General features: G+C 46.5%; 1 pseudogene; it reads left to right on the top strand.

The window, feature by feature from the left end:
- Positions 1-43,673: 43,673 nt before the first annotated feature.
- On the top strand, positions 43,674-70,365 carry LOC123067224 (phenylalanine/tyrosine ammonia-lyase-like; annotated as a pseudogene).
- The last annotated feature ends 1,724 nt before the right edge of the window (positions 70,366-72,089 follow it).

The raw sequence follows: 72,089 nt of genomic DNA, 5'->3' as shown, positions 1-72,089 counted from the left end.
AGGGTTGAGCTGAGGCTGCTCAAAAATTTATTACAAACACGCCAATATTGTGCATAAGGGCGGTTATGACACAGGGGTGTGGTGACATGCTACTAGCTCAAGATAAAAGTGGTGGTGGATAACTTGACTCCTAAACTGGCAGCTCATCGAGCGTCGAGGTGAGGCTCGATAAATTTATTTCTGGGGTAGCAGAAGCGAATATAATACAGTGACCAAATACAGGATCGCACGGGACTGACTAGGACTCCTCTAGGCGTTGGACTCGCTATCGAACTCTTCATCCATGAGATCGCCTTCATCAACATCTGGCCAAATCAACAAGCTAGGTGATTACTTTGAAAGTACTCGCAAGACAGTTCGGACAAAAGATATAACAAATGCATGCATGAATGCGTCGTGAACAAATTTAATAATGCTCATTCCAATAATAAAAATGTGCACGACATGATAAGTAAAACAAATAACTGAAAACCGATCGGGTGTCTGGAGCGACGCCTCGAAAGGTAAACAAATGAACATCATGTCGCAGTCGGGCGTCTAAGCGACACCACATAAAGGGCTTATATTGAAAAGTAAAAGACAAGCGTGCCACAGTCGGACGTCTGGGCGACATCGCAGAAAGGGCTTTATTGAGAATAAATAACAAGCGTGCCACAGTCGGACGTCTGAGCGACATCACAGAAAGGGCTTTTATTGAAAATAAATAACAAGCGTGCCACAGTCGGACGTCTGAGCGACATCACAGAAAGGGCTTTTATTGAAAATAAATAACAAGCGTGCCACAGTCGGATGTCTGAGGGACATCACAGAAAGGGCTTTTATTGAAAATAAATAGCAAGCGTGCCACAGTCGGACGTCTGAGAGACATCACAAAAAGGGCTTTTATCAAAAGTGAATAACAGGTTAGTCCATCCATAAGAATAAACTTTTACCCGGACTTAACACTCATGTGGTTCACCGGAGTTTTGTCACTGAGACTGACATTTGATGAGATAAGATGAACGTAGTACTTGGACATGTACAAGATGATTCAAAGGATTTTTGACTCTGCAGAGTTTGTACTAATTGTCCACAGCCAACGGATTTCCGTAGTCACGAATGACTAGTTCCGTTTATGGTATTTCGGTAGAAACACATTTAACCACTATACACCCATTCCACCTCACGATGCCAGGGATCACCCTTGACAACATCCAAGAAAAACTTTGAGATGGGGAGGTCACAACCTCGAATAGCATGGGATCAAATTTCTATACGCGCGCTCTAAGGGGTGCCCCCCTCTCGGTCCCAACCGGAAACACCCATGCCCCTTGACCGGATGACGGGCTTTAACCCAGGGCCATGGAACCCTCATCCCAGCCTCTCTATTTGGTGTGTACCAGGAAAACGGTTTGCAACTTACTAAGCCATATTCCTTGTGGAAAACATGTGGTAGTACGGGAATACAAATGAATGGGAATGTGACTTGATTCACGTTGATACTGAAGTTTAGACTGGAATAAGACTGGCATGCCACAACACTGCCATCTTACCCATTCTCATGCCATCACATGGCCATGCAAATTTATATCCAACAACATATGGATTTCCGAAACTCACTTGCCTCATTTTTGCATGAAATATAACATTCAATGAAATGTTCATAAACATGCTATGATACTACTAAATGCAAACATGCAACAACAACTCATCATATCAAGAGTTCAAACATGCTTGCTTGGTTCGGAGTAGTCGGAGTCTAACTTGGCGAAGTTCGCGGCTCCGTCACCTCCTCCGGTATCTACGGTATAAGAAAAATATGTACTTATCATAAATATCGCGTGTGCATAGAAAAGTGCTCCAAATATTTTTCAAATAAATATGACAAAAAACTAGACAGAAAAATAAAGATGACAGAAAAAGAATCAACCAAAAATCATTTTCTGTTTGAATGTTATAAAGGTTTTAAAACCAGGGACCCATTTGAAATGAAACAGAAAGTTTCCAGGGGGTCAACTGAATAAAACAGAAAACGATTCGGAAAAAGAGAAAACTCTGACGAGGGGGGTCCCACCCGTCAGGTTTGAATTTTTAAACGGGGAAGAACAGAGTCTGCCGGCGCCCGAGAGCTGCGGTGGCCGCCGGCGGCGATCCACGGCGAGGCAGGGGGATCGGGCGGTACCAGAGTGATCAGCATGTCCTCCCGCGTCGGTGGTTCGTGGTGGTAGTCGCCGGCGAGCACTACGTCGACGGCGGCCCTTGCTCCGGCGGACGGCGGCTCGGGTGGAGTTGGCTCTCGTCGGGGAAGGCTGCGAAGGTCAAATCAAAGCTTGGGTTAGCTCACTGGGTGCCCGAGGTGGCTACTGACGTGGTTTGGGCGACGGGGATAGCCTCACCGGAGTGAATCAAGCTGATGGCCGAGGCGGATTGGGGCGGCCGGAGTTGGGGGAGGAGACCTCCTCAAGGTCCTCCTAGTGGCTTGGCGGAGTGTTGGTGAGGTGAAGTGGTGGTGCGTGCACGGGAGCGAGCTCAGGGCTCCTTTTTATAGGCAATCCGAGGAGGTGGCCATGAACGGAGTTCTCCGGCGATGGTTACGGCGGCGCAGAGCTTGCTCGGGGAGGTTTAGGGAGTTGGGCGTCAACGTGGAGTTCCACTGGTTCCTTTTTGATGCTAAACAAGCTTGGATTAGGAGTCCTGGGTGGATACGACGGAACGGGGCGGCGCGGGCCCGTCGGCGGCAGAGGGCGTGCCCTGTGCTTGCCGGACCACGGCGACGGTGCTGCGGGGGTGCTCTGGCATGCATGAGCCATGCGGAGGGCTAGGGAGCAAAGGGCGGCGCAGAACGGCATAACGGGCTGGTGCTGGCTCCATTTGGCCGCCACGGGTGGCCCTGCCACCGCAGAGGCTGCCGGAGTTGAAGATGCTCGCCGCCACCGATGCCTCCGTCCGTCCAAGAGGCCGTGTGGTGCTCTGGCCAGGGGGAAGAGGCTGTGTGCAAAGCGCCAAGGTGCACGGGTGATCAGTGACCATTCCCTGACGAAAAACGACACTGCAAAAATCTGAATTTACTGAACTTACTGAAAATGCACATGAACACTGCCGGCCAAGTGTTCGACGAAATGGTTTTGGCATGAGGGAAATTTTCCTGGGGCTGATCTTTGGTGTGGTGGTCTCTCATTGCATCTGAGGGCTACCTGAATTTTGGTAGAATTTTTGGGGAAGAGGAGATATGAATTTCACCAAATTTGACAAATCTGGATCAAACTTGCAGAGGATGAAACTTGGAAATTTTGAAAAGAGGAAGAGTGGATCTTGATGGTTCTAGGTTGTGGGTGCCAAGGACTATCCAGAGGAGTTGGTTTGAGATCAAAACTCAAAGGTAGTTAGGTACTTCCTTTGTAGAGCATCTAGGCTCAGAATAATTGGCAGAATTGTTTTGGGAAGAAAAACAAAAGGATAAAAATCCAAAAATGGATTTATCTTATTGGGACAGAATGTTTGGATTGACCTAAAGTGGAAGGAGGGGTTTTGGGAGAAATTTACCACCAGAGGCATGGTAAAACCAAGGATGGATCAAAACCAAAGAATAGCTCCAAAACCATTTAAGGTTCTTTTTAAAAGAAAAATAATTCCAAGAAATGCTTTTGAGAAGGGAAACTCAGAAGAGAGGTTTTTAGGAAGGGTTTAAATGACCATCTTCAAACCAAGCAAGGCTTTTGCTGAAAACAAAGACAAAAATTTTTTTGGAGTGACACAGCACCTACCCCCTTAGGAAAAATCTCGTCCCCAAGATTTCAGCTGATCCTTAAACAGGTGTGGGTGCTCTGTCCGAAGAAAATCCTCTCTTTCCCAAGTTGTTTCATTCTCGGTGTGATTGCTCCACTGAACTCTGAAAAACTTGATGATTTTCTGTTGGGTCCTCCTTTCAGACTCTTCTAATATTTTTATTGGACGCTCCCGGTAGGTGAGGTCTGGTTGCACGTCAATGTTTTCATGTGATACCTGCTTCTCTGGGTTGCTCACGTACTTCCTCAACTGCGAGATGTGGAACACGTCGTGGACCTCGGATAAATCTTCGGGTAAGTCTAGCTGGTAGGCTACCGTGCCCCTTCGGGCCACTATACAGAATGGTCCGATGAATCTTGGTGCTAGCTTTCCCTTAACCTTTAATCATTGCAGACCCCTCATAGGAGAAACTCTTAGGTACACAAACTCTCCGGGTTCAAAACTGATTTCCCGATGCTTTCGATCGTAATAACTCTATTGTCGACTCTGAGCGGTCTTGAGTCGATCCCTAATCATCTTAACTTTTTCCTCAGCCTCCTTGAGCATGTCTGGGCCGAAGATATGGCTGTCTCCGGTCTCTGACCAATTTAGCGGTGTACGGCATCTTCGCTCGTACAGAGCTTCAAATGGTGCCATTTGCAGGCTGGCTTGATAACTGTTGTTGTATGCGAACTCTGCATACGGCAAGCTTTCTTCCCAACTGGTTCCATAGGTGAGGACACACGCTCTCAGCATGTCTTCTAGAATTTAATTTACGCGTTCAGTTTGCCCATCAGTCTGGGGGTGGTATGCGGTACTGAATGCTAGTTGGGTTCCCAGTGCCTGTTGTAGGTTATCCCAAAATCTAGAGACGAATTGTGTGCCTCTGTTAGATATTATAGTCTATGGGACTCCATGCAGGCAGACGATACGGGCAAGATAAAGTCTGGCCAGCCTCTGAGTGGTGTGAGTTGTCTTCACCGGGATGAAATGTGCCACCTTAGTTAATCTGTCGGTTATGACCCATATGGCATTATTTCCGTGTCGTGATCGAGGTAGTCCAACAATGAAATCCATTCCTATCTTGTCCCACTTCCACTCGGGTATCTTGTTTGGCTATAATATCCCGGCTGGTTTCTGGTGCTCGGCCTTGATGCGTTGACAAGAGTCACAACATGCAATGAACGTGGCTATGTCCCATTTCATACCGTGCCACCAAAAATTTCCCTGAAGGTCCTTGTACATTTTTGTTCCTCCGGGATGGATTGAATACGGAGCGGTGTGGCTTTCAGCTAGAATCTGCTGTTTGAGGTCCTTGATATTTGGTACGCAAAGTCTTTCTCCGTACCACAATATTCCTTGCTCGTCTACGTTGAATTCTGAGGCCCTACCCAAACTTACTTTCCTTTTTATGCCATCAATGCTGGGGTGTCCATGATGAGCCTCCTTAATCTTTTCCATCAGGGTAGGCTGTATTTCCAAATTCCACACACTGCCTTCGGTGACCATTATTAAATTGAGTTTGGCAAATTCCTGTTGAAATTCTGGTCTCAAATTTGGTATACTTTCATTGTCCGAGCTAGGTTCCGACTAAGGGCATCTGCTACTACATTTTCTTTTCCTGGATGATAGTGGATTCCAACATCACAATCCTTCACTAATTCCAACCAGCGTCGTTGCCGTAGATTGAGTTCAGGCTGTGTGAAAATATACTTGAGGCTCTTATGGTCTGTGTATATTTCACAACGATTTCCAAGTAAAAAGTGTCTCCATTCTTTGAGTGCATGGATGACTGCTGCCAACTCCAAGTCATGAGTAGGATAATTATCCTCATGCTTGCAAAGTTGTCTGGAGACATACGCAACTACCTTGCCCTCTTGCATCAATACGCATCCGAGGCCCTTCTGGGATGCGTCACAATATACCTCAAAATTCTTGTGTATGTCTGGTACAATTAACACTGGTGCCATTGTTAATTTCCTTTTTAGCTCTTGGAAGCTTTTCTCACAGGCTTCCATCCATTCAAACTTCTTGTCTTTCTTGAGTAACTATGTCATTGGTTTTGCTATGGTGGAGAATCCTTCAATAAATCTCCGGTAATATCCTGCCATTCCCAAGAAACTCCGTACGTCCGTTACGCTAGCCGGTGGTTTCCAGCCAAGTACGGCCTTGACCTTTTCCGGGTCTACGACAATACCTTCTTGGGCCAGTACATGGCCCAGGAAACCCACCTGTCTTAGCCAAAATTCACATTTGCTGAACTTGGCGTATAGCTGATGTTTCCTGAGTTCTCCTAGTACAATTCTGAGATGTTCAGCGTGCTCTTCTGGTGTCTTGGAGTATATCAGAATATCATCGATGAATACCACAACAAACTTGTCCATATACTTCATAAATACATTGTTCATGAGGTGAACAAAATATGCGGGGGCGTTTGTTAGTCCAAATGGCATTACTGTGAACTCATACAGTCCATATCTGGAGGTGAAGGCTGTCTTGGGGATATCTTCTGTTCGCACTTTTAATTGGTGGTATCCCGACCTCAAGTCAATTTTTGAGAAGACTTTGGCCTGAGCGAGCTGATCAAATAAATCATTTATCCGTGGCATTGGGTATTTGTTCTTGATTATGACCATGTTAAGAGCTCGATAGTCTATACACAATCTCAGTGTCCCATCCTTTTTCTTGGCAAATAAAATTGGAGAACCCCAAGGTGAGGAACTGGCTCGTATGTATCCTTTCTCCAATAATTCCTTTATTTGCTTCTTAAATTCTACCAACTCGGATGGTGCCATTCTGTATGGTTTCTTGTAAATGGGAGCGGTTCCGGGTGCTAGCTCAATGCTGAATTCTATCTCTCGGTCTGGTGGCATGCCTAGTAGTTCTTCTGGAAATACGTCTGGAAATTCACACACTACTAGAACCTTGTTCAACTCAGAAACGTCCACCTTGTTCAATCTCGGTTGCCGAGATATTTGTCACTCCTTGGCTGAAACTTTTATTGTCTTCCCGTGATGGTGTGTGAGAATTACGGTCCGGTTGAAGCAGTCAATAAAACCTTTGTTGGTGGTTAACCAATCCATCCCTAGGATGACATCCAGCCCTTTACTTTCCAATACAATAAGGTTGGCGTAAAACTTCAATCCTTCGAATTCAATAACCATACCTTGACAGTAACTCTGGGTCATTTGCTTGATCCCAGGGGACTTGATGATCATTGACTTTTCCAAGGGAAGCATCGAAAAATTATTTTGCAAAGCAAAACTCTTCGAAATGAATGAGTGAGAAGCTCCAGAATCAAACAAAACCATGGCAGGTATTGTGTGGACAGGGAACGTACCGAGTACGATATCTGGGGCGTTATGTGCTTCCTCTTTGGTCACGTGGTTCAGATGACCCTTCCTGTGGTTGTTATTGGGGTTGAAATTGTTTCGCTTGGGAGCTGAATTGTTGCCACTATTGTTTGGCTTTGGGGTTGAGTTCCTTGGCTTGGGGCACTGCTTGGCATAGTCCCCTTCTTCTCCACAAGCGTAGCAAGTAACACCTAGGCGATATGTGAACTCCTTGTCCCTTGCATGGAAATTCTTGATTGGGCGTGAATTATTCGTCGTGGGTTTATGTGTCCCACCTTTCTAAAATTCTGTCTTGCTTCGGTGGTTGCGAGCAAAAGTAGACTGGTCCCTTTTGTGTTTGCGGAAATCTTCCAAGCTGCGTCGCTCATTTTCCAAGGTAATAGCCTTATCCACCAATGTTTTAAAATCTGGGAAGGTGTGCACGACCAGCTGGCATTTAAGCGCGGGTGCTAGGACTTCCAAGAATTTTTCCATCTTCTTGCTTTCAGTCATACGCTCTTCGTTGGCGTAGCGAGACAGCAGAGTAAACTGGCTGTTGTATTCTGACACTGTCATGGTCCTCTGTTTGAGGTCATCAAATTCTCTCTTCTTGATTTTCATAACACTTTTAGGAATGTGTGCCCCACGAAAACCTCCTTTGAAATCCTCCCAGGTTATTTCATTTTCGTTGGGGTGCATGTGCAGGAAATTTTCCCACCACGATGCAGCTGCTCCAGTGAGATAACGTGGTGCATATAGTACTTTCTCACGGTCTGAACATTGTGCAATAATTAATTTTCTTTCCATGTCTCGAAGCCAGTCGTCGGCCTCAAGAGGTTTGTCAGTATGAGAAAATGTTGGAGGACGCGTCTTCTGTAGCTCGGACAACTTGGATTGCTGCTGATACTGTCCATGGTGATTTCCCATATTGATGAATTGGTTCATCATTTCCTGATGTTGTTGCTGACTCTGTTCATAAAGGCGGCATACTTGGGTGAATGTTGTTTCACTGTCCTGTTGACTAGACTGTCCCTGTGTGAAATTGTTGTTTGGTGGTGTGCCATAATTTTCCTCTGGCGGGATTAGCATGGAGCGCGTCCAAGGACGAGATATCTCTCACTCTCGGGATATATTTTGTGAAACTCGTAAGACAAGAAAAAGAGTCGCAAAAGCCAAAATTTCATAAATACGGAAATTTTAAAAACTCCAGAATTTTTCAAGAAAAAATCAACGATTGCGCACGGAGGACTATTACATATCTTACACGCAAGCAGTAATTATACAATACATCACTCAGGATATGCGTACATATTCCTGACATGTTATTTAGTCTAGTGCACTTCTCCATACCCTACATGATGCGCAAACAAGCTACTTCTCACAACCTATGTACATATAAACATATAGCACAAGTCGGTACATCGCATGAAGGCTAAGCGTACTCAGTCGGAGATGGTGAGGATCTCCCTTGGCCTGCCGAGGGTGAGGCGCAGAGAGGCTGGGGACTCAACTTCCTCCTCGCTAATAGGCTCCAGACGTGAAGCGTTGCGCTGAGCTGGTGGATCGGGTGCCATAGGCGGAGTAACACGAACAGGAGTGGGCGCAAAAGGTGGAGCAGAGCAAACGGGAGTGGGTGCAATAACTTGGTTGAACTCCTCAGTGGTAGGCAGTCGACGAGCAGTGGCGAGAATGGTAGGTGAATGGGTTGCCGATGACGAGATGAAAGTCAGCGGTGGAGCGGTGTGCAGGAGTTCCCTCCTGTTGGCGGCACAGCCATGGACTGAGTCCATGCGGGCAGCTACAAGGTCGTCCACCATGCTGTCAAAGGCTGCCTCCAGAGCTCGGAGGTACTCGACAAGCATCTCAAAGGCCTCGTCACGCTCTCCTCTGGGGCAAGCGAATGAGTAGTGACAGGTGTATGGCACGTGGCATGGAAGATAGCGGTAGCGACGAGTCTTCATTGCAGGAAGAACATCCCGGAGACAAGCTATCACCTCACGGGCAGCCATCTGCATAGCATGCCTCTCTGTAGGCATGGCTCTCCCCAAGAACCAGAAGGGCGTATCTCAGCATGCCCTCCCTTGAATTGCACCGCGGCCTGGTGCATGGTCAGACTGTCGTTGATCTTGTGTGGGTAAATGTGAAGACTGGGCGCACTGATGGCCCCATCGCGACCTGGACGACAAAGGAGAGGAGCTTGACGAACCCCTCAGGCACGTTGGCGAACATCTGTGACTCACAGTCGTTGCCAGTCATCTACAAAAGTAGGCGAAAGTTCTGAATGGTCAGATCATAAATTTATGCTGACTGTCAGAAAATGACTACATTTGTAAAAGTAAGAATGAGCTCTACTAGGCTAATAACCAATTAGCGATCGCACCTAGTGGCTTCCTACAGTCAGCCTGGCTCTGGTACCAAGTTTTTCACGACCAGTTTTTCAATAAAATACTTATTGAGAAAATCGATCTTTTGATCCCAGTATAGGAAGAGTTATCCTCACTGGTAGACAAATACTTGAAATACAGAGGACCAGTAGCATTAAAAATATTATAGGGTTGAGCTGAGGCTGCTCAACAATTTATTACAAACATGCCAATATTGTACATAAGGGCGGTTATGACACAGGGGTGTGGTGACATGCTACTAGCTCGAGATAAAAGTGGTGGTGGATAACTTGACTCCTAAACTGGCAGCTCATCGAGCGTCCAGGTGAGGCTCGATAAATTTATTTCTGGGGTAGCGGAAGCGGATATAATACAGTGACCAAATATAGGATCGCACGGGACTGACTGGGACTCCTCTAGGCGTCGGACTCGCTATCGAACTCTTCATCAATGAGATCGCCTTCATCAACATCTGGCCAAATCAACAAGCCAGGTGAGTACTTTGAAAGTACTCGCAAGACAGTTCGGACAAAAGATATAACAAATGCATGCATGAATGCGTCGTGAACAAATTTAATAATGCTCATTCCAATAATAAAAATTTGCATGACATGATAAGTAAAACAAATAACTGAAAACCGATCGGGTGTCTGGAGCGACGCCTCGAAAGGTAAACAAATGAAAATCATGCCGCAGTCGGGCGTATAAGCGACGCCACATAAAGGGCTTATATTGAAAGGTAAAAGACAAGCGTGCCACAGCAGGACGTCTGGGCGACATCGCAGAAAGAGCTTTTATTGAAAATAAATAACAAGCGTGCCACAGTCGGACGTCTGAGCGACATCACAGAAAGGGCTTTTATTGAAAATAAATAACAAGCGTGCCACAGGCGGACGTCTGAGCGACATCACAGAAAGGGCTTTTATTGAAAATAAATAACAAGTGTGCCACAGTCGGACGTCTGAGCGACATCACAGAAAGGGCTATTATTGAAAATAAATAGCAAGCGTGCCACAGTCGGACGTCTGACCGACATCACAGAAAGGGCTTTTATCAAAAGTGAATAATAGGTTAGTCCATCCATAGGAATAAACTTTTACCCGGACTTAACACTCATGTGGTTCACCGGAGTTTTGTCACTGAGACTAACATTTGATGAGATAAGATGAACACAGTACTTGGACATGTACAAGATGATTCAAAGGATTTTTGACTCTGCAGAGTTTGTACTAATTGTCCACAGCCAACGGATTTCCGTAGTCACGAATGACTAGTTCTGTTTACGGTATATCGGTAGAAACACATTTAACCAGTATACACCCATTCCACCTCACGATGCCAGGGATCACCCTTGACAACGTCCAAGAAAAACTTTGAGACGGGAAGGTCACAACCTCGAATAGCATGGGATCAAATTTCTATACGCGCGCTCTAAGGGGTGCCCCCTCTCGGTCCCAACCGGAAACACCCATGCCCCTTGACCGGATGACGGGCTTTAATCCAGGGCCATGGAACCCTCATCCCAGCCTCTCTATTTGGTGTGTACCAGGAAAACGGTTTGCAACTTACTAAGCCATATTCCTTGTGGAAAACATGTGGTAGTACGGGAATAGAAATGAATGGGAATGTGACTTGATTCACATTGATACTGAAGTCAAGTAGACTGGCATAAGACTGGCATGCCACAACACTGCCATCTTACCTATTCTCATGCCATCACATGGCCATGCAAATTTATATCCACCAACATATGGATTTCCGAAACTCACTTGCCTCATTTTTGCATGAAATATAACATTCAACGAAATGTTCATAAACATGCTATGATACTACTAAATGCAAACATGCAACAACCACTCATCATATCAAGAGTTCAAACATGCTTGCCTGGTTCGGAGTAGTCGGAGTCTAACTTGGCGAAGTTCACGGCTCCGTCACCTCCTCCGGTATCTACGGTATAAGAAAAATACGTACTTATCGTAAATACCGCGTGTGCACAGAAAAATGCTCCAAATATTTTTCAAATAAATATGAAAAAAACTAGACAGAAAAATAAAGATGACAGAAAAAGAATCAACCAAAAATCATTTTCGGTTAGAAAGTTATAAAGGTTTTAAAACCAGGGACCCATCTGTAATGAAACAGAAAGTTTCCAAGGGGTCAACTGAATAAAACAGAAAACGATTCGGAAAAAGAGAAAACTCTGACGAGGGGGGTCCCACCCGTCAGGTTTGTATTTTTAAACGGGGAAGAACAGAGTCTGCCGGCGCCCAAGAGCTGCGGTGGTCGCCGGCGGCGATCCACGGCGAGGCAGGGGGATCGGGTGGTACCATACTGATCAGCGTGTCCTCTCGTGTCGGTGGTTGGTGGTGGTGGTCGCCGGCGAGCACTACGTCGACGGCGGCCCTTGCTCCAGCGGACGGCGGCTCGGGTGGAGTTGGCTCTCGTCGGGGAAGGTTGCGAAGATCAAATCGAAGCTTGGGTTAGCTCACTGGGTGCCCGAGGTGGCTACTGATGTGGTTTGGGCGACGGGGATAGCCTCACCGGAGTGAATCGAGCTGATGGCCGAGGCAGATCGGGGCGGCCGGAGTTGGGGGAGGAAACCTCCTCGAGGTCCTCCTAGTGGCTTGGCGGAGTGTTGATGAGGTGCAGTGGTGGTGCGTGCACGGGAGCGAGCCCGGGGCTCCTTTTTATAGGAGATCCGAGGCGGTGGCCGTGAACGGAGTTCTCCGGCGATGGTTACGGCGGCGCAGAGCTTGGTCGGGGAGGTTTAGGGAGTTGGGCGTCAACGTGGAGTTCCACTGGTTCCGTTTTGACGCTAAACAAGCTTGGATTAGGAGTCCTGGGTGGATTCGATGGAACGGGGCGGCGCGGGCCCGTCGGCGGCAGAGGGCGTGCCCTGTGCTTGCCGGGGCACGGCGACGGTGCTGCGGGGGTGCGCTAGCATGCATGAGCCACGCGGAGGGCTAGGGAGCAAAGGGCGGCACAGAACGGCGTAACGGGCCGGTGCTGGCTCCGTTTGGCCGCCACGGGTGGCCCTGCCACCGCAGAGGCTGCCGGCGTTGAAGATGCTCGCCGCCACCGACGCCTGCGTCCGTCCAAGCGGCCGTGCGGTGTTCTGGCCAGGGGGAAGAGGCTGTGTGCAAAGCGCCAAGGTGCACGGGTGATTAGTGACCATTCCCTGACGAAAAACGACACTGCAAAAATCTGAATTTACTGAACTTACTGAAAATGCACATGAACAGTGCCGGCCAAGTGTTCGACGAAATGGTTTTGGCGTGAGGGAAATTTTCCTGGGGCTGATCTTTGATGTGGTGGTCTCTCATTGCATCTGAGGGCTGCCTGAATTTTGGTAGAATTTTTGGGGAAGAGGAGATATGAATTTCACCAAATTTGAAAAATCTGGTCCAAACTTGCAGAGGATGAAACTTGGAAATTTTGAAAAGAGGAAGAGTGGATCTTGATGGTTCTAGGTTGTGGGTGCCAAGGAATATCCAGAGGAGTTGGTTTGAGATCAAAACTCAAAGGTAGTTAGGTACTTCCTTTGTAGAGCATCTAGGCTCAGAATAATTGGCAGAATTGTTTTTGGAAGAAAATCAAATGGACAAATATCCAAAAATGGATTTATCTTATTGGGACAGAATGTTTGGATTGCCCTAAAGTGGAAGGAGGGGTTTTGGGAGAAATTTACCACAAGAGGCATGGTAAAACCAAGGATGGATCAAAACCAAAGAATCGCTCCAAAACCATTTAAGGTTCTTTCTAAAAGAAAAATAAATCCAAGAAATGCTTTTGAGAAGGGAAACTCAGAAGAGAGGTTTTTAGGAAGGGTTTAAATGACCATCTTCAAACCAAGCAAGGCTTTTGCTGAAAACAAAGACACAAATTTTTTTTGGAGTGTCACACTACGGTTGCAGCAGCCTACTCCCTCGTCTTCTCGCGTCTCTGTCGAACCGACTAGGTGGAACTGCCCCGCCTACCGCGCAGGAAAAGCCCCGCCCTCAACTTTTAAATACAACGACATCCGCTTAAGAATCCAATGATATAACGTAGTACTTTTTGTGACATAGTAACTCATATTTAGTTAGTCAAATGGATGACCTAGAACTATGTGCACGCCCTATAAACCGAGACGGAGAGGGTAGTTCAGCACGTATCTTTTTAGATCAATATAGTCGGGATTCACCAAGGAGCAAAACCAAGTCGTAGGCTGCTCCTATCGTGTTGGCGTAGCAACTCAAGCAGGGTCAGTCCACACATGAAATGGCGACACACTTAATAGGACCCCATTGGCCGACATGTGGCTCATCCATCGTATTGTTCCACGTGCGAAGCACCAAATTACAGTTCGGAGCAGCGGTTGGAACTGGAGGCACCCCGATCATAGCGCCGCAGTAGTAGAAAATGAGCGACGAGGGGTCAAATTGTTGGAAATATGCCCTAGAGGCAATAATAAAAGCATTATTATTATATTTCCTTGTTCATGATAATTGTCTTTATTCATGCTATAATTGTGTTATCCGGAAATCGTAATACATGTGTGAATAACAGACACCAACATGTCCCTAGTGAGCCTCTAGTTGACTAGCTCGTTGATCAACAGATAGTCATGGTTTCCTGACTATGGACACTGGATGTCATTGATAACGAGATCACATCATTGGGAGAATGATGTGATGGACAAGACCCAATCCTAAACATAGCACAAGATCGTATAGTTTGTTTGCTAGAGTTTTCCAATGTCAAAGTATCTTTTCCTTAGACCATGAGATCGTGTAACTCCCGGATACCGTAGGAGTGCTTTGGGTATGCCAAACGTCACAACGTAACTGGGTGACTATAAAGGTAGACTACGGGTATCTCCGAAAGTGTCTGTTGGGTGACATGGATCAAGACTGGGATTTGTCACTCCGTATGACGGAGAGGTATCACTGGGCCCACTCGGTAATGCATCATCATAATGAGCTCAGAGTGACCAAGTGTCTGGTCACGGGATCATGCATTACGGTACGAGTAAAGTGACTTGCCGGTAACGAGATTGAACGAGGTATTGGGATACCGACGATCGAATCTCGGGCAAGTAACATATCGATAGACAAAGGGAATAGCGTACGGGATTGATTAAATCCTCGACATCGTGGTTCATCCGATGAGATCATCGTGGAGCATGTGGGAGCCAACATGGGTATCCAGATCCCGCTGTTGGTTATTGACCGGAGAGTCGTCTCGGTCATGTCTGCTTGTCTCCCGAACCCGTAGGGTCTACACACTTAAGGTTCGGTGACGCTAGGGTTATGAAGATATGTATATGCAGAAACCCGAATGTTGTTCGGAGTCCCGGATGAGATCCCGGACGTCACGAGGAGTTCCGGAATGGTCCGGAGGTAAAGAATTATATATAGGAAGTGCTATTTCGGGCATCGGGACAAGTTTCGGGGTTATCGGTATTGTACCGGGACCACCGGAAGGGTCCCGGGGGTCCACCGGGTGGGGCCACCTGTCCCGGGGGGCCACATGGGCTGTAGGGGGTGCGCCTTGGCCTAGATGGGCCAAGGGCACCAGCCCCTATAGGCCCATGCGCCTAGGGTTTCCCCCTAGGAGGAGTCCTAGTGGTGGAAGGCACCCCTAGGTGCCTTGGGGGGGAGGGAAACCTCCCCTTGGCCGCCGCCCCCCTAGTAGATCTCATCTACTAGGGCCGGCCACCCCCCCTTGGCACCCCTATATATAGTGGGGGAGAGGAGGGACTTCATACACCAGCCCCTGGCGCCTCCATCCTCCCCCCGTTACGTCTCTCCCTCGTAGTCTCGGCGAAGCCCTGCTGCTGTGACGCCCTGCATCCACCACCACGCCGTCGTGCTGCTGGATCTTCATCAACCTCTCCTCCCCCTTGCTGGATCAAGAAGGAGGAGACGTCTCCCGTCCCGTACGTGTGTTGAACGCGGAGGTGCCGTCCGTTCGGCGCTGGTCATCGGTGATTTGGATCACGTCGAGTACGACTACATCATCACCGTTCTTTTGAACGCTTCCGTGCGCGATCTACAAAGGTATGTAGATGCATCTAATCACTCGTTGCTAGATGAACTCCTAGATGATCTTGGTGAAACGAGTAGGAAATTTTTGTTTTCTGCAACGTTCCCCAACAGTGGCATCATGAGCTAGGTCTATGCGTAGTTCTTCTTGCGCGAGTAGAACACAATTTGTTGTGGGCGTAGATTTGTCAACTTTCTTGCCGTTACTAGTCCTTTCTTGCTTCAGCGGTATTGTGGGATGAAGCGGCCCGGACCAACCTTACACGTACGCTTACGTGAGACCGGTTCCACCGACTAACATGCACTAGTTGCATAAGGTGGCTGGCGGGTGTCTGTCTCTCCTACTTTAGTTGGAGCGGAATCGATGAACAGGGTCCTTATGAAGGGTAAATAGAAGTTGACAAATCACGTTGTGGCTTTAACGTAGGTAAGAAAACGTTCTTGCTAGAACCCTAATTCAGCCACGTAAAACTTGCAACAACAATTAGAGGACGTCTAACTTGTTTTTGCAGCAAGTGGTTTGTGATATGATATGGCCAAAGTTGTGATGAATGATGAATGATCTATATGTGATGTATGAGATGTTCATGCTATTGTAATAGGATTCACGACTTGCATGTCGATGAGTATGACAACCGGCAGGAGCCATAGGAGTTGTCTTTATTCTTTTATATGACCTGCGTGTCATCAAGAAACGCCATGTAAATTACTTTACTTTATTGCTAAACGCGTTAGCCATAGTAGTAGAAGTAATAGTTGGCGAGCAACTTCATGGAGACACGATGATGGAGATCATGATGATGGAGATCATGGTGTCAAGCCGGTGACAAGATGATCATGGAGCCCCAAGATGGAGATCAAAGGAGCTATGTGATATTGGCCATATCATGTCACGTTTATTATTTGATTGCATGTGATGTTTATCATGTTTTGCATCTTGTTTACTTAGAACGACGGTAGTAAATAAGATGATCCCTCACAATAAATTCAAGAAGTGTTCCCCCTAACTGTGCACCGTTGCGACAGTTCGCTGTTTCAAAACACCACGTGATGATCGGGTGTTTTATTCAGACGTTCACATACAACGGGTGTAAGACAGATTTACACATGCAAACACTTAGGTTGACTTGACGAGCCTAGCATGTACAGACATGGCCTCGGAACACAGAAGACCGAAAGGTCGAGCATGAGTCGTATAGAAGATACGATCAACATGAAGATGTTCACCGATGTTGACTAGTCCGTCTCACGTGATGATCGGACACGGTCTAGTTTAACTCGGATCATGTAATACTTAGATGACTAGAGGGATGTCTAATCTAAGTGGGAGTTCACTAATAATTTGATTAGTTGAACTTAATTATCATGAACTTAGTCTAAAATCTTTGCAATATGTCTTGTAGATCAAATGGCCAACGTAGTCCTCAACTTCAACGCGTTCCTAGAGAAAACTAAGCTGAAAGACGATGGCAGCAACTATACGGACTGGGTCCGGAACCTGAGGATCATCCTCATAGCTGCCAAGAAAGATTATGTCCTACAAGCACCGCTTGGTGACGCACCCGTTCTCCCTGCAGAACAAGATGTTATGAACGCTTGGCAGGCACGTTTCGATGACTACTCCCTCGTTCAGTGCGGCATGCTTTACAGCCTAGAGCCGGGGCTCCAAAAGCGTTTTGAGAGACATGGAGCATATGAGATGTTCGAAGAGCTGAAAATGGTTTTCCAAGCTCATGCCCGGGTCGAGAGATATGAAGTCTCCGACAAATTCTTCAGCTGTAAGATGGAGGAAAACAGTTCTGTCAGTGAGCACATACTCACTATGTCTGGGTTGCATAACCGCTTGACTCAGCTGGGAGTTAATCTCCCGGATGATGCGGTCATTGACAGAATCCTCCAGTCGCTTCCACCAAGCTACAAGAGCTTTGTGATGAACTTCAATATGCAGGGGATGGAAAAGACCATTCCTGAAGTATTTGCTATGCTGAAATCAGCAGAGGTAGAAGTCAGGAAGGAACATCAAGTGTTGATGGTCAATAAAACCACTAAGTTCAAGAAAGGCAAGGGTAAAAAGAACTTCAAGAAGGACGGCAAGGAGGTTGCCGCGCCCGGCAAGCAAGCTGCCGGGAAGAAGCCAAAGAATGGACCCAAGCCCGAGACTGAGTGCTTTTATTGCAAGGGAAGCGGTCACTGGAAGCGGAACTGCCCTAAGTACTTAGCGGATAAGAAGGCCGGCAAAACAAAAGGTATATGTGATATACATGTAATTGATGTGTACCTTACTAGTGCCCGTAGTGGCTCCTGGGTATTTGATACCGGTGCAGTTGCTCACATTTGTAACTCAAAGCAGGGGCTGCGGAATAAGCGGAAACTGGCAAAGGACGAGGTGACGATGCGCGTCGGGAATGGTTCCAAGGTCAATGTGATCGCCGTCGGCACGCTGCCTCTGCATCTCCCTTCGGGATTAGTTTTAAACCTTAATAATTGTTATTTAGTGCCAGCTTTGAGCATGAACATTGTATCGGGATCTCGTTTAATTCGAGATGGCTACTCTTTTAAATCTGAGAATAATGGTTGTTCCATTTTTATGAGAGATATGTTTTATGGTCATGCTCCTATGGTGAATGGTTTATTCTTTATGAATCTCGAACGTGATGCTACACATGTTCATAATGTGAGTACCAAAAGAAGTAAGGTTGATAATGATAGTCCCACATACTTGTGGCACTGCCGCCTTGGTCACATAGGTGTCAAACGCATGAAGAAGCTCCATGCTGATGGACTTTTAGAGTCTCTTGATTATGAATCATTTGACACGTGCGAACCATGCCTTATGGGTAAAATGACCAAGACTCCGTTCTCAGGAACAATGGAGCGAGCAACCGACTTATTGGAAATCATACATACTGATGTGTGCGGTCCGATGAGTGTTGAGGCTCGCGGTGGCTATCGTTATGTTCTCACCCTCACTGATGATTTAAGTAGGTATGGGTATATCTACTTAATGAAACACAAGTCTGAAACCTTTGAAAAGTTCAAGGAATTTCAGAGTGAGGTTGAAAATCAACGTGACAGGAAAATCAAGTTTCTACGATCAGATCGTGGAGGAGAATACTTGAGTCACGAGTTTGGGGCACACTTAAGAAAATGTGGAATAGTTTCACAACTCACGCCGCCTGGAACACCTCAGCGTAATGGTGTGTCCGAACGTCGTAATCGCACTCTGTTAGATATGGTGCGATCTATGATGTCTCTTACCGATTTACCGCTTTCTTTTGGGGCTATGCTTTAGAGACTGCCGCATTCACTTTAAATAGGGCTCCGTCGAAATCCGTTGAGACGACACCGTATGAATTATGGTTTGGGAAGAAACCTAAGCTGTCGTTTCTAAAAGTTTGGGGATGCGATGCTTATGTCAAGAAACTTCAACCTGAAAAGCTCGAACCCAAGTCGGAAAAATGCGTCTTCATAGGATACCCAAAAGAAACTATTGGGTACACCTTCTACCTCAGATCCGAAGGCAAGATCTTTGTTGCCAAGAATGGGTCCTTTCTGGAGAAAGAGTTTCTCTCGAAAGAAGTAAGTGGGAGGAAAGTAGAGCTTGATGAAGTATTACCTCTTGAACCGGAAAATGGCGCAACTCAAGAAAATGTTCCTGAGGTGCCTGCACCGACTAGAGAGGAAGTTAATGAATGATCAAGATACTTCTGATCAAGCCCCTACTGAAATTCGAAGGTCCACAAGGACACGTTCCGCACCAGAGTGGTACGGCAACCCTGTCTTGGAAATCATGCTGTTAGACAACGGTGAACCTTCGAACTATGAAGAAGCGATGGCGGGCCCGGATTCCGACAAATGGCTAGAAGCCATGAAATCCGAGATAGGATCCATGTATGAAAACAAAGTATGGACTTTGACTGACTTGCCCGTTGAGCGGCGAGCCATAGAAAATAAATGGATCTTTAAGAGGAAGACAGACGCGGATGGTAATGTGACCATCTATAAAGCTCGGCTTGTCGCTAAGGGTTATCGACAAGTTCAAGGGGTTGACTACGATGAGACTTTCTCACCGGTAGCGAAGCTGAAGTCCGTCCGAATCATGTTAGCAATTGCCGCATTCTATGATTACGAAATATGGCAAATGGACGTCAAAACGGCATTCCTTAATGGTTTCCTTAAGGAAGAATTGTATATGATGCAGCCGGAAGGTTTTGTCGATCCTAAGAATGCTGACAAAGTGTGCAAGCTCCAACGCTCGATTTATGGGCTGGTGCAAGCATCTCGGAGTTGGAACATTCGCTTTGATGAGATGATCAAAGCGTTTGGGTTTACACAGACTTATGGAGAAGCCTGCGTTTACAAGAAAGTGAGTGGGAGCTCTGTAGCATTTCTCATATTATATGTAGATGACATACTTTTGATGGGAAATGATATAGAACTCTTGGACAGCATCAAGGCCTACTTGAATAAAAGTTTTTCAATGAAGGACCTTGGAGAAGCTGCTTATATATTAGGCATCAAAATCTATAGAGATAGATCGAGACGCCTCATAGGTCTTTCACAAAGCACATACCTTGATAAGATATTGAAGAAGTTCAATATGGATCAATCCAAGAAGGGGTTCTTGCCTGTGTTACAAGGTATGAAATTGAGCTCAGCTCAATGTCCGACCACGGCAGAAGATATAGAAGAGATGAGCGTCATCCCCTATGCCTCAGCCATAGGTTCTATTATGTATGCCATGCTGTGTACCAGACCTGATGTTAACCTTGCCGTCAGTTTGGTAGGAAGGTACCAAAGTAATCCCGGCAAGGAACACTGGACAGCGGTCAAGAATATCCTGAAGTACCTGAAAAGGACTAAGGAAATGTTTCTCGTTTATGGAGGTGACGAAGAGCTCGTCGTAAAGGGTTACGTCGACGCTAGCTTCGACACAGATCTGGATGACTCTAAGTCACAAACCGGATACGTGTATATTTTGAATGGTGGGGCAGTAAGCTGGTGCAGTTGCAAGCAAAGCGTCGTGGCGGGATCTACATGTGAAGCGGAGTACATGGCAGCCTCGGAGGCAGCACATGAAGCAATATGGGTGAAGGAGTTCATCACCGACCTAGGAGTCATACCCAATGCGTCGGGGCCGATCAAGCTCTTCTGTGACAACACTGGAGCTATTGCACTTGCCAAGGAGCCCAGGTTTCACAAGAAGACAAGGCACATCAAGCGTCGCTTCAACTCCATTCGTGAAAATGTTCAAGATGGAGACATAGAGATTTGTAAAGTACATACGGACCTGAATGTAGCAGATCCGTTGACTAAACCTCTCCCTAGAGCAAAACATGATCAACACCAGAATTCCATGGGTGTTCGATTCATCACAATGTAACTAGATTATTGACTCTAGTGCAAGTGGGAGACTGTTGGAAATATGCCCTAGAGGCAATAATAAAAGCATTATTATTATATTTCCTTGTTCATGATAATTGTCTTTATTCATGCTATAATTGTGTTATCCGGAAATCGTAATACATGTGTGAATAACAGACACCAACATGTCCCTAGTGAGCCTCTAGTTGACTAGCTCGTTGATCAACAGATAGTCATGGTTTCCTGACTATGGACACTGGATGTCATTGATAACGAGATCACATCATTGGGAGAATGATGTGATGGACAAGACCCAATCCTAAACATAGCACAAGATCGTATAGTTCGTTTGCTAGAGTTTTCCAATGTCAAAGTATCTTTTCCTTAGACCATGAGATCGTGTAACTCCCGGATACCGTAGGAGTGCTTTGGGTATGCCAAACGTCACAACGTAACTGGGTGACTATAAAGGTAGACTACGGGTATCTCCGAAAGTGTCTGTTGGGTGACATGGATCAAGACTGGGATTTGTCACTCCGTATGACGGAGAGGTATCACTGGGCCCACTCGGTAATGCATCATCATAATGAGCTCAGAGTGACCAAGTGTCTGGTCACGGGATCATGCATTACGGTACGAGTAAAGTGACTTGCCGGTAACGAGATTGAACGAGGTATTGGGATACCGACGATCGAATCTCGGGCAAGTAACATATCGATAGACAAAGGGAATAGCGTACGGGATTGATTAAATCCTCGACATCGTGGTTCATCCGATGAGATCATCGTGGAGCATGTGGGAGCCAACATGGGTATCCAGATCCCGCTGTTGGTTATTGACCGGAGAGTCGTCTCGGTCATGTCTGCTTGTCTCCCGAACCCGTAGGGTCTACACACTTAAGGTTCGGTGACGCTAGGGTTATGAAGATATGTATATGCAGAAACCCGAATGTTGTTCGGAGTCCCGGATGAGATCCCGGACGTCACGAGGAGTTCCGGAATGGTCCGGAGGTAAAGAATTATATATAGGAAGTGCTATTTCGGGCATCGGGACAAGTTTCGGGGTTATCGGTATTGTACCGGGACCACCGGAAGGGTCCCGGGGGTCCACCGGGTGGGGCCACCTGTCCCGGGGGGCCACATGGGCTGTAGGGGGTGCGCCTTGGCCTAGATGGGCCAAGGGCACCAGCCCCTATAGGCCCATGCGCCTAGGGTTTCCCCCTAGGAGGAGTCCTAGTGGTGGAAGGCACCCCTAGGTGCCTTGGGGGGGAGGGAAACCTCCCCTAGGCCGCCGCCCCCTAGTAGATCTCATCTACTAGGGCTGGCCACCCCCCCCCCTTGTCACCCCTATATATAGTGGGGGAGAGGAGGGACTTCATACACCAGCCCCTGGCGCCTCCATCCTCCCCCCCCGTTACGTCTCTCCCTCGTAGTCTCGGCGAAGCCCTGCTGCTGTGACGCCTTGCATCCACCACCACGCCGTCGTGCTGCTGGATCTTCATCAACCTCTCCTTCCCCCTTGTTGGATCAAGAAGGAGGAGACATCTCCCGTCCCGTACATGTGTTGAACGCGGAGGTGACGTCCGTTCGGCGCTGGTCATCGGTGATTTGGATCACGTCGAGTACGACTACATCATCACCGTTCTTTTGAACGCTTCCGTGCGCGATCTACAAAGGTATGTAGATGCATCTAATCACTCGTTGCTAGATGAACTCCTAGATGATCTTGGTGAAACGAGTAGGAAATTTTTTGTTTTCTGCAACGTTCCCCAACACAAATCACAAAGCCCCACCTTTCCCGCATTAAGCTGGACGGACGAAGCAACCATCATTTCACTCTAGGGCGCAAGAGCATAAAGAAAAGAGAAAACAATGATGCATGCGACAGCTACCTAGGGCACCCTAGGGTAGGGGTCTCCACTACATATCCTTTGTTTTAAAGCGCCTCCACTACAAATCGGCTTCTCCCTCGTCCTCTTGAAGAAAACCGATGATGAGTGCGGCGGTAGGGTTTGTAGGAGTACTACGACGTGTGGGGGCACGTCATAGTAAACGGGTTCGAGTCGATGCATGTGTGGGCCGCTTGGTTTTACGGGAACGAGGCAGCATTTTGGGTTCGGGGACCACTGGAGATATAGTACATACAAAAAATTGTGGACGTAGGTTCGACCGAAAGGCAATGATGCATTGAACGCATGAGATTTTGAAACCAAATTATGAATAAATACACACTATAGCATGTAAAGCTTTGAGTCATATATGCATGATGTAGATGTTCGTTTAGTTCTTATAGTTCATCTCATTCAAAATCAACTAGTTTTATAAAAATGTTAAAATTCATGGGGTTGTGCCTTGTAAAGCATAAAGTAAAAAACAAATAATGTCAATTCATTTATAAAAAAACAATTATGATATAGAAGATTCTAGAACAAAGGAGAAGTACTTGTGTTTTGAGGTTTGTGCATTATGCTTAAGTTCAACCATAGAGTCTTCTAAATTGTACATGTGGCAGATCTGGTGGAATGTTGATGATATCCAACGGCCAGTAGTGCTCGGATTTGCCATCTCTGCACTGTCGGATTAGCTTCATCCAGCGACCATCTTTCAAAGTTATTGGCACACTATATAGTTCGTGTGCCATAGTTGCATGTTTTGGAAAAAAGCTACTAGTGGGTTGTACTATCTATTTAGGAATATAAGATGTATACATGGAAGTTGTAGGGAAAGAGATGACATGGAGCATCTCAATTACTATGAGTAGGGTTGGAAAAGAGATGTCATTTGGTTCACATCATAGGAACATTTCTATTGAATCTAGAGATGACATGTATCTCAATTCCTATGAGGAGGGATTAGAAAAGATATGTAATTTGGTTCAGATCATAGGAACTTTTCTATTGAATATATGCTAATGTTTATTTTCCTTTCAAATTAAGGGAGTATAGGAATCCATTCATTTGAACCATGTGGCTCTAAAGCTATAGAAATGATATCATGTTTATTTCCTTTGAAATGTGGAGTATATGAATCTATTCATATGAACCAATTGGCTCTAAAGGAAAAAAATCATATAAAAATCATATCATATAGAGTTCCTACGATATTCCTCAACACCAAAGGATGGTTGAAATTGATGCGGGTGATACGATGGTCTTATTTTGTAGACTCCTCCGCCATCTTTATAGTTACCTCTCGAAGATGAATGAAATGATATATACAGGGTATTCTACATGTGCCATTTGGTACACGAAAACTCGGTAAAAGTTTGCGAGGTTCGAATTTTCAATAAAGCTATATGCACTGCATTTCGGAACGGAGGGAGCATACAGCAGTTACTAACACTCACGTGGAAGATTAGTGTGTAGGAGGAGTGTCTGTTCTATTAAATGACATGGCAAAACTGACACTGTCGGATGCCGATCTAACGGTTCTTATGGCGTTCGTCAGGAAAAGGCTTGTGGCGAATGTTTGTCAGATAATGATTTACGGACACATGCATTGCATTGATACGTGCCCCCTCCCTCTCACGCACACGCACCCTCACGAGTCACGACTCTCCCGACTCCTCTCGCAGACGCGCACGTCGCACCCACCGTCTATCTGCAGGTAGACGTCACGCACATATGTGCTCTTCACACCCTACCCTCAGAACTTCTAAAAAACAAAAGACGTCGAGCACATTTTATTTTAGCTCACACGTCACACACTTATACTATTACTCTTGCGGCGAACGTTCGTCGGGCATAGAATATTGTACTCTCACGAAGAGAAGCGGTGCACGCACGCACTAGTTCTCTCACACCCACTCACCGGTACACGTAGGAGCGCATTTTTTTGAAGCTGGTACAACAAAATCACTCCACTATATATAAGCAGGAGCCTTAGCGCTTGCTTTACTAGGGTTCCTCTCATTCACTCTCTCATGCTCCAGATCTAAGCAAGACATAGGTGGCCACACTCTCTCGCAGCTCACGGCTGGTCACAAATCCGGCCGGACAACCTCGACCGGGGCAGGGGTGTAGGTGCATCGTTCACGCTGTCGTCGGCGGCGAGGGAGGAGACCAACGGCTGCCCGCGCCTCCCGATCGGCGGCCGTGTCGTTCTCTCCGAGAGAGCACCGGCCCGGGAGTGCCTCCGACCCCTTCTTCCTCCCTGCGGTATTGTGGCCAAGATGCGGCCTCCCTACGCCGTCTTTGCCACATGCCGACGACCCTCAGGTATATATTCCTTTGAAACCTGCCTTGCTCTACTGCCCCAGCTCCCTTCGTGTGGATCTTTTTCTACTTCCGTCCGCTGTTCCAAAGCCACCTAGACTTTTACTGTTATTAGAAGTAAAGCTAGTTCATACAGTCGACTCTAAGAGTTGGTTCAAACAGGGAAGAAAGTGGGAAAGTTGTACCATGAACCTAGGACTTGGTTCTAAGAGGAAACGTGGGAAAGTAGTAGATACTGGCTACCCAACCGGTCTCTTGGTTGAGAAGACGAAGAAAGCATGGTGGATGGCGAAGGGTGGGGGGGAGTGCACCTATCTCTTGGTTGAAAAAGGAAAGAAAGTGATGGATGTTGGGGGACAACTCAAATGAGAATGAGCAGGTCTAGATTTCATGTGCTCACATAGGAAAATATCGCCGAGGAGATAAAAATGGGACAAATGCAGACATGATACCTGAGTGTTTGTCGCTCTTGGCAGCCACATCTGCCTCACCACTTTATGCCCCTGCTATCCCTACGCCCATATCGCTACCGTTAATGTAAAATCACATGAAGCATTAAGCAATGCCACCTAATGTCACTTTAAGTAATGGTCTAGTGCCGTCGATAAATTGAAGCAATGCCACCACCATTTTATGAAGTGCTTTCGTCTTGCTTTATTTCCCATGAATTGTGTTTTTGCAGGTGCTCTTAACTCTCACACCGCTAACATTGCTTCATCCCAGTGGAACTGCACAAATTTGATTGCACATTTACTGACCATGTGCTACTCTCATGACAGTAATACTAATGCTATTGTTCTGCATGTTAATCTAGTGGCATTGTTGATGTGATGTGATGCTACTTACTTAAGGACTCTTCATACTGTCAATCTAGTGCCAATTATAACACAATAGATGTTGTTGTTAATCATGCGCCACTGCAAATATCTGTCACTATTTAAATAACCATATTTCGTATTTGCGCAAATAGGGATGTATGTCTCCATATCGTTTCGGGATGTCTGTCTCCGTATCGTTTCTATCCGCGCAATCAAAAGCACTCACCTCAGTTTTAGTACAACTGCGCAAAATGAGATGGCTATCCCTCGTTGCCGTCGTCTAACCTCCAGTCTTCAAGGTATTCCTACATTGGTAGTAACTAAAGTAGAATGACCAACGCAATCTAAAAGAAGCTGATTCGTACGTTTTACTTCCTGATTGCAGTGTAGGGACGAGCAAAAACAACTGCATCCTAGTCAAGAATGCACTTTCTGCCAGTTCTTCCACGGACCGAGGACTTGCTGGCATGGCTGCACGGCGGTTTTTTGGATAGGTGCACGGACAAGAGGCATTGTGGTCTGCTTATTTCTGCCAATAACGGTGCTTAAATTTAGTGGAATGCAGAAGCATTTCAACTGGTTAGTACACTGCATGGTTCAGTTCAGCATTCCAGCTGAGACCACAATTATAATTGGTTATTCTGGAATGAGAGAACCTAACCCTGGATGGTGGCAACAAGAAAAAAACAGAGTGAACTCCAGGAAATTTAAGCCTGCCGGGAGGCCCTTTGCTCAGAGAAGCCTTGCTTGTTTTTTCCGGATTTGTAAACCTTCTCACAGCTTTGTCTTTTGCTGTGAACTAGTATATGTTTGTAATGTTCTATGAATCATTGAGATGTATAAAATTGATTGACTTATGTTTTTCAAGTTTTTTATGAAGACGAGTTTAATGTGAGTGTTCCACATGAGCGCTGGACTAGCGTGTGAATGTTTGGAATTTATTACATTGTGGCCTCAATTAACTGCATGAACCACTGTAACAAGATACATAGTTGCTTATATGTCAGACAGGAGATTGTTGATTGTTAGCTGGTCGATAGCCTAGTGTTGAAGCGAGCTGAGCCAATGTGCCGTGTTTTGCACAACTGCTTACAAGTGGGGTAGCACCAACAGTGTTTACAAGTACTTATGTATACGTCGGCGCACAGTTCTCGAACGAGTGCTCTATTTCATCAAAACACACACTGCTCGTATGATAAACCGTGACAACTTATGTCTTATCATGCCATATTCATGAAAACCTAGTGAGGACGCATCTGTTTCGGCAACAATTTCGATGGTTCTCACATGATTCACGGGCACACAAAAGTAGCAGCAGTTCCCATAGACGGATTCAAACAGAGTACTAGCCCCAGAGGGGTCGATAACAGGCAAGGTTCGGATAATTACACAATCCAAACTACTATTAAACACTAGCTGGGGAAACTATTTAATGCCTCGATCAAATTTGGGCTGGACACAAGACGGACCTTGCCATGAACATCATCGAGGACGTCCGGCAGCAGCTCAATCATGTGAACCTTCATGAAGACAACCTTGTGGCATTACCACTGATAAACTTGTTTGTGGAGGCATGCCACGTCATCTTCCTGCTTAAGCTTGACAAGAACAGTATGCCTCACAAACGAAGCAGTAGCTTAGAACTTCTTGTGCTTCAGTACACCCTGGACAACACGGCTGACAACAGTGAGGCTGGAATACAACTCTTCATTGGTATAACCGCAAATGGCTTCCAGGATCCAACAGCCTAAGAACTCTGTTTTCCCAGTGCGTATATTCAGGTCATCCGCCTCATAGCGAGTGACACGTACAACCACACAATCATTGTCTGCATCAGGGTTCTAATTGAAACAGAAACAAATTCTGAATTACTTTTCAGTATAAGAAACACAAGTTATTTAAACCACTATGTATAGCATGGCATCGAAGCTAATAAAATTTTCCATTATTAATCACCACATACTTAGATGAAAAACCACAATCGAGATCGACAAAGAAGAAAATCACCTTGGGCAGCTCAGCGGGGGGTGGGGGGGACACATCCTCGCAGGGGGAAAACTGCTCCTGCAGTGCCACGGGGGCTGTAACCTCAAATGGAGCGTTGACCATCTCAGTAGTGGCCGTGAGCGTATCTGGATCGGCTCGGTGGCTGCCTCCATCTTCTTGGAGCTCTCTGTCTCGTGGGGATCAGCCTCCCACGTCTGCTCCAATATCAGCAGATCTTTGCCTGGTTCTCCTTGGTCCATCATGAAACTGACGAATACTAGGAGACCACTGAAAGGAAAACACAATCGCAATGACAATGAAACAAAAAAGAGAGTGAGGATCGGTTACTGCTTTGGAAAAGTTTATTTTCTCTGAACGAAAATATACCAACATCACGGATCCGCTTACACTATAGGAATCTGGTACTTTGCCATCAGCCATAGCGGACGGCAAAGGCTAGGATGGCGGACGGCAAAGGCCTTTGCCGTCCGCCGCGGACGGCAAACAGCTCCGGCAAAGACATGGTCGGCAAAGGCCTTCTTTGTCGTATGTTTTTTGCAGCGGACGGCAAAGAGGCCTTTTCCATCAGTGACGGACAGCAAAGGGCATGGCTCTTTGCCATCTACCGACGGACGGCAAAGGGAATGGCTCTTTGCCATCTGCTGGCATACGGCAAAGGCTGTGGGCTCTTTGCCATCTGTTGGCAGATGGCAAAGAGACCAAATAGGAATTAATTCTGTTTATTCTTATATAAATTCATTTTCACAGAAAATCAAACACAGATATATATATCCAACACACATATATAGCATATCCAACACATATTACCAATAGTCATGAACACATATATATCCAACACATGTTACCAATAGTCATGAACACATATATATCCAACACATATCTATGAACACTTATCCAACACATATAACAAGGAATGACCTAAAACTAAATATCTATTTTCCTAAAAACTATCTTATTACTAAGATCTTCTCTAGATCTTCTTCTTTTCTTCCAACCTGCATAACAAAAACACTAAGAAAGAGAGAATGGGTTAGGAGTAGAAATGTAGCATTTCACCAGGTGAAATGCATTGTTGTAGGAGCAAGTACTTGAGATCAAGATAATCTTAGTTAAGATCTTGATTTTCAAAGTGATCTTAATTAGAAAACCAAATGGAGTAAACCAATACCAAAGAGCCAAAGGAGAGAACCAGCCAAGGACCCAATCAAGAAGCCACCACAATTAGTAGTAAGTTAATTGCCAACACAAAGACCACTACCAGTACTAGCTCCAGGAATTAAGCCAACTAAAAAATCATGATTAAAGCCAAGGATTAGACTTCATTCAGGCCACCCATGAGGACAGCACAAACACACACACACACACACACAGCTTAGTCACACCATTCAGGCCAGTATAAATAGGGTAGCCAACAGTAGAGTAGGGTCTGCTAGACACTTGGTGTCCAAAACATCAAACAGGACTGGGCCCAAAACCATATCTGTGAGATAGTGTGAAGCAGCTAGGAGGAGCAGGTTGTCCACAAGAAGCAGGTTTACCAGAATCCACAAGACCAAGCTACAGAAGACCTCAAGGTATACTTGAGGGATTATGTGCTCAGACAGCCTGGAAGTGCCAGGGCTAGTTCATCACAGCACAGCGATAGCCACATGTAAATTAAGCCTAAGAGAGGGGGGGCTCAGACCAGCATCACTGCCCAAATCAAATGTAGTATCTGTCTTATCAGTAGAAAACTAGGAAAGTAATAGCCAAAACCAAGTATAGCATCTGTTCATAGGCTATTAGAAAGAGACCAATAGGAATAGCCAAACCAAGTGGTATCTGTTCATATCAATATTAGAAGTAAAACAACTAAGAACAAGTGAGTATCTGTTGATGAGTAAAGTAACTATAGAATAGAAGAAATAGCAGGGTAGCACCCCAAATGATTATCTGCTTGTTTAGAACTTGAGTGGATGGGGAGCTTGCTTACCCACCCATCGGTTGAGAAGGAAGTTGATCTCCTGCACTCACACATGCAGCAACTAAAAGAGAAACCCCAGGTTCAGTTAAGCAGGCAGCTAGCGTCCCTAAGGCTGTCCCTCCTGCAGAATTACAAGACAAGAGAGGGAGCTTCACCTGTTACTACTTCTGACATCATATTGCATACTTCTAAAAAATACGACAACAAGTACATATTCAGTCTAGAGTACATATTTTTTACTGTGAGCAACCAATGTGAATATTAGGTGCAGAGTAATTTAGCTTAACAGATCTGATAAACATGGGAAGAATTTGTGAACTGCACACCACATATTTTCGGGGCTTGCAAATGAAATTTGCACAATGCTTTGGCTGCTCACACCGGTGGCAATGCATGGCTGCTCACACTGATGGCGAGGCATGGTTGCCCACACTGAGACATGTATGTGCCTTTTTGATTTGCAAACTTATGCTAAATGTGAGGCTTTTGTTCTCTGTATGCTCTCTGTACACAGTTAAATATGAGTTGAGGATGTCGTGGCTGTGGTGGGTTGCCGAACAGGCCCCAAGTAACTAGATCACTTTGATTTGCAAGAATTAAGTTCGGAGAAGTAAAACATTAGTATAAAAGCTAACGAAATAGATGTAAACTAATGTATTCTGTTTTAAAAATTCTAAAACATTACTAAGGTATGAAGTTTTGTAGCATTCTAAAAATCTCATCCTTGTGACAAAACATAGAAGCTTGATACAGAACTTTTTCAACTACAGAGAAAATAAAATCAACATCTATGAACTAACAAAATTGTAACATCAAATCAAGAAAAGATAAAAACACTGAATAAGGGACAAAGCAACGGATATGGCAGCTGACATGTATATTTACTAGAAACTTTTCAGACTTTTAGTGTGTATATATCTATAGCAATATTACTATGGCGAATTATAAATGATAAATTTTGACACTTCCAAGTACAATCTTTTTGCTGCTACACACTGGCATTAAAGACAACAGCCAAGAACTTAAAATGTCATCAAAGGCCACTAGCATGTGAGTGCCTATGGAGTTCACAACAATTAGAATCCACAATTTGATTCAGATTTATGAGGACGCACGTTTGATTCAGATTTATGCAAGGGGAAACATACAGAGAGAAGGGAGGACAGAAGGGGATGCTCACGGGGAGGTTGGCGGAGGGCTCCTGCGAGGATGGTGGCGTGTTGCTCAGCCTCGCCGCCGTCGGCCCCGAACGCTTCGGCCATGGCGACCTGCGCGAGCTCCTCCTGTAGCACGTACGCTATGACATCATCGTTCTCCACCACATCGACCCTGACCTTGGAGGCAGCGGGGGTGGCTGCGGCCATCTCGTAGCTGTCGAGAATGGCGCATGTGCGCTGGGGCTGTGGCGGCAGCTGCCATGGTGACCTACAGCAAAGGGACGGATCGGAAGGGAAGGCAAGGTGAGGAGGAGAGGGTGGACCCGAGCAAGGAAGGAGGGGAAGGGCCTGCCTGGGTAACGCCGGTGACGGGTTCAGCAAGCTCCGGTCTCGCCATCGCCGATTGTGGTGGATTCCGGCAAGAACACGGGAGGCGCCCAAAACCCTAGCCGCGGGCAAGGGTGCGGGCCTTGAGGCATGGATCTGGACGGAGGGGAGGGAGGGTCCGAGCTTGGGGGAGTTATGCGCGCGGCCGGTGCTCGCGGGAACCGGCCGGCATGGGTGGTGGCGACGCCGAGGAGATCATGGGGAGAGGAGACGGGGTGGGGGTGAGTTCGTGAGAGAGATTTTTAGGGACGAGAGAGAGACAGAGTGGTGGGGTGGGAGTGGATCGGGCCGGTGTGGTGGGGCTGGGGAGAGAGAGAGAGGGGGTGGCTACCATGGGGCACCTCTTTGCCGTCTGCTGGGCACATCTTTGCCGTCTGCCAGCGGACGGCAAAGATTCTTTGCTATCTGGTGGCAGACGGCAAAGAGCTGACTGATGGCAACCAAGTTCTTTGCCGTCTGTCAGTTCTTTACCGTCTGTTTTTTGCAAGCAGATGGCAAAGACCTTCTTTGTCGTCCGCTAGCAGACGGCAAAGAGCTGACTAATGGCAAATTCCCTGTTTCCAGTAGTGTTACCTTCCCTTCATTGGGAGAGAAGAATAGTGGCTGATGCGAGTGTTGCCTTTCTTGAAGACGGTGAGGGAGAAGGGGATTCAACGAAGAGTGAAATGATGGTTGCTTCATCCGTCAAACTTAGGCTGCGGGGGTTGGGGTTTTGTGATACGACGGCTCGTTACTGCCGCGTTACGACCGGGGTAACTCTCTGCCTGCATACTACCTTATAATTTGGTGGATGGCATTTGGGCCCGCGCGCTGCATGGCCTGCATGTCGGTGAACAAAAGTATAATGACATTCAGTAGAGGGAGACGTTTCAAAGACCTAGGAAGAGCCAGAAGCGTTAGAGTGTCTCCACTGTACTAGTAGTAATTGTTTTTCTGGGTAGCTGTAGAGTGTCTCCACTATACTAGTAGTAATTGTTTCTCTGGGCCCAAAACAAAACAGCCCATCCACACTAGTAAATAGTAAAATCAATTCAACAGCCCTATATTTACTGAATGAGAGGCGCTACCCACACCCAGCACACCGCCCCCCAAAAAAACCCGGGTGCTCTTCTTCCTCCTTGCTCCCACCCACCTCACGTCAGCTCACTCCACTCGTACCCCCAAATTCCTCACCTCACTCCTACAGAAAACCCCAGCTCCCATTCTTCCTCACTACTACAGAAAAAACCTCAGCTCCCCTTCTTCTTCACTCGCACTACAACTAGGCTCGTCATTCGTTACTTTGCTCAAATCCGTGAGCGCGACGCGACGCCCTCGAGGAAAATGGAGTCGCCTGACCCCAGCACCAAGAAGATGAGGCTCCCGCCAGCGGTGACGCCTGTTGTAGATCCCGCACCCGGCAGCGCGGGGAGAAGCGGCAACCCCACCCCCACCTGATCCCAGGAATCCGTAGAATCGCGGGTGGACCGCATCAGCGATCTCCCAGATGCCATCCTTGGGGAGATCATCTCGCTTCTCCCCCCCCCCCTCAAGGATTGCTGCCGCACCCAAGTCCTCTCAATTCGGTGGCGCCCTCTATGGCGCGCCGTGCCCCTTAATCTCGACTGTCGTCAGCTATCTCTCTTCAATGATTTTGAAATCCCCAGAGCCATCATCTCCTCCCACCAGGGCTCCGTTCAAAGCCTCTGCATCCCGTCATGCTACCTGAGCAAGCATACCATGCCCTGCATGGTAGACGCCTGGCTGAAATCCCCTGAATTCATAGAACTACAGCTGCTTGAGTTTTACTATTCCCCTGGAAATCACATACCACATACTGAACGCCATGAACTTGTGCCCTCAGCACCGATGTCCATCTCGTGGTTTTCCTCCTCTCTCCACACCGCCACCTTTGTGCTCTGCTACCTACCAGACAATCTGGTACTAAACCTTCGACTCCCATTTCTCAAGAAACTTTCACTTGTGCGGGTTCGTATATCGGAGGCCTCATTGCACAACATCATCCACTCCAGTTGCCCTACCCTGGAGTGCTTGGTGCTTGTTTTCACAGTTAGAATTGGTTGTCTCCAAATAAAGTCGCCTAACCTTATAAGAATTGGAATTTCTTTTGACGGAAGGCAGCTTATCATCCAAGATGCCCCTTCACTTCAAAGGTTGATCCTTGATTCTAGTTATTCTCCGTTGCAAATAACCGTCCTCTCTGCGCCTAAACTGGAGACCTTGGGTGTAATACATGATCTCTGTGCTCATTTCAATATGGTGTTTGGCTCCACAGTTCTTCAGGTACTTTATATTATCATCTACACTTGTAACCATAAGCTGCATTTTAAATTTCTGCCCATAAGTTATATATCATCATGGAGTACACATTTTGTACTAATATTATGTTCTATGCTCAATGAAGAGTTTCTCCATGGATGGCCTATCAATGGTGCTGGATTCTGTCAAGATCTTATATATCCAAATGATTAGTTTTGATCTGAACAAGATTATTGGCTTGCTGCAATGCTTTCCATGTCTGGAGAAGTTGTATATAAAGGTGACAATTTCACACGCACATTGGAAGCCCGCATATAGTGTACTAGAATTTACCGTTCAGCTGTTGCTCTTTGGACACTCTTTTTTTAGACTTTAACTGTTTTCAATCTTCATGTCTATTTAGGCAACAGGACGGGGTAAGAAAGTTATAACCAATCCGTGGATTCGTAAGCATCAGGATTTTCTCACTTCTCATGATATTCGATTGAGGACAATAACGCTAGAACGAATGTAGCCAACCGTGCAAACACTAGATTTTTCACATTCTTCCTGCTGAATGTGAGGTTACTATTGTCCATCAGGCTTAAGTTTATCAGCAACATGGTTTTGACGGATGGGTATGTCGAAGAGCAAAACAAGGAGTTTCAGGTGGGCAAAAGAGCATCTGAACCTGCCGGGCTTCTATTTACAACATATTGTGGTCATAATCCAGTAAATTTTACAACCCAAGATGTTCATTCTATGGACCTGACCGATCCATTTGACTGTGACTACCAAAAACAGTGTTGGAGTTAGATGTTGTTGCCCTTTTCAACCTGGGTTTTTCGTAAACCTGAAGAACAATTAACCCTCGTGCTTTTGTACAGTTTGTAAGCTGGAGTTAGATGTTCCTGCCCTTTTCAACTCGGTTGTGACTCTCATATTTTCTTTGAAACAAGGCATGGCTTGCCATTTGTTTAATTTAGAGTGAAATATTGTAACAAATCCCAACCAAGGGACATAACATCACTCTCGCCGGCTGCTTGAGCTCACTGTGCATTACAGAAGCCAAGTGATTAGCCCCCACCAGCACCCACAAACTTATTTCGAACTAGCACATCAAATGGGCTATAAATTTTCATAGGAAAGGCTGCATGACCGTGACATATTTGGATTCTGACATTTGGGACCGACGAGGAAATAGCCTAGCCAGTCAACAAACATTCTGCCTACCAGTCGTTGGATTGACATCCAACATCTGTCATGTATCTTCTATCACTTGTATTCTTCCTCCAGCCGCCCAAACCGAACCACCCGATCGGCTCCGCCATCTCCCGCATCCCATGGCTGGCTGCGCCTCTGCCACCCTACCATATGTACCCTCCAACATTGGCCAGTCCCTCCCTCTATTCCCCCACACGTCCTGTTATTCTCCGGCGATGTCAGCCCCAACACGCACCCGCACCCGAACCAGTCAACCCTCGTACTCCCCTCCACCTGCGACTGGATCGGCGCATCTTTCACGGCTCCTGTTCGTTCCGTCCGAGGCCTCGCCATCTTCCTCCGCCTTGCGGCCTCGGTTCGCTCGCCGTGTGCGGTGCGCCACCCTCTTGCGTTGTCAACGTCATCAACAACCGAGAGGAACAAGGAGATGACTGTATGTGGAGAGGATGACAGTAGGGACCCACCAGCATCATGGCAGTACGCAAGCAAGTGCCTCTGTATTACAAGCCCAAAAATATGGTTCCTCCTAATGGTTGGACATCTGGGGCTCACGCCATTGTCAACGTAGTCAATAAACGAGAGAATTACACTACGAGCGGCTGACACCAGGGACCCAGCAGGTCGCGCAGTTTTTTTAGGAACAAGCAGTTGTTATTTATACTAGTTTTAGCGATGGATCAGGGTAACAACGGGGCTGTGCGGGGGGCCGTGGCCCGTCTAGCCAGGGTTTTATTTATGTTTACCACATCATGAGCCCAGTTGTATTTTTTTTCTTGCTGAAAATGGCTAGCCCTGTTCTATTTTTTAAAAAGAAATACTCAAACAAGGCCTACTTGCTTTATCGGCCCTGCTGGGCTGCAAGTCTTTCAAGAGAGGAAGGTTTCATTCGGTTTGCCCGGAAATGGGATGTACATTTTTAAAACACATCAAACCGGGAATTAGTTTCAGTTTTTTTTTCATTACAAGATTTTAAATTCCATTGATTTTTATGCGTGGACAATTATTTGGATTTTATATTTATATAAATTATTTTTTAAAATAGTTTGAATGTGAATCGATATTTCTGGATTAAAAACAGTTGACCGCACCGAAATATGCAAAATTTCGTATACTTTTTAACCGTGGCCACAATATGGGGTATAATGCTAACAAAAAGAAGATGGGCTCCAAAAAAATCTTAAGAATTAGCAAATGGGTTGTATATTATTAGAAATAATGGCAGATGGGATGTCTGTTGTTTACCATAGATTTGAGGCTGACTTCTGCGCCTACTACAGGTTGACGCGTATGCTTTCATTAAAAAAGGTTGACACACACGCAATGCCCTGTCAACTTAGTCAACACACGAGAGCAGTGACTGTTGGATGTCCATCCAGCGGCCGTCGTGCTTCTTCAATCTCTGCTCTTCATGCTCCAGCCGCTCAAACAAGCGTCGGCGGGACTGCCTGCTCCCTCCTCCCCGTGGCCGGCTGTGCTGCCGCGCAGGCCTCACCGCCCCACCGTACTCTCGTCGCTGGCCTAGCCATCCCTCTACTCACCCACACATGCTGTTATTCTCCGGCAATGGCAGATGAACCAGTAAACCCTCGTACAGTCGTACTCCCCTCCACGTGGGAAACAACTGCCGAGTCTTCCCTGCCTCTGTGTCGTTCCCTTCCTAGGCCTCGCCGTCGTCCACCACCCTGGTGCTCTCGGCGCGGCCTAGTCAACGTGGTCAACGATCGACATGCATCTGAAGTTGACTGTACATGGAGAGGCCGACAGCTGGGTCCACGGCCGCACGCAAGGAAATGCCTCCTTATTACGCACAAAATAATGATTCCTCCACCTGACATTAGGGACCCACCGAAAGGGCCTCTGTATTTCACGAAAAAACGTTACCGCCGCTGATAGCTCGGACCCACCAGCTATATCTTCGCACGCAAGGAAGTGCCTTCTTATTACGCACAAAAAAATGAATACTCCCCCTGTTAGCTGGGACCCAGTATAGTGGCAGGCTGACTTGTGGGCCTACTAAGTTGACGGGGACGGAGGGCTTTGTCAACTTAGTGAATATGCACGATTCTAGCTCCAATGACTGTACGATGTCGATCCAACGGCCGTAGTGCTTCTTCAACCTCCGGTCTTCTTGCTTCAGCCGCCCAAACCAGCGCTGGTCGTGCCTCGTGCTCCTGCCTCCCGTGTCCGGCTGCGATGCGGCGGAGGCCTCACCGCCGCCTACTACTCCCACCACTGGCCAGGCGATCCCTCTACTCACCCACACCCCCTATTATTCTGCAGCGACGGCAGCCTCACACCGCAGCGAACCAGTGAACCCTCGTACTCCTCTACGCGTGGACATCCACTGCCGCGTCTTCCCTGGCTCCGCGTCGTCCCCTTCCTAGGCCTCGCCGTCGTCCACCGCCCTGGTGCTCTCGGCACGGCATGGTCAACGTGGTCAAGGAACGGCTTCCATCGGACGTGGACTGTACGTGGAGAGGAGGACAGCTGGGTCCACGGCCGCAGCAAGAAAGTGCCTCCTTATTACGCGTAAATAATTATTCCTCCACCTGACAGCGGGGACCCACCGAACGGGCCACCATATTTCACGAAAAAAATGTTTCCCCCCTGACTACTGGGACCCACCAGCCACACCTTCGCACGCAAGGAAGTGCGTCCGGGCAAAAAAACAAAACGATTCGCCCCCTGACTGCGGGGACACACCAGCTACACCTTCGCACGCAAAGAAGTGCGTCCGGGCAAAAGAAACAATTCGGCCCCCTGACTGTTGGGACCTACCAGCTACATCTTCACACACAAGGAAGTGCCTAACAGTCGGGACCCACCTGGTCGAAGCGTACGTAGCGTTGTCATTCTGGTCGCGAACGTGTATGTACATATATACTGGTGGATGTAGAGGCGCGCACGTGTCGTAGTAGAGGCGCGCACGTAGCATGTACACGTACGTACAGCGGCCAGTGCGCAAGAAAAAAAATACGGCCACGTATGTGTACATACGGGCGGGGTCTCGAACGCCTACTCGTGCATATGTACGGCCAGGGCTCGTGTACATGGCTGGGTCGGAACGGAGAAACAGCGTCGTCGTCGTGTTCATGGGGAGCCAACCGGCTGGGTTGGAACAGAATGCGTGGTCGTGTTCATCGGGAGGGCTTGGACGGAACAGGCGATGGAAACGAGGCCTGGCGTACCGCAGAACGGAGGAAACGGCCTTGTTTTCGACCGGCCACGTTCGAAACGGGATCCTGTTCATCGGGAGGGGTCTGGCGTACCGCAAAACGGAGGAAACGGACTCCTATGGTCGAAACGGGGGACCTGTTGATCGGGAGGGGTGTGGCGTACCGCAAAACGGATGAAACGGACTTGTGTTGGAGCGCTACGATCGAAACGGGGGTCCAGTTCATCGGGAGGGGTGTGGCGTACCGCAAAACGGGACTCCATGAGATACTGTTCATCTCCACCGTCGACCTCCTCCAGCCTCCACGGGCTACTGTTCATCCACCGTCGACCTCCTCCAGCCTCCACCTGCGACTGTTCATCCATGGGCTCCTGTTCATCCAGCCTCCACCGCGCGCTACTCCACCGGCTACTGTTCAACCACCCCCCTCCACGGGCTCCTGTTAAACCACCCCTCCACGGGCTATTGTTCATCCACCCCTCCACCGTCTACTGTTCATCCATCCCTCCACGGGGTCCTCATGTTCATCCAGCCCTCCAAACCACGGGGTGTTGTTCATCCAGAGGCAATGCCACCGCTCACTGTTCATCCAACCCCCCACACTCACTGTTCATCCAGAGAGGCAGCATCCATCGGCTTCAGTTAGCAGCATTAGCAAAGGAATCGCTCGATCGGGTTCAGTAACGCGTAGCCTGCAGTGCAATCGCTCTGGTTCAGTTAGAGCCCAACGCCTCGCTCGGGTTCAGTTAGAGCCAATGCCTCGCACACACACGCGTACGTGTACGAGAGAAACGCGCATCGCTCGGCCCCTGACCTCCCACCGTAACCGGGAACTCTCCGAAACTTTCCTCCTCCTCGCTTCTACCACGGTTTTTTCCGTCATGGACGGCCCAAAGAATGTCATGCAGCTGCGTCTCCGGCCCACCCAGGACGAAAAGCCCATTTTCTGTCATGATTTTTTGTCATAGAAGTAGGAGCCCACCACATCTATGATGATACCGGGTTTTGTCACAATTATAGTCATAGAAGTTTCATATGTATGACAGGAAAAAAAATCGTTCAGCCCAAAATGTCACGGATGTGTCTTTTTTTTGTAGTGTAACAAGTGACAATAAATTTTAGCACACTATATAAATGTTTCCTTAGTGAATTCCACCTACCAAAGGTGCTTCACTCCCCCGGCAACAGCGCCAGAAAATAGCCTTGATGACCCACAAGTATAGGGGATCAATTGTAGCTCTTTTTGATAAGTAAGAGTGTCGAACCCAACGAGGAGCAGAAGGAAATGACAAGTAGTTTTCAGTAAGGTAATGTCTGCAAGTGTTGAAACTATAAGTAGCGAGTAGTTTGATAGCAAGATAATTTGTAACGAGCGAGTAACGATAGTAAAAAATAGTATGCAGCAAGGTAGCCCAATCCTTTTTAGACAAAGGACAGGCCAAAACGGTCTGTTATAACAAGCAAAGCATTCTTGAGGGTGCACGGTAATTTCATCTAGTTACTTTCATCATGTCGGTTTGATTTGTGTCCGCTACTTTGATCATCCGGTGCTTAGGTGCCGTTCTTACTTGAACAAACCTCCTACTTATGATTAACCCTCCCGCAAGCATCCGCAACTACGAGAAAAGTATTAAGAATAAATTCGAATCATAGCATTAAACTCTAGGATCCAATCGGTCCCTTACGGAATAGTGCATAAACTGGGGTTTAAGTTTCTTTCAATCTCGCAACCCACCATCTATTTACTACTCCACAATGCATTCCCTTAGGCCCAAATATGGTGAAGTGTCATGTAGTCGACGTTCACATGACACCACTAAGGGAATCACAACATACATACTATCACAATATCGAACACATATCAAATTCACATGATTACTTGCAACATGATTTCTCCCGTGACCTCAAGAACAAAAGTAACTACTCACAAATTATCAACATGCTCATGATTAGAGGGGTATTAAATAGCATAATGGATCTGAACATATAATCTTCCACCAAATAAACCATATAGTAATCAACTACAAGATGGAATCAACACTACTAGTCACCCCCTAGCACCAATCTATAGTTTCGGTAACAAGATTGAATACAAGAGATGAACTAGGGTTTGAGATGAGATGGTGCTGGTGAAGATGTTGATGGAGATTGCCCTCCCCAAGATGAGAGAGTTGTTGGTGATGATGATGACGATGATTTCCCCCTCTGGGAGGGAAGTTCCCCTGACGGGATCGCTCCGCCGAAGGGCAAAAGTGCTCCTGCCCAAGTTCCGCCTCGAGACGGCGGCGCTTCGTCCCGAATGTCCTCCTCTTATTTTTTTCTAGGTCAAAATGACTTATATACCAAAACATGGGCACTGGAGATGGGCCGAGGAGGGCACAACCCACTAGGGCGCGCCTGGGCTCCCTGGCGTGCCCAGGTGGGTTGTGCCCACCTGGTGGGCCCCCTCTGGTAGTTCTTTGCTCCAATATTTCTTAAATATTCCATAAAAATTCTCCGTGAAGGCTCAGCTTGTTTGGAGTTGTGCAGAATAGGTAGCCTGACATAGCTTTTTCAGGTCCAGATTTCCAGCTGCCAGAATTCTCCCTCTTGGTTTGTACCTTGTAAGTTATGTGAGAAAAGGCATTAGAATTACTCCAGAAAGCATTATTATGGATAAAAACATTATAAATAACAGTAAGAAAACATGATGCAAAATGGACGTATCATGTTTCTTCACACCACAAGGCGATACAGATTAGGATATAGCATTGTGACAGTATCATGAGCACTTCAATGGTCATATATGGGAGATAAGTTCTAATTTGGATGGGCATGATCATGATAGTGCATACTATTTGTTTGTGAAACATTATGAATATCAACAATCGTAATCTATTTACTACAATTATAAATGTTTAATACATTCATAGGTTTTCCTCTTAGTTACTACTCCATTATAAATACATAATTATTTAGACTTGGACGCTCTCTCAAGGATGCAACATTGACCAATACTTTTATATACACATATTTTCTAAATTTTCATTAGTGCAAAACAGTGCTATGAAGAGACACCTAGCACAGCCATGAACTAGACTCTGTGCGGTGCAGGCATCACAAACGGTAGAACAATAAAACCCACTGCCAAAAAAAAAGAAACATGTGTGATGGCCGATCGAACATGCACGATTTAGAAAGAAAATGCATATGTGATATGGGGCGCACGATTCTGTATGAAAAATTATGTGCGATAATTTGAGATAACAAACACGATTCCGCCATCCTAGACATGTGCGTTACATGGCAACCTGTTGCTAGGAACCAATTGTCTGCTACGGTGATGGGGAGCATTGTAGGCATTGCGTAATCTGATCACCATGTGAGAATTTTTCGCACACAGTTTAGTAAGTAGAACATGTGTGCGATAAATCAGGACAACGCACATGATTATACAGTGAGAATGGTGTGCTCGATTAGGCACACGATTGAACTAAATGAGCTGCATGAACTGGTGGTAACCATTGCACACGTTTTATCGAGGTGAATCGTGTGTGATGTGACTTGCCCTGTTTGCAGAACAACAACATATACTTATAAAACATCATTGTGTAACTGAACTAAACGTCCATTACATAAGTAACTAAACATCCCATTGCGATCTTATTGCATAAGTACATAAACTAGGAAATAATCATCATTTCCCACTTCTTGACATTCTTGGCACTGCTGCGACCTTTGTTGCACGACCCCTCGGCGGCAAGCGGAAGGAGGCACGTCCTCATGTCAACCATCCGCATGTACATGTCATAGGTTATGTAGACGTCCTTGGCCACGTAGATGAGGTGGGGCCTGCGTCCAATCCCCCCCCCCCCCCACCTCCCCCCACCACCACCACCACCCGATCGAGTGTACTTGAGGTCAAAATCGACCACCTTGTATGTGTCCTCCCTCACGAACCACTCGTAGGTGATGATGCATCGGTCCACCCAGTGCAGCTGGTTGGTGTACACCACCATGAGGTCGGTCCTGCCATGGGACGGCACAGTGAACTCCTGGGTGAACTACTCGTAAGCTGTCGCCCCTGGGATCCCCATTTGTAGAAGCCTTGATCCTCTCTATATGGGCAGCGTTTACGTGGGCATAGTTCTTGGGGTTGTGGGGAGATCTAAATGTTGAATTGACCAGGGCCGTACCCGAGAAAATGGGGGCCCTGTTCAACATCCAAAATTAGGCCCTTAATAACCATTGGCAATTAGGAAAACAAAAATTTATACTCAACAATCAATTCTCAAAACTCAAAATTAGTACATTATTTAGCATAAACATGCATCCTTCTAGCAGTCCTTGATACAAAATCTTCGATTTGTTTTTCACAAAAGGCCATTTGATTATTTTGCTAAAAACTTATCAAGAGCATACTTTTTAGATCGAATGCTCAGTATATGATGTGTTAGAAATAGAACATGTAAACAAAAGGGAATTAAGCGAACTTTGGTTTAAGAGTTCTGGTAGTCTGAAGCAGCAACAAAATCTAAGAAGCAATGGAGACACGTGATAAATAGATGTTGGATTGAGGGTGGAGTGTACCTATACATTGGGTTTCTTTTAGAGAAACTGCGAAGGAATTAGGCTATGAGCATAGAAAGGGATTTGCATGGGTCGCTGGAAGTGAAAGGGAATAGGAAGGAGGAGAGGCGTACGTGAGATGGAGTGCCGGGAGTTATTACAGTGCATGTTCCCAAGGAATACTAGTAGTACTCCATATAATCAAAAATGCATTGGTTGGTCATTCATAATTGCCCAAAGTGTTCAAAAAAAATAGTGTACATGAAAAACTGGGGCCCCTGGTCACGGCCCCTGGTCACTTGGGGGCCCTGTGCAGTCGAACATGCTGCACATGTGTCCGTTACGGGCCTGGAATTGACACAGTTAATGTCAGGAATGGGGTTGGCCATCCGGGAATATCAACACGCACACATGGCGGTTTGTAGTACATATGTAACTGCATTGTGGCGCCACGTGCAATGCACCCTCATGCATGGTGCCCCAATTGCGAGTGTGCGCCAGTCCCAACCAGGAGCAGAGCACACTCAGGCCGCAAGCCGAGCACGTCGAGGCTGCCCCAACCAGGAGCATCCACATGCATATTGCACTTGGACGGCGGAATATAGTTATCAATTTATACAATCAAATGTCGGAATTACATTCATTAAAGGGCAAGTTATTTAGACCAAGGTATTTCAGTTTGCTGCATTTTATTGTTCAAATGTTACTAATTCTTCCAGCTTATTACTCGTTCATTTGTTGCACTCTTCACAAGTATCTTCTTTTATATGTTCCTTCTTCCCACTATAGCTGATTGGAAGTCATTGGTCACAAGCAGGATATTGGTATATGTTCGCTCTCAACACGCTTCCAATCTTCTGTAGTTTAAAGGAGTCTTTGTACCTTGTATAATTTGAGAACTTGGGGTTGATGTTTGCATTGTTGTTACTGTGTGCATGTATTCTCCGATGGATGTTTCCATTATGATGATGAAAGTTAGTATTGACTGGACACAAATCCCGCTGGCTAGTGAGATACAGTTTGTTTTTACTACTGAAAAGGGACATTACTGACTGGTCGCCACCTGGACGACGCTGAGGCCGGTGCCACCATGCGCTTGACCTCGTCGAGGTGGCTGCCGCGAGCCTGTTCAGTCATTACCGGCCTCATCGTGGGCGCCGGCCTCAGCGTCGGCCAGGTGGCTGCGGTCGCCCTGGCAAAGGATGGTTCCAACGTCACCGTGGAGCTTGCCGACGAGGCGCGCCCCCGCGTCAAGGCCTGCAGCGAGTGGATCCTGGACTCCGTGGCCAACGGCGGCGACATCTACGGCGTCACCACAGGCTTCCGCGGCACCTCCCACCGTCGCACCAAGGATGGGCAAGGCCTCCAAGTTGAGCTCGTCAGGTACAAGTCACCTCCTATAAAATTTTGCATCTCGACATCTCAACGTCGTGTGGATTGATTCCTCTGCCAAGGCGGGCAGGCTATGCATGCTATTATTTCTTTTTTTACGGCCTGTGCCTGCTAATTTAATTTAATTTAGTGGAGAAAATGAGGTTTATACTTCCACACACACAAAAGATAGAGCTCTGCCGTCCTAAATCAAAAAGAGTCGTTAGATTGTCTTTGTGTGATGGCTAATATTATTATTACCTCTCACTGAAATAAGATCATATGAGAGGTCATTAATGATTGTGTAGGGCTAATACGGGATTTTTACTTCCCCGTATAAGAAAGTAATTTATATTCAAATAAGCAAAAGGTCTACTAGTTCAAACTAATGTTATATATGTGTCTTTTAATCTTTGTTTGGCCCCAAGGAAGTGATTTCGTGTGTGTGTGTGTGTGTGTGTGTGTGTGTGTGTGTGTGTGTGTGTGTGTGTGTGTGTGTGTGTGTGTGTGTGTGTGTGTGTGTGTGTGTGTGTGTGTTCTAGCAGTAGAACAAATGATGTTACTTATTAGTTACATCACATGACCAAAAATCCATATATGCTACTATTAAGTATTTATGTGGGTTATGTGTACATCACATGGTATTTTTCTTCTGCATTCGCATAATGTGGTATGATGAATTAAGTAAAATCAGAAGTTGAGATGTAATATACACATGTATGAGATATTTTACTTTGAGTAGACATGCATAGCCACACTTTTTATTGCCATATGTACTTCTTTACTATCTCGCACTAGGTGATGTAGTTAAATAACAAGCAGAGGGTATGATTCAAACCGTGCATGGAGCTCATGTGTCTTCTATTCCCTATAAACCAATTCACTTTGTTTGTTGTTGTAGAAGATATAGTTTCGAGTAATATACCTCTGTTCTATAATATATAGTTCATACTAGATTTGTCACAAGCCGAATTATATAAAACTTGATCAAATTTGTAGAGAATAATGTGAACACTTTCAATACTAAATATATATGATATGAAATATATTCCATCATGAAAATAATGGCATTGATTTGTATTATATACGCTGGTATATATTTTTGTACAAACTGGTCAATAATTATAAAGTTTGACTTAAAACAAAACTAATATGTGTTACATCATAAACCAGATAGAGTATTATCATAGTTGGGCAACATGTAGTCACTAATATTAGTACAGTTAGAAGTATCTAATAAGGCAAAACAGTATGCCAGCACAGTCAAATTGATATTTCTGTTTAGCATAGTTGGACAACATGTAGCGGCAATCCATTACTGAGCCCAAGCTCATCTACTCCCGATGCACATTAAACTCATAAAAGTAGCAAAAAATGTTCTGACATCGAAGATGATGAAGAGCACTTGTTGCTAGTAAAATTTCACGGCCAAATGACATCCGGGGAGCTCTCTGCCAGAAAAAAAAAAACAGGTCTCAACATTGCCATTTTTCAAAGTTTCTTTGACAGCCAAAATTTGTTTCTTTTTTCTAGAGAGCTCCTAGATGTCATTTCACCACAAACGTTTGCATGCACCTAGAGCACTCGAACATCTTTGATGCCAAATTGTTTGATATGTTTTTTAGCTTGTTTGCTATTTTTTATGAATTTACTATTCACATGCAGGAGCAGATGTGGCTCTAAATCACCACGTATGGAAAATCACAGAATGATCCTAGGTCCATACGAACCCTAATTCGTATTTTTATGCTCCAGATTTACAGTTATATTGAAACTTATCCATGTAAACTTTTGTAAAAGAATATTATAATATACGAGCGGCACAAACTTTATAAAGCGGAACAATTTACGGATGTCATATACGCTTGTAGCAACTTTGGCCCGTACCTTTTTTATTATTTTTTTTGCACAGCTCGTATGAAACGTTCTTCCAAATTATGACAAGTAGGTCCATGTACACCAAAACTCCAGATTTATGTGTAACAAATAAAGTTGGAGGACTTAAACTAGTCTGTTGCCCGGCCGGCATTGACCATATTCTTCCTTGCAGGCATCTCATTGCTCGTATATTTGGCATTGGAAGCAACCACGAGCTGTCATCAGAGGTTACACGCGCGTCCATGCTCGTTCGCATCAACACCCTCCTCCAAAGCTATTCTGGCATACGTTTTGAGATTCTCGAGGCCATCACAAAGCTCATCAACAAAGGTGTACACCCGAGGATTCCCCTCCGGGGCAGCATCACCGCGAGCGGCGATGTTGTCCCGCTTTCTTACATCGCCAGTGTCCTTACCGGACGCCCCAACGCGCAGGCAGCACTAGTAGAAAACAGGGCTACCGTTCGGGTCTGGCCAGCCCATTAGTCCCGGTTCTTCAAAAACTAGGACCCATGGGGGTATTAGACCCGGTTCGTGAGCTCAGGGGGCCGGCCGGGGCCTCGTGGGCATTGGTCCCAGTTCGTGTGGAACCATTTGTCTTGGTTCAAGCCACGAACCGGGACCAAGGGTCCTCGCTCCTGGCCCACAAGCATTGGTCCCGGTTCGTGGCTTGAACCGGGACAGAAGGGGGTGCTTTAGTCCCGGTTCATGCCATGAACCGGGACAAATAACTTGCCTATATATACCCACCGCCGCGGCAGAGCACTCCAGTGCTCTGTTTTTTCAATCCGGCGAGGAGAGGGCATTTGGGTGCTCTAATTCACCTCCTATGCACATGAGGTGTTTGATGAAATGCCCGAGCCACACTAGTTAAGCTTTCTCCTCTCGAAGCTCGACCTCGGAGCTCCATTTTCTTCGAGATTTGTCTAGATTTAGCGGTCCATCATGCCCCGTCCCCGTTTTCACCGCCGTTGATCGCCCGCGCCGATCTCGTCGCCGGCACCACCGTGGTGAGCCTCTTGTTCTTATCTTCTTTCTTATACTTGTCTGATTTTCTTACTTTAGGTAGATATTTGTCAGATTTTCTTACTTTTGACACACATAATTATATATAATGCATGCAGATTAACCGACAATGGATGTATGGTGACAGACACACCTCCGAGTACATTAAGGGCGTGCATAATTTTCTTGAAGTGGCTGAGGCAAACAAGCAGAATGGTTTTATGTGTTGTCCATGCACTAAATGTGGGAATACGAAGTCTTACTCTGACCGGAAAATCCTTCACACCCACCTGCTTTACAAGGGTTTCATGCCACACTATAATGTTTGGACGAGGCATGGAGAAATAGGGGTTACGATGGAAGACGGCGAAGAAGAAGAGGACGATGACAACTATGTGCCCCCTGAATATGGTGATGCTACAACGGGGGGAGCTGCTGAAAATCAAGAGGAACCAGACGATGTGCCCGATGATGCTGCAACGGGGGAAGCTGCTGAAGATCAAGAGGAATCAGACGATGTGCCCGATGATGATCTCCGTCGGGTCATTGTCGATCCAAGGACGCAATGCGAAAGTCAAAAGGAGAAGCTGAAGTTTGATCGCATGTTAGAGGATCACAAAAAAGGGTTGTACCCCAATTGCAAAGATGGCAACACAAAGCTGGGTACGTACGCAGTAAAGAAGGTCGTATGCCCTCCAGGATTGGAGGTGCAGAAGATGTTGGAAATATGCCCTAGAGGCAATAATAAAAGGATTATTATTATATTTCCTTGTTCATGATAATTGTATTTTATTCATGCTATAATTGTATTATCCGGAAATCGTAATACACGTGTGAATACATAGACCATAATACGTCCCTAGTAAGCCTCTAGTTGACTAGCTTGTTGGTCAACAGATAGTCATGGTTTCCTGACTATGGACATTAGATGTCGTTAACAACGGGATCACATCATTAGGAGAATGATGTGATGGACAAGACCCAATCCTAAGCATAGCACAAGATCGTGTAGTTCATTTTGCTAGAGCTTTTCCAATGTCAAGTATCTCTTCCTTAGACCATGAGATCGTGTAACTCCCGGATACCGTAGGAGTGCTTTGGGTGTACCAAACGTCACAACGTAACTGGGTGACTATAAAGGTGCACTACAGGTATCTCCGAAAGTGTCTGTTGGGTTGACACGGATCGAGACTGGGATTTGTCACTCCGTATGACGGAGAGGTGTCACTGGGCCCACTCGGTAGTGCATCATCATAATGAGCTCAAAGTGACCAAGTGTCTGGTCACGGGATCATGCATTACGGTACGAGTAAAGTGACTTGCCGGTAACGAGACTGAACGAGGTATTGGGATACCGACGATCGAGTCTCGGGCAAGTAACATACCGTCTGACAAAGGGAATTGCATACGGGGTTGATTGAATCCTCGACATCGTGGTTCATCCGATGACATCATCGAGGAGCATGTGGGAGCCAACATGGGTATCCAGATCCCGCTGTTGGTTATTGACCGGAGAGCCGTCTCGGTCATGTCTGCGTGTCTCCCGAACCCGTAGGGTCTACACACTTAAGGTTCGGTGACGCTAGGGTTATAAGGAAGACTTGTATGTGATTACCGAATGTTGTTCGGAGTCCCGGATGAGATCCCGGACGTCACGAGGAGTTCCGGAAGGGTCCGGAGGTAAAGATTTATATATGGGAAGTTGTCATGCGGACACCGGAAAGTTTCGGGGGCATATCGGTATTGTACCGGGGCCACCGGAAGGGTTCCGGGGGTCCACCGGGAGGGGCCACCCCTCTTGGTGGGCCACATGGGCCGCGTGGGGCAGGGAACCAGCCCCTGGAGGGCTGGGCGCCCCCCCCTTGGGCCCATGCGCCTAGGGTTGGGGGGGAACCCTAAAGGGGGCGCACCCCCTTTGCTTGGGGGGCAAGCCCCCTCCCTGGCCGCCCCCCCCCCCTCTAGATCTCATCTAGAGGGGGCCGGCCCCCTTCCCCCTTCCCCTATAAATAGAGGGGCGAGGGGAGGGCTGAACACCTGATCCAAGGCGCAGCCCCTCCCCTCCCCAACACCTCTCCTCCTCCGTTGAGCGCTTGGCGAAGCCCTGTCGGAGTACTGCCTCTCCACCATCATCACGCCGTCGTGCTGCTGCTGGAGCCTTCTTCCTCAACCTCTCCTTCCCCCTTGCTGGATCAAGAAGGAGGAGACGTCGTCCGTACCGTACGTGTGTTGAACGCGGAGGTGCTGTCCGTTCAGCACTTGGTCATCGGTGATTTGAATCACGGCGAGTACGACTCCATCATCACCGTTCCCTTGAACGCTTCTGCACTCGATCTACAAGTGGTATGTAGATGCAATCTCTCTCCCATGACTCGTTGCTTAGATGAACTCATAGATGGATCTTGGTGAAACCGTAGGAAAATTTTAATTTTCTGCAACGTTCCCCAACAGTGGCATCATGAGCTAGGTCTATGCGTAGTTCTCTATTGCACGAGTAGAACACAATTTTGTTGTGGGCGTAGATCTTGTCAACTTGCTTGCCGCTACTAGTCTTTTCTTGCTTCAGCGGTATTGTGGGATGAAGCGGCCCGGACCGACCTTACACGTACGCTTACGTGAGACAGGTTCCACCGACTGACATGCACTAGTTGCATAAGGTGGCTAGCGGGTGTCTGTCTCTCCTACTTTAGTTGGAGCGGATTAGATGAAAAGGGTCCTTATGAAGGGTAAATAGAAGTTGACAAAATCACGTTGTGGTTATTCGTAGGTAAGAAAACGTTCTTGCTAGAACCCAATTGCAGCCACGTAAAAGATGCAACAACAATTAGAGGACGTCTAACTTGTTTTTGCAGCAATTGTCATGTGATGTGATATGGCCAGAAGTTGTGATGAATGATGAATGATATATTGTGATGTATGAGATCATGTTCTTGTAATAGGAATCACGACTTGCATGTCGATGAGTATGACAACCGGCAGGAGCCATAGGAGTTGTCTTTATTTTTTGTATGACCTGCGTGTCATTGAAGAACGCCATGTAAATTACTTTACTTTATTGCTAAACGCGTTAGCCATAGAAGTAGAAGTAGTCGTTGGCGTGACAACTTCATGAAGACACAATGATGGAGATCATGATGATGGAGATCATGGTGTCATGCCGGTGACGAAGATGATCATGGAGCCCCGAAGATGGAGATCGAAGGAGCTATATGATATTGGCCATATCATGTCACTACTATATAATTGCATGTGATGTTTATTATGTTGTATGCATCTTGTTTACTTAGAACGGCGGTAGTAAATAAGATGATCCCTTATAATAATTTCAAGAAAGTGTTCCCCCTAACTGTGCACCGTTGCTAAAGTTCGTCGTTTCGAAGCACCACGTGATGATCGGGTGTGATAGATCCTTACGTTCACATACAACGGGTGTAAGACAGATTTACACATGCAGAACACTTAGGGTTAACTTGACGAGCCTAGCATGTACAGACATGGCCTCGGAACACAGAGACCGAAAGGTCGAACATGAGTCGTATAGAAGATACGATCAACATGGAGATGTTCACCGATGATGACTAGTCCGTCTCACGTGATGATCGGACACGGCCTAGTCGACTCGGATCGTGTAACACTTAGATGACTAGAGGGATGTCTAATCTAAGTGGGAGTTCATTAAATAATTTGATTAGATGAACTTAATTATCATGAACTTAGTCTAAAACTTTTGCAAAATATGTCTTGTAGATCAAATGGCCAACGCTCATGTCAACATGAACTTCAACGCGTTCCTAGAGAAAACCAAGCTGAAAGATGATGGCAGCAACTATTCGGACTGGGTCCGGAACCTGAGGATCATCCTCATAGCAGCCAAGAAAGATTATGTCCTAGATGCACCGCTAGGTGAAGCACCCATCCCAGAGAACCAAGACGTTATGAACACTTGGCAATCACGTGCTGATGATTACTCCCTCGTTCAGTGCGGCATGCTTTACAGCTTAGAACCGGGGCTCCAAAAGCGTTTTGAGAAGCACGGAGCATATGAGATGTTCGAGGAGCTGAAAATGGTTTTCCAAGCTCATGCCCGGGTCGAGAGATATGAAGTCTCCGACAAGTTCTATAGTTGTAAGATGGAGGAAAACAGTTCTGTCAGTGAGCACATACTCAAAATGTCTGGGTTGCACAACCGCCTGTCCCAGTTGGAGATCAACCTCCCGGAAGAGGCGGTCATTGACAGAATCCTTCAGTCGCTCCCACCGAGCTACAAGAGCTTTGTGTTGAACTACAATATGCAGGGGATGGTGAAGACCATTCCTGAAGTATTCTCAATGCTGAAGTCAGCAGAGGTTGAAATCAAGAAAGAACATCAAGTGTTGATGGTCAATAAGACCACTAAGTTCAAGAAGGGCAAGGGTAAGAAGAACTTCAAGAAGGACGGCAAAGATGTTGCCGCGCCCGGTAAGCCAGTTGCCGGGAAGAAGTCAAAGAATGGACCCAAGCCTGAGACTGAGTGCTTTTATTGCAAGGGGAAGGGTCACTGGAAGCGGAACTGCCCCAAATACTTAGCGGACAAGAAGGCCGGCAACACTAAAGGTATATTTGATATACATGTAATTGATGTGTACCTTACCAGTACTCGTAGTAACTCCTGGGTATTTGATACCGGTGCCGTTGCTCACATTTGTAACTCACAGCAGGAGCTGCGGAATAAGCGGAGACTGGCGAAGGACGAGGTGACGATGCGCGTCGGGAATGGTTCCAAGGTCGATGTGATCGCCGTCGGCACGCTACCTCTACATTTACCTACGGGATTAGTTTTAAACCTCAATAATTGTTATTTAGTGCCAAGTTTGAGCATGAACATTGTATCTGGATCTCGTTTGATACGAGATGGCTACTCATTTAAATCCGAGAATAATGGTTGTTCTATTTATATGAGAGATATGTTTTATGGTCATGCCCCGATGGTCAATGGTTTATTCTTAATGAATCTCGAACGTAATGTTACACATATTCATAGCGTGAATACCAAAAGATGTAAAGTTGATAACGATAGTCCCACATACTTGTGGCACTGCCGCCTTGGTCACATTGGTGTCAAGCGCATGAAGAAGCTCCATGCTGATGGACTTTTAGAGTCTCTCGATTATGAATCATTTGACACATGCGAACCATGCCTCATGGGTAAAATGACCAAGACTCCGTTCTCCGGAACAATGGAGCGAGCAACCAACTTGTTGGAAATCATACATACTGATGTGTGCGGTCCAATGAGCGTTGAGGCTCGCGGAGGATATCGTTATGTTCTCACTCTCACTGATGACTTGAGTAGATATGGGTATGTCTACTTGATGAAACACAAGTCTGAGACCTTTAAAAAGTTCAAGGAATTTCAGAATGAAGTAGAGAATCAACGTGACCGAAAGATAAAATTCTTACGATCGGATCGTGGAGGAGAATATTTAAGTCACGAATTTGGTACACACTTAAGAAAATGTGGAATCGTTTCACAACTCACGCCGCCTAGAACACCTCAGCGTAACGGTGTGTCGAACATCGTAATCGCACTCTATTGGATATGGTGCGATCTATGATGTCTCTTACCGATTTACCGCTATCATTTTGGGGATACGCTCTAGAGACAGCTACATTCACTTTAAATAGGGCACCGTCTAAATCCGTTGAGACGACACCGTATGAATTATGGTTTGGGAAGAAACCTAAGCTGTCGTTTCTAAAAGTTTGGGGATGCGATGCTTATGTCAAGAAACTTCAACCTGAAAAGCTCGAACCCAAGTCGGAAAAATGCGTCTTCATAGGATACCCTAAGGAAACCATTGGGTATACCTTCTACTTAAGATCCGAGGGCAAGATCTTTGTTGCCAAGAACGGATCCTTTCTGGAAAAAGAGTTTCTCTCGAAAGGAGTAAGTGGGAGGAAAGTAGAACTCGATGAAGTACTACCTCTTGAACCGGAAAGTAGTGCAGCTCAGGAAAACGTTCCTGTGGTGCCTACACCAACTGGAGAGGAAATTAATGATGATGATCAAGGTACTTCTGATCAAGTTGCTACTGAACTTCGTAGGTCCACAAGGACACGTTCCACACCAGAGTGGTATGGCAACCCTGTCCTGGAAATCATGTTGTTAGACAACGGTGAACCTTCGAACTATGAAGAAGCGATGGCGGGCCCAGATTCCAACAAATGGCTAGAAGCCATGAAATCCGAGATAGAATCCATGTATGAAAACAAAGTATGGACTTTGACTGACTTGCCCGATGATCGGCGAGCGATAGAAAACAAATGGATCTTTAAGAAGAAGACGGACGCGGATGGTAATGTCACCATCTATAAAGCTCGACTTGTCGCTAAGGGTTATCGGCAAGTTCAAGGGATTGACTACGATGAGACTTTCTCTCCCGTAGCGAAGCTTAAGTCCGTCCGAATCATGTTAGCAATTGCCGCATACTATGATTATGAGATATGGCAGATGGACGTCAAAACGGCATTCCTTAACGGGCATCTTAAGGAAGAACTGTATATGATGCAGCCGGAGGGTTTTGTCGATCCTAAGAATGCTAACAAAGTATGCAAGCTCCAGCGATCCATTTATGGGCTGGTGCAAGCATCTCGGAGTTGGAACATTCGCTTTGATGAGATGATCAAAGCGTTTGGGTTTATGCAGACTTATGGAGAAGCCTGCGTTTACAAGAAAGTGAGTGGGAGCTCTGTAGCATTTCTCATATTATATGTAGATGACATACTTTTGATGGGAAATGATATAGAATTCTTGGACAGCATTAAGGCCTACTTGAATAAGTGTTTTTCAATGAAGGACCTTGGAGAAGCTGCTTACATATTAGGCATCAAGATCTATAGGGATAGATCGAGACGCCTCATAGGTCTTTCACAAAGCACATACCTTGATAAGATTTTGAAGAAGTTCAAAATGGATCAGTCCAAGAAAGGGTTCTTGCCTGTACTGCAAGGTGTGAGATTGAGCTCGGCTCAATGCCCGACCACGGCAAAAGATAAAGAAGAGATGAGCGTCATCCCCTATGCCTCAGCCATAGGATCTATTATGTATGCCATGCTGTGTACCAGACCTGATGTAAACCTTGCCGTAAGTTTGGTAGGAAGGTACCAAAGTAATCCCGGCAAGGAACACTGGACAGCGGTCAAGAATATCCTGAAGTACCTGAAAAGGACAAAGGACATGTTTCTCGTTTATGGAGGTGACGAAGAGCTCGTCGTAAAGGGTTACGTCGACGCTAGCTTCGACACAGATCTGGATGACTCTAAGTCACAAACCGGATACGTGTATATGTTGAATGGTGGAGCAGTAAGCTGGTGCAGCTGCAAGCAGAGCGTCGTGGCGGGATCTACATGTGAAGCGGAGTACATGGCAGCCTCGGAGGCAGCGCATGAAGCAATTTGGGTGAAGGAGTTCATCACCGACCTAGGAGTCATACCCAATGCGTCGGGGCCGATCAAACTCTTCTGTGACAACACTGGAGCTATTGCCCTTGCCAAGGAGCCCAGGTTTCACAAGAAGACCAGGCACATCAAGCGTCGCTTCAACTCCATCCGTGAAAATGTTCAAGATGGAGACATAGATATTTGCAAAGTACATACGGATCTGAATGTCGCAGATCCGTTGACTAAACCTCTCTCGCGAGCAAAACATGATCAACACCAGAACTCTATGGGTGTTCGATTCATCACAATGTAACTAGATTATTGACTCTAGTGCAAGTGGGAGACTGTTGGAAATATGCCCTAGAGGCAATAATAAAAGGATTATTATTATATTTCCTTGTTCATGATAATTGTCTTTTATTCATGCTATAATTGTATTATCCGGAAATCGTAATACACGTGTGAATACATAGACCACAATACGTCCCTAGTAAGCCTCTAGTTGACTAGCTCGTTGGTCAACAGATAGTCATGGTTTCCTGACTATGGACATTAGATGTCGTTGACAACGGGATCACATCATTAGGAGAATGATGTGATGGACAAGACCCAATCCTAAGCATAGCACAAGATCGTGTAGTTCGTTTTGCTAGAGCTTTTCCAATGTCAAGTATCTCTTCCTTAGACCATGAGATCGTGTAACTCCCGGATACCGTAGGAGTGCTTTGGGTGTACCAAACGTCACAACGTAACTGGGTGACTATAAAGGTGCACTACAGGTATCTCCGAAAGTGTCTGTTGGGTTGACACGGATCGAGACTGGGATTTGTCACTCCGTATGACGGAGAGGTATCACTGGGCCCACTCGGTAGTGCATCATCATAATGAGCTCAAAGTGACCAAGTGTCTGGTCACGGGATCATGCATTACGGTACGAGTAAAGTGACTTGCCGGTAACGAGACTGAACGAGGTATTGGGATACCGACGATCGAGTCTCGGGCAAGTAACATACCGTCTGACAAAGGGAATTGCATACGGGGTTGATTGAATCCTCGACATCGTGGTTCATCCGATGACATCATCGAGGAGCATGTGGGAGCCAACATGGGTATCCAGATCCCGCTGTTGGTTATTGACCGGAGAGCCGTCTCGGTCATGTCTGCGTGTCTCCCGAACCCGTAGGGTCTACACACTTAAGGTTCGGTGACGCTAGGGTTATTAGGAAGACTTGTATGTGATTACCGAATGTTGTTCGGAGTCCCGGATGAGATCCCGGACGTCACGAGGAGTTCCGGAAGGGTCCGGAGGTAAAGATTTATATATGGGAAGTTGTCATGCGGACACCGGAAAGTTTCGGGGGCATATCGGTATTGTACCGGGGCCACCGGAAGGGTTCCGGGGGTCCACCGGGAGGGGCCACCCCTCTCGGAGGGCCACATGGGCCGCATGGGGCAGGGAACCAGCCCCTGGAGGGCTGGGCGCCCCCCCCTTGGGCCCATGCGCCTAGGGTTGGGGGGGGAACCCTAAAGGGGGCGCACCCCCTTTGCTTGGGGGCAAGCCCCCTCCCTGGCCGCCGCCCCCCCCTCTAGATCTCATCTAGAGGGGGCCGGCCCCCTTCCCCTTCCCCTATAAATAGAGGGGCGAGGGGAGGGCTGAACACCTGATCCAAGGCGCAGCCCCTCCCCTCCCCAACACCTCTCCTCCTCCGTTGAGCGCTTGGCGAAGCCCTGTCGGAGTACTGCCTCTCCACCATCATCACGCTGTCGTGCTGCTGCTGGAGCCTTCTTCCTCAACCTCTCCTTCCCCCTTGCTTGATCAAGAAGGAGGAGACGTCGTCCATACCGTACGTGTGTTGAACACGAAGGTGTTGTCCGTTCAGCACTTGGTCATCGGTGATTTGAATCACGGCGAGTACGACTCCATCATCACCGTTCCCTTGAACGCTTCTGCACTCGATCTACAAGTGGTATGTAGATGCAATCTCTCTCCCATGACTCATTGCTTAGATGAACTCATAGATGGACCTTGGTGAAACCGTAGGAAAAATTTTAATTTTCTGCAATGTTCCCCAACAGAAGATACATGCATGCCCGGTATGCGGTGCATTGCGGTATAAGATCAGACGAGATGACCCTGGTGATGTTGACGGCGAGCCCTGCAGGAAGAGAGTTCCTGCAAAGTGATGTGGTATGCTCCTATAATACCACGGTTGAAACGACTGTTCAGAAACAAAGAGCATGCCAAGTTGATGCGATGGCACAGTGAGGACCGTAAGAAAGATGGGAAGTTGAGAGCACCCGCTGACGGGTCACAGTGGAGAAAAATCGAGAGAGAGTACTGGGCTGAGTTTGCACATGACCCAAGGAACGTATGGTTTGGTTTAAGCGCGGATGACATTAATACTTTAGGGGAGCAGAGCAGCAATCACAGCACCTGGCCCGTGACTCTATGTATGTATAACCTTCCTCCTTGGATGTGCATGAAGCGGAAGTTCATTATGATGCCAGTTCTCATCCAAGGCCCTAAGCAACCCAGTAACGACATTAATGTGTACCTAAGGCCATTAGTTGAAGAACTTTTACAGCTGTGGGATGGAAACGGTGTACGTGTGTGGGATGAGCACAGACAGGAGGAATTTAACATGCACGCGTTGCTGTTTGTAACCATCAACGATTGGCCCACTCTCAGTAACCTTTCGGGACAGACAAACAAGGGATACCACGCATGCACGCACTGTTTAGCTAACACCAAAAGTATATACTTGGGAAGCTGCAGGAAGAATGTGTACCTGGGCCATCGTCGATTTCTTCAGACCAACCATCAATGTCGAAAGAAAGGCAAGCATTTCAAAGGCGAGGCAGATCACCGGAAAAAAAAGAAGCCTGCCATGCGTACCAGTGATTACGTACTTGCTATGGTCAATGATTTACACGTAATCTTTGGAAAGGGTCCCGGCGGACTAGCTGTTCCGAGTGACACTGAGGGACACACACCCATGTGGAAGAAGAAATCTATATTTTGGGACCTACCCTACTGGAAAGACCTAGAGGTCCGCTCTTCAATCGACGTGATGCACGTGACGAAGAACCTTTGCGTGAACCTGCTAGGCTTCTTGGGCGTGTATGGGAAGACAAAAGATACAGCTGAGGCACGGGAGGACCTGCAACGTTTGCACGAAAAAGACGGCATGCCTCCAAAGCAGTATGAAGGTTCTGCCAGCTACGCTCTTACCAGAGAAGAGAAGGAAATCTTCTTTGAATGCATGCTTAGTATAAAGGTCCCGACTGGCTTCTCGTCGAATGTAAAGGGAATAATAAATATGGCAGAGAAAAAGTTTCAGAACTTAAAGTCTCATGACTGCCACGTGATTATGACGCAACTACTTCCGGTTGCATTGAGGGGGCTTCTACCGGAAAACGTCCGATTAGCCATTGTGAAGCTATGTGCATTCCTCAATGCAATCTCTCAGAAGGTGATCGATCCAGAAATCATACCAAGGCTAAGGAGTGATGTGGTGCAATGTCTTGTCAGTTTCGAGCTGGTGTTCCCACCATCCTTCTTCAATATCATGACGCACGTCCTGGTTCATCTAGTTGACGAGATTGTCATTCCGAGCCCCGTATTTCTACACAATATGTACCCCTTTGAGAGGTTCATGGGAGTCCTAAAGAAATATGTCTGTAACCGTGCTAGGCCAGAAGGAAGCATCTCCATGGGCCATCAAATAGAGGATGTCATTGGGTTTTGTGTTGACTTCATCCTTCTTCAATATCATGACGCACGTCCTGGTTCATCTAGTTGACGAGATTGTCATTCCGGGCCCCGTATTTCTACACAATATTTACCCCTTTGAGAGGTTCATGGGAGTCCTAAAGAAATATGTCTGTAACCGTGCTAGGCCAGAAGGAAGCATCTCCATGGGCCATCAAATAGAGGATGTCATTGGGTTTTGTGTTGACTTCATTCTTGGCTTAAGAAGATAGGTCTCCCTAAATCGTGATATGAGGGGAGACTGACTGGAAAAGGCACGCTTGGAGGGGAGACAATAATATGCAGGGACGGATATTCTTGGTCTCAAGCACACTACACAGTTCTATGGAACTCTACCTTGGTGACCCCTTATGTCGATGAACACAAGAACAGTCTGCGCTCCAAACACCCAGAGCAGTGCGACGACTGGATTACATGTGAACACAATAGGACTTTCAGTAGTTGGTTGGAAACACGTCTCAGAGGTGAAAACACTGTTTGTGAGGAGTTGTACTCGTTGTCCAGGGGACCATCTTCAGCTGTAATGATTTGGAAAGGATACGAGATAAATGGGAATACATTTTACATGATCGCCCAAGATCAAAAGAGCACCAACCAACAGCGGTGTCCGCTTTGATGCAGCCACCGAGAGAGGAAAGGACACATATTATGGTTACATAGTGGACATATGGGAACTTGACTACGGAGTAGATTTTAAGGTCCCTTTGTTTAAATGCAACAGGGTCAATCTATCAGGAGGCGGGGTACAGGTAGACCCACAGTACGAAATGACAACAGTGGATCTGAACAATCTTGGGTACACTAACGAACCATTCATCCTAGCCAATGATGTGGCACAGGTTATCTATGTGAAGGACATGTCTACCAAACCGAGAAAAAGAAAAAATAAGGAAACGAATACATCATACGATAAGCCAAAGTGCCACATAGTTATTTCGGGAAAAAGGGACATCGTGGGAGTGGAGGGCAAGACAGACATGTCCGAAGATTATGAAAGGTTTCATGAAATTCCTCCCTTCAAAGTCAAGGCTGACCCAAGCATCCTGATAAATGATGAAGATTATCCATAGTTACGGCGCAATAAGGAAAGGACACAAGCGAAGAAAAAGTGAAGACTTTCTCCACAACTATTATGATGATACCATGCCAACTTTCAACCTTTTCGTAGTTCATTTGAAATGCCTGTTGTAACAGACAAGTTTCCGTATGAAATACTGATACTTCGAAAGAGATTGTCCATTTTGTACATGAAGTGCATCCAGTTTTTGCCGTAACCCTCTCAACTTTCTTGCACATGCTATGTGGATGAAATGATGATACCATGCCAACTTCCAACCTTTTCAGAGTTCATTTGAAATGCTTTTCAATTTCAAGGTCTTATAACTCAAAAAAACCAGTAAATGCTTTTAGAAAACTCTAATAGCAAAAGGAATCAACTAAAAAGCTTTTATAAACCTCTAGTATTTTTTAAACTAAAATTATGTAAAATTTATGCAACTAAAATTATCAAAGTATTTTCTGTTCAAAACATTAAAAGCAGAAATAATAATCATAAAGAATTTTTTGTTAGAAACTTTAGTAGCAAAAAGAATTGTCATAAAGATTTTTTTGATATAAACTAAAATAACAAAATCTGTTTTTCAATATAATGATAAAACACAGTAATATTAAATATGAGTAAAAAGAATCACTCCAAATATATTTTTAGTTGCATAAAGATTATAATTATTCAAATTTGGAAACTAATGGAGTAACAGAAAGATTATAATTATTCTCATCTAAAAGAAAAAAGAATAAAAACAATAAAGCAAAAATCAAAAGAAAATAAATAATTCAAAGCAAAAAATAAAACAAAAAAAATAAAAAAAAAGTGCCATCTAAAGGGCCACCACGGCCTGAATACGACTAGAAACCCAACAATGGGCCAGGATTCAGGCCCGTAGTATGCCCAATAGGCCCACAGGCACATATAGTGCGTTTAGGCCCGTAAGCCTGCATTTGAGAGGAGCTCGAGAGGGAAGCGGGACTGGGGCTTATAAACCACTCTCGAGCTCCCTCAGCTATCGAGGTGGGACTAAACTTTCATGTCGCGACGCGGGCAGCACAAGGCCTTTATCCCGGTTGGTGGCACCAACCGGGACTAAAGGGGCGCATTGGTGTCGGTTGGTGGCACAAACCGGTACCAATGCCCCCCTTTAGTCCTGGTTGGTGCCACCAATCGGGACCAAAGGCCTCTGCTTCCCGCTCTTTGGGCTGCTGAAAAGAGGCCTTTGGTCCCGGTTGGTGGCACCAACCGGGACTAAAGGGTGGGCTGCTGAAAAGAGGCCTTTGGTCCCGGTTGGTGGCACCAACCGGGACTAAAGGGGGGCATTGGTCCCGATTGGTGCCACGAAGCGGGACCAATGCTCTGCCTATATAAGTAGCACTCGTGAAAATTTGGTTCAGTTCGTTCTTCCCCGCCCGACGCCGCCAAGCTGCCCGTCTCCACCTCGCCGTCGCCGTCGTCGCCCTGCACCGTCCCGCGCCACCCCGACGCCGTCCCGCGCTGCCACCTGCCCCGCGCCCCGTGCCCCGCGACACCGCCGGCCCCTGCCTGTCGCCGCCCCGCCCCGCGTCGCACCTCACTGTCGTCCGTCGCCGCGCCTCCCCTAAAGCACCGTCGCCGTCCCCGTCCCCAACCCGTCGCCCTCGCCGCGCCCCTCACTCCGTCGCCATCCCGTGAGCAATTTTTTTGCTAATTTAATTTGATGTAGTAGTTAATTTAGATGTGTAGTTAATTGAGTTAGATTTTGTTAGATTTTTTTGTAGTTCATAGATTTTTTTTGTTAGATGTGTAGTAATTTAGATGTGTAGTTCATAGATTTTTCTGTTAGATTTTTTTCATATTGTGTTAGATTTTTTTTCTATTAATAGTTTTTTTCTGGTGATTTTATTGTTGAATATGCATGTTTGTATGTTCATATATATGCAAAGATCGAATATGTCATTTTTTTATGGTTTTTTCTGTTCATAGAATTTTTACGATTTTTTTCTGTTGTAATTTGTTCATAGAATTTTAATGATTTTTTTGTTCATAGAATTTTCTTTGTCAATTTAAGTATATGTTCATGTTGTGTATGTATAGGAAAATTGTGCATGATCAAAGTCATTTATGAATATATTCATATTTAGAATAGAGGAAAAAGGGAAATAAGAAGAGAAAGTGTTTAATATAATAAGTTAGAAAAATAATAGAACTATAGTTAAACTAGTTTATTTTTAGTAAGTACTACTTTATTTTATTTATAATAAGTGCTTAATATATAGTTGAACTAGCTAGTTGATTTAATAAACTACTTTATTTTACTATATATAGAAGTAGTTTATTTTTAGTAAGTACTACTTTATTTATTTATAGTAAGTGCTTAGTAGTTGAACTAGTTGTTAATAAAACTACTTTATTTTACTATATATAGAAGTAGTTCCCGCATCGACGTCGACGATGCCTATCCCGCATCCTCGTCGTCGACTCGGCGGTGGAGGCCTGCTTGATCAGGGCCATGTCCGGGACTGGGCTCCGTCGGGCTGGTATTGGGAGGTGCTACCTTCCGGGGGACGTAGGTTGGTGAGGAGCCAGCCCGTTGTTGAGCCGATCCTTGTTTAGTGGCGGTCGCATGGGCCAATGACGGTGCCGAGGCTTTCGGACACCATGGAGGTGGTATGTCACCGTGTCAGCGAGGAGGACGAGCACGTCCATCGCTACATGGTTGCGTTGGAGGGCAGGTTCGACAATACCTGGCAGGTTCTTCAGGGATCTCACTGGAGCTATGATTCTGTGATGGTTCCTTATCTTTGGGTGTCCACCGCCCGCGACGATACCCGTCAGGCGCTATGATTCTAGCTGTATTGGCGATGCTATATGTATGATAGTATTCGAGGAGTATTAGTGATAATATTTGACGATGTACGGACACAAGAGATGATGTACTTTTGGTTATAATTGAATGCATGCTAATTTGAATACTACTTTATTTTACGATTTGGTTTTGCTTATTGAATGCTCATATTGAAAAAGTACTCCTACTTTGAATGCTAAAATTGAAGAGCACTCTATGCAGAAATCTAGGAGCCCCCTCCATCATCCACGCCGTCGTGGGGGTAGCTTCTCCTTCATTCCCGTGTGCTAGACAATTTGGTGTAATAATGCACTCGAGAATGAAAGGAGGAGCTATCATCACCAATAGTCAACCCGTGATTAATAATAATGATCTGATTTAGGTTTTTTAGTACATATATTTAATTGTACAAGTTTAATATTTGAATTATGAACATAGGCCGGAAATGTCGTACTCGGACGACGAAAACCGCCCGGGGGAGTGCGACTGGTGCCACGACAACCGAGGTATGTGCGACAGGTTCCTTGAGCTGGACGAAGATCGGAACTTCAGCATTAAGCTTGAGGAGACCTTTGATGTTCATATTGTACGCAACGACGACAATATTTTTTTGTAATTAAGCATGACTTCAACTATTTTAACGTGTATTTTTCATCTTTTCTAATTCGACTAGCTTATCCCATGCTATGCAAGACGCTATGTCTTGGAGATGATGGGTTTTGAAGACCATGAAAGTATGGAAACCAAAAAAATCACCTAAGGACCCATCATGGTGTGGATTTTGAAGTAAAGTTGTACAATACTGAGAGTGTAACCCATTTTGGTTGCAAAAATTGGGAAGCACTTTGCAAGATGTATGGTTTAGATGAGGGTATGCTTGTCACCATGGATCTTGGTGATCCTACAATCGAGCAAGACATTATAGACATTTGGGTCCTTGTGGATACACTTCCAATTCTTCCCCCATGTGAGCTTCTCAAACATAGTTATTAAGTAATTTATATCGTTTATTTAAAAATAGTTGACAGCTTATTTTCATTCTTCAAAGAATGTGCGGAAGATGGTAGACAAAACCCACTTTACCGATGGCTCAGAATTAACTTATAAGGAGAAAAATCATCTGATCGCATTTTGTACTGATCTTAAGAATTACAATGTCTACAATCAAACTCCTCAACTTATGGTCAATACATGTCACTAGTGCACGTGTTGAACTACGGTAACTACCATGGAGATACCCTAGTAAGATTTTTTTTCTATTATGACATCCATGCATCTTTTTGCATACTTCTAAAACTAGTACATCATTGCTAACTACGAAGTTATTACTATGTTTTTCAACAGACAAAGAATGGAAAAAATGTATGGACAGACATAACGAGCTTCTTGGAAGCAAAAGGAAGCGAAGCACAAGAATTGGAGACAGGATGATCTCCATTCTTCATAATGGAGAGTCAGGGTCTATATTGTTTTATGCTATTTTACCTTAAGGGTGTTTAGGTCCTACTTGATACTGATGATCATGTGCTAAGAACAATTATGATAGGGTTGGGTTCGATGACTATGAAGATGATGATCGTATGACTTGTTATTAATAACGAGTAGAAGTTGTATGATGATGCATGATTAGTAGGAATGAACATAGCAGTAGTTATATGATGATGATCATTGTTATTATATATGATGATGTATGATGCAAGCATGAGTTATTATATATTAGCGGGTGAAATGAACATAGCGTTAGTAAACCAAGGACGAAGATATAAGAGAGGACACTTCTCTCTATTAGCTAGCTAATAACAACCTAAATTAACCCCCAAAACCCCTAAACCAGCCACTTTTTTAAAAAAAAACTCAGCTCCAACCAGCTGCTGACGCATGGAAGCCTTTTGTTCCCGGTTCATGTCACCAACCGGGACCAAAGGCCCCTTGCCTGGGCTGCCCGCAGTGGCCACGTGGAGGCCCATCTGTCCCGGTTCGTGTAAGAACCGGGATAAAGGGGGAGGGCATTAGTACCGACCTTTTTGTCCCGATTCTTAAGCCGGGACAAAAGGCCCTTACGAACCAGGACAAATGCTCTGTTTTCTACTAGTGAGTTACCAGTGACGGTAGGATGGTGGATGCCGCGGAGGCATTGAAGATCGCTGGGATAGATGGTGGCTTCTTCAAGCTGAACCCCAAGGAGGGGCATGCAATTGTAAATGGCACGGCGGTGGGTTCTGCCCTTGCAGCCATGGTATTGTTTGACTGCAACATCCTCGCTGTCCTATCCGAAATTTTGGCCGTGATGTTTTGTGAGGTAATGTATGGCAAACTGGAGTACACCGACCACCTGATCCACAAGCTGAAACATCACCCTGGCTCGATCGAGGCTGCGGCTATCATGGAGCACATTCTGGCGGGTAGCTCATTCATGGTCCATGCCAAGATGGTGAATGCTATGGACCCACTCCTCAAGCCAAAGCAATACAGGTATGCACTCCGTAGCGTGCCTCAGTGGCTTGGCCCGCAGGTTGAGGTCATTCGGGCAGCTACCAAGTCTATCGAGCGTGAGGTGAACTCTGTCAATGACAACCCGGTCATCGACGTCAAACGTGGCAAAGCACTCCATTGTGGCAATTTCCAGGGGACACTCATCGTTGTGTCCATGGACAATACTCGTCTTGCCATTGCTAACATTGGTAAACTCATATTCGCAGTTCTCAGAACTTGTGAATGAGTTCTACAACAATGGGTTGACGTCGAACTTGGCTGGCAGTCGCAATCCAAGCTTGGACTATGGTCTCAAGGCATCGAGATTGCCATGGCCTCCTACTGCTCTGAGCTCCAATACCTTGACAACCCAGTGACCACCATGTGTGTAAGTGTAGTTTGTTTTTCATTTGGCTGGAATTTGTATCCTATCATTTTGTAACACGTGTACATTTGTGCAAAATGTGTCTTTTGCCCGTTCTGGAACACCTGCGCATATTGCACCCAGCCAAAACAAGTCACACAACCCAGGAGAAACTAATTCAGGGGTATCCAACGAAACGAGGCCGCAGTGAACACTTTTCCTGTGTTGAGCCTCTAGCGCTACCGTGTGGCGCATTTCCACGCTGCCACATGGCGTGAGATGTGCGCTTCTGCTCTTGGAGCAGTTTTTTCTTCGGGTTTTTCTTTGTTTCTCGTCTTTTGGAGTTTCATTTTTTAGGTTTATAATTCTTTTTGGATCTTTTGTTTTTTCAGGTCTTTGTTTTTTTTCGTTTACTTTTTTCCGTTTTCATTTTGTTCTCGATTTTACCTGTTTTCTGTCTTTTTAGATTATCTGTTTTGGGGGTTTCTCTGTTTCATTTGTTTTTTATACGGCTGGCAGTAGTGTATGCTTCCTGTGTGAAAGCATAACTAACAAAAGCACTGATATACTTTCGCATGAAGAACAAGTTATATTTCTGTGTATTAGGACAATGGCAGTGTGATTAACATCAGCTGGCATCTTTCCTGTGGCGAAGAAAATCTTTACTGCTGCAATAACTTGTTCTTTCATAATGCCCCAGTTTCGTTGATAGAACCTCGCAGGAAAACCATCTGTGCCAGGTGCCTTTAAGGGCCCTATTTGAAACAGCGCATCTGAAATCTCTCTGTCCGTGAACTCCTGGCATAGCATCTCATTCATCACCGCCGAGACCTTGTTCTCAAATAATGCTATATAAAGTGGATCAACCAATGACACTCAAAGAGTTCCGGCCCATAAGTTTTTGCACAGTGCTACATAAAGTGATTGCTAAGTGTTTGGCAAACAGATTGAGACCCATTTTGGGAGAGATTATTTCCATCAACCAAAGTGCATTCGTTCCTGGGAGATTGATCACGGACAACGCGCTAGTGGCTTTCGAGTGCTTCCACTTCATTGAGCAAAATAAAAATCCGGAGAAAAACTTCTGTGCATATAAGATTGACCTCTCAAAGGCGTATGACTGTGTGGACTGGGGTTTCTTGGAGAATGCGATGAAAGGCCTAGGTTTCGCTCACCGGTGGATCGAGTGGATCATGTCATGTGTGACCTCGGTGAGTTATTCTGTCAAACTTAATGGAACCTTGCTGGATTCGTTCCTCCCGACCCGTGGTCTGCGCCAAGGAGATCCCCTATCTCCCTTTTTATTCCTATTTGTGGCAGATGGATTGTCCGCACTACTCCAAAGAGAGATCAATAATAGTCAGATAGTTCCATTGAAAGTGTGCCGTAGTGCCCCTGGAATATCACATTTGCTCTTCGCCGATGATACACTGCTATTCTTCAAGGCAGAGGTGGATCAAGTTGTATGCGTGCAACAAGTTATTAATTCATATGCTCAAGGGACAGGTCAGCTTGTTAACCTCAACAAGTGCTCTCTAATGTTTGGAAAATCATGCCCTGCTGATGCTCGGGAAGGAATTAAAGCAGCGTTGCAGGTTACCCAGGTGGAGTTTGAGCCTAAGTACCTAGGCTTGCCGACACCGGAGGGGAGAATGACTCGAGGTAAATTCCAAAGCATACAAGAGAAAATGGTGAAGAGGATAGTGTTACGGGGCGAGGGCTCTCAGGGAGGGAAAGAAGTGCTAATTGAGGCAGTCGCCCAAGCACTTCCCACGTTTCTAATGGGTGTTTTCAAGCTTCCTGGCGGCTTATGCGAGGATTTAACAAAGATGATACGGAACTTTTGGTGGGGGCGGCACAGGGACAGCGGCGTACTCACTGGGTGTCATGGGACATTATGCTAAGGCCCAAATCACATGGCGGCATGGGATTCCGAGATATGAAACTTTTTAATCAAGCGCTGCTAGCCAAGCGGGCATGGAGGCTAATTGAGAACCCCCAGAGCTTATGTGTGCAGGTGCTCAAGGCGAAATACTACCCTAACGGGTTCTTGGTGGATACGGTCTTCACCGGCAATGCTTCCTCAACCTGGCAAGCCATTGAATATGGGTTGGAGCTCCTTAAGAAAGGGATTGTCTGGCGTATCGGTAACGGCTCCCAAGTCCGTATATGGTGTGATCCCTGGATCCCTCGTGATCAGTCCCGGCGACCAATGACTCCGAAGCGACGCTGCCGACTCAAGTGGGTTTCTGATCTCCTCAATACGGATGGTACATGAAACAATGACCTCCTGCGACAGCATTTTTATCAGCCAGATATATATAGCATCCTTCATATCAAGACCTCGAACAGGCTAGAAGCTGACTTCCTTGCGTGGCATCCGGACAAACATGGCTTCTTTTCTGTACGGAGTGCCTATTACCTGGGGCTTCACGAACGCATGGAGGCGTAGGACTGTGGTGCGTCGAGTATTCGGCCGGACGGACAGCGGCCAGTCTGGGACCTAATCTGGAAGAACGGGGCACCAGCGAAAGTACGTGTATTTGCATGGAGTGCTGCTCGTGAGTCCCTAGCTACTCAAGCTACCAAGAACCGCATGCATATGGAGCAAGATCCTACATGTGTACTATGCGGCCATGCGGTGGAGGATGTACATCATGTCCTGGTACAATGCCCCCATGCAACGGCACTCTGGGCAGCCATGAGAGACTACTGGGACCTCCCGACCATAGAAGACTTGCGTGATGCCGAGCCCGAATGGCTGTTTCGTCTGCTTGACAACCTGTCTGATGTACAGAGGTTGGCTTCCCTGATGATCATGTGGAGGATTTGGTACGCGAGGAATGAGATCACTCATAATAAACCACCGGTTCCGATCAAGGCTTCGCGCAGATTTCTCACGAGCTATATCACGTCTTTGCTTGTGATACAGCATCACCCGGAGGCGGATTTGACAAAAGGAAAGCAGGTGATTGACCTCACAGGAAGCATGCCGAAGAGCACACATGCAATAACAGTAGCACGCGCTGGGAGGTTCCCGATGCAAACCATGCAAAACTTAATATTGATGGTGCTTTTGTTAAGGAAAATGGCACGGCTGGGGCTGGCATGATTTTACGTGACCATGAAGGTGATGTCATCTTTGCCGCGATACGGGTCCTTTTTAACTGTGGTGATCCCTTAGAAGCCAAGATGGCGGCGCTGGATGAAGGACTACAACTTGCTCTCCACTGGACTAATCTGCCGCTGCTTGTTGAAACTGATTGTGGCGAGCTGTTAAAGATGGTGCAGTCGAAAGATAAAGACTGGTCGAGGTATACGTACCGGGTTAATGAGATCAGAAGAGTTCTGGCTCAAGAAAGGAACATTAGTCTAGCTAAGATCAGCAGGCACGCAAATCTGGCGAGCCACACCCTAGCTTGTATGGGTCGCTCGCAACAGCGCACGGCATGCTGGCTCCGGAATTCCCCTAGGGAGATAGCTAGCATTGTCGAATCTGAATGTAATCATCATAGTTGATTAACGAAAAGTTCCTTTCCCGCAAAAAAAAGTTATATTTATGTGTTTCCCCATCCCCAAAAGCAACATAATTGTGCTTCTGCATGAAGCATAAGTTTTGCTTCTGTGCTTCATCAAAAGTGAAGCAACGAGTGAAGTACAGTTGTGCTTCCCAAAAAAGTGAAATACAAATTTGCTTTTGTGCTTTCCCAAAAGTGAAACACAGTTGTGCTTCACCCAACGGAAGCACATATTACTTTGCCTGAAAGTGTTGAGTATTGTGATTAGCTCTTTTTTTCAAGTATCGTGATTAGCTAGGAAAGATAGGATAGCATTCGATTTATTATATCTTGTCTTATACTTCAAGTTGATCATGTACTTCTATATACATATGCATGCGAGGCTCAATGAATACATCCAAGAATTTCACAAATCCATCTATATTCCTTCTACATGGTATCAGCCTAACCCCGATCCAAACCCTAGCCGCCGCCGCCGCTTCCACACCGCGCCGTAACCGGGGCGATCGATCACCATGATTGCCATCGGGGGCCGCGCCACCCATACATAGGGTTCTTCTGTCGATGCAATTAATCCTGCCCTAGAGAGTTTTTTTCCCGATCCTTTGATCTGGATTTTTATCTCTCTTGTTGGTCGTTTTGATCGTCGCTTATTTTTTGTTTTCTGATCTATGATCGGTTTGCGTCGCACGCCACCGTTCATCTTCTACAACTCGCCTTTACTTCATCATTGGTGGCGTCGGTCATGAGACGGTAGCTTGCGCACTCTTGCGCCAGATCGCTGGCCCGCACCATGTGGCCGCCGCTACTCATGCGGCTGCTCGCACGGTCCTGCTGGCCATTGTCTTCGGCCGCTTACGCCCGTGATCACTCGAGTGCTGACGTGCCAACGCGGGCGAGACCGATTTTTCATGCGTCTGCGCAGCGTTGTTGGTTGCTCAGGTTTCGACGTACGGCTGCTCTTTCCGGATGATGCATCCCGCGTGGGCTGCTTGAGTACATGTACAATCAGCCTTCGTGGATTTTGTGTCTATGCGATCAGCTTTCATGTACCACAAGTCCTGTTGGGTTGCGCGCTCATGGATAGCCCGGCTGCGCGGACGCGTGCCACTGGTACGTTTGGGCCACGGGCGCCTTCATCTCCGGCTGCGACGCACGTTGTCGGTACCTCGTCGCCTGTCTGCTTCTTCTCGTTCTCGCTCGTCGTATCTTCGGTCTCATCAATCGTAGATGCACGTCGTCGTGGGATTTTGTGAAGATCATCATCGAGTAGGATGCGCCCCTTCTTCAATCGAGTAACGGGCTACCGCTGTGTTGCCCCATCGGGTCGCAGTATCGTCGTCCCGTGGTTCTCCCTGCAGTTACACCGACCCGTGCGTCGCGGTTGCGTCATCCCTTTGGACCGTAGGGCTGCGGCAAGCGGTTCATGCCACCGTTCTGAGGTCGTTCCCGCGGTTGCACCGACCCGCGCGCTGCCGTTGCATCGCCTCTTCGGACCGTAGTGTCGCGACCCGCGGTCCACTGCCGCGCCGAGGCCGTCCGCTCTAGGCCGTCTCCGTGGCTGCACCGACCCTCGCGCTTCCACTGCGTCGCCCTATCGGGCTGTAGCGAGCGTGGCACGCGGTCCCTGCCGCCGCCCTGAGGTCTTCCCCGTCGCTGCCTCAACCCCCGTGTTGCCGCTACGTCGCCCCTTCGCGTTGTAGTGCCGCGACACACGGTCCACTCGTTTTCTCCACGCATCGACTTCTACGTGGTATACATCACGCCGTCTCCCTAGGAGCTGGAATGCCACTATCCGTGCCGGTCTTCATCTCGCTGTCCAGTTCGTCTTACCTACTTCGAGCACCGCCGCTGCGCTCCAAACCTAGCCACCGCCGCCACCTGCTTCTTAGGCCGCCGCCGCCTCTCTTCATCCTCGGCGCCGCCGCCGCTCGCTCACCCGAGCCGCACTGCCCGTCCACCCCCTTGGTCTTCGTCCAGCACCAGCTCATCGCTAGCATCATCGTCATCTTTCCCGACCACTTCATCTACTCCGACAACCACGGTCGACATCCGCACCTTCTACTCCACGTCGACTGGCGCCGCAACCATCGTCGAATCCTTCTCTGCTAGCCCCCTTGACATGGCATATAGCTCGTGCAGGTCCTCGTCAACGCATGCCTGATTCTGGCAACACCGACACATGCCTTTGTCCAGAACGTGTTCCCAGGCCTGGCAAGCCTGGAGCGGCGCCTCATCAACATCGACTTACGCATGTCCTGTGCTGGCAACACCGATGCGTGCCTTCGTCGATGACGTGTCATCGGGCTTGGCAAACCCAGCACGACACCTCGTCCACACCGTCTTTTTCCTGCGCACCTCTACCTCGGCACCACTGCACCCATGACTAATTCGGCGCCTTCTTGCACCCGCGCGCAGCTCCACGACGGCTACCTCGACACCGTCCATGACAATAATACGTGCAACACACGTGCATGCGCACGCTTACTAGTAGAGATAAGGGAAGTGACCCATTGGATCATTCAAGTTTCATTCAGTTGAGAAACTATATTTTTCTTTGATGCGGGTGATATTTCAGTAGTAGATTGCTAGTATTTTGATACAAACTAGTGGTTGGGGCGCGTCATTGCACACAGTTTGAGCGAAAGGTGCGCGTGTTTCTCTGTATTAAAGAAAAAAGAACAAAAAACTCACCTCCATCTAAAAAAACTCACCTCCATGGCTCCATCTCAATTTTCTTTTAAAAAACTTTCTCACAACAGCCAGCCAACAGATCGTTCCAATTTTATTGGATGTCCCCGAAGGGACCAGCCAGCCAACAGATGAGACATGGACATCACATCCATCTAAAAAGAGCATTAGCGGCGCATCTCCAGATCTGAGGTTTGCTTTAGCGCCGGCGCAGAGCTTGGGAGGTAGTACAGGAGCGGAAGCAGATTGTGGTCTGCATCAGCAACATCTGAAAAATGATGGAAGTGTTGGGTTCATGGTTCATGGATGGTAGATATGGTTTTCTCCTCCGATATTTTAGTTGTGTGGGGATGTCAGATCTGAAGTTCGATGACATGTCCGGTGTGTTGCCCTGGTCTGATCTGTTCAACGGTAATGGTTTCCCCTTTGGTGAGCCACCTTGGAGTTCCGTAAAGCTGCATATCAGTGATGGAGCCGCGTCGAGCTCAGGTGAGGAGGTGGTCCGCTATTTTTCCCTTTGATGGCTGCTGTGATGGTGCTAGAGGCTGGTGATGCGCGTTGGTGTCAAGCTCAAAGGATTCTTCTGTCTTGATTGTATTTTTTCTGTTTGGCTAGTGTCCCTTTGGGCAAAGATTAGCGTTCTATTTTTTTAGTTTTGTTAGGTTAATATTTATCATGGCTTATACTATGATCTTAATGATATAAATGAGACACGATATTACGATGCAAAAATGGTGCATGAAATCCAATCAGACACCTTAAAGTCGTGTGCCTACAATTTTATAGAGCACTTAATTATTTTTAGGATTGTATAATAAGGTTTCTTACCTTATAATACTTCGTAGGATATCGGCGCACAAGGAAGGACACGATTGTGGCCTATTCACACTTCCTACTATAGGGCAAGTAGCGATCCTTTTTTTGTGTACAAAATCTGTTAACAAGGATACATATAGGGTGTGTTTGGTTGTGTTCTCGTCTCAGCATAGTTGTTCTCTTTTCATACATGCTCAACTCAACACCCCTCTTCATGCATGCTCAACTCAACACCCCTCTTCATGCATGCTCTCTTTATGCATGCTTCTAGTGTATTTGTGCTAAGCTAATGTGGACTCATGCATCCTTCATACACTCTACCAAACACC

Source organism: Triticum aestivum, chromosome 3B (genome assembly GCF_018294505.1).
Source record: "Triticum aestivum cultivar Chinese Spring chromosome 3B, IWGSC CS RefSeq v2.1, whole genome shotgun sequence".
Lineage (NCBI taxonomy): Eukaryota > Viridiplantae > Streptophyta > Magnoliopsida > Poales > Poaceae > Triticum > Triticum aestivum.
This window is presented reverse-complemented; position numbering and strand designations above follow the sequence as displayed.